Genomic DNA, 60,948 nt, shown 5'->3' with positions numbered 1-60,948 from the left:
GAAATTCACCAAAACGTAAATTCTTACCTTTCTGATTAAAACTGATACAAACACAAAATGTGTGTGGAAAAATTCACCGGAATAAAACTCAGTATGAAAGAGGTGACCTTTAGCACAGGGGTGTTGAAATCTAAACCTCTCTGGGGCAAATAAAATTAAATATTTTAGTGGAAAAGAGCCCTAAAATTGTCTTTGCCTAATCAAGTGACAAAATTATTTCAGGTAATAATTAAAATTAATTTAGAATTGTAAGGAATTTAGAATTGTAACAAATTTAGAATTTTAACAAATTTAGAATTTAAAATTAGAATTTTTATTGAATTTAGGATTTTAAATTAGAACTTTAATTAAATTTAGGATTTTACATTAGAACTTTAATTGAATTTAGGATTTTAAATTTGAACTTTAATTGAATTTAAAATGATAAATTATAATTTAAATGAAAATAGCTGATGATGAGTAAAAGGTATGACGGATTAATAATTATTTTTTTTTTCCTGCATTTGCCAAATAAAATGCAGAAGGATTTCAGAAGTCATCGCAGGTCAGCTGCTTGTCACAAATCCACCGGTGGGGTCGGTGTCATTCCCAATTTTTATTTTTTTTTAAACGTGACTTGTGGCATTTCAGCCGGTCAATAAACTCTAGAGAGGGAAGATACTCTAACAAAAGAGAGAGGCAGATACAGAAGGAAGACGCATTGCAGCCCAGGAAATCTCTCTTCCACCTTTACGCCGTGCCCTCCCCTTCCCCCAGGCCACACACGCAGGACACGGAGGAGCATACCTTCATACACAGCTTTAAATCCAGCTCTACAGGACGTGCGTATCTCTCTATACATCGTGCCAAAGAGAGGCTGCAAACTCTGCCGCTCGCGGTAGAAAATAATAATTAACGCTGAGCTCATAATACAGAATCACATTAACGAGACTACTGAGCAAACGCATAAACAACGGCGGGACCTCCAGGTTCGTTGGATTCTGTCCAGGTTCCACCAAGTTCCTCGGGAAGGATCGAGCCGTAGTCCAGGGCAGGATTCGTCGCTCTCGGCTGCCGTCGGGGGTCCTCCAGAAGATGGACAAGAACGGCACTTGCTTGGGGGATGAGGTGGCCCCGCGGTCCGATACGGTCTCATCTCTGGATCCTCAGCTTATCCAGAAGCTGCTCTCCGTGAGTCACGAAGCCAAGGTGTTTGCCTACTGTCCGTACAGCAAATTCCGGGTCGGAGCCGCGCTGCTGGCACGCAACGGGAAGATCTACCTGGGTAACGTGTTTCCACCAACTTTACCTTCTGGTTGTCTTCTTCTCCCATCGTGTTTCTGAAGGTCGAGCAGCCTTCACTCTTCTGGATAAAAAAAAATATCTTATTCTCTGAATTTTTGGCTAGTTTTCCAAGTTCCTTATTGCTTTTCTTCCGGGCTCTGACACCCAGCTGATCAACCACTTCCTACATAAGTCATCTGCTCAGTTTGACCGCATTCTGACTCACGTCGCATTCACATTCCAAACTTTTAACGCGAAATCAGAAAAATCAACTTTCACCATTCCAGAAAAGTCACATATTTGCCTTTCATCGCGGCAAGTTTACTTTTCATAATTTTATAACCTTCTGTTTGCTCTCTGGGTGACAGTCCTCCGAGAGTTGGATAGAAATGATTGGCAAGTTGTTGTTTTTTTGTTTAAAAGTAATATTTAAACAATTTCTCTGATTTTCTAAAGATGTCCCTAGTAGATAAATAATAACGGATCCCCGCCTCATTTCGCCCACAGGCTGTAATATAGAAAACGCGTGCTACACGTTGGGGATCTGTGCGGAACGCGCCGCCATCCAGAACGCTGTGTCCGAGGGATGCAAGGAGTTCAAAGCCATCGCCATCGCAAGGTGGGAACTTTGTATCCGTTGTATAACCCCTGATTGTCAGAATGTTGCAGTTTACGTCGCACAAAGAAGTTTTGTTAATTAGGTGGGCCCCCTGTACAGCACTGCGGAATATGCTGGCGCAAAGACCCACTACAGCCCTGGTGGGCTTGCAGGGTGCAAAGACCAAGTGCGATGTGCAACCGCAGCACACAAACACACTAACACTACCACGCCAACACACACACATACACACTAACACTACCACGTCAACACACACACATACACACTAACACTACCACGCCAACACACACATACACACTAACACTACCACGTCAACACACACACATACACACTAACACTACCACGCCAACACACACATACACACTAACACTACCACACCCACGCCAACACACACACATAGACACTCATGCTAACACACTGTCAGGACTCGGGTGATCAGGTCGGGTAGGAGCCCATGTGCAGGGGATACTTGGGGTTCAGTATGTAACCCATGGTGCATGATTATGCAAACAAAGACACCACAAGCAGAAATCCAGGTAATGCAGTGTATTTTATGTATATAACAGGACCAGCAAATAAGGGTAATATAGTCTAAGCAAGTAACCGGACGTATGGCAAAATAAAATACCGGTAATAAGTCTTTTGGCAGGGAGCCCGCTTGGAAGGGCGCGACAGACAGAGAGCCCGCTTGGAAGGGCACAAAAGGCACACAGCCCACTTGGAAGGACACAAAAGCAGGGAGTCCACAATAGCAGGGAGTCCACTTGGAAGGACACAATAGCAGGGAGTCCACTTGGAAGGACACAATAGCAGGGAGTCCACTTGGAAGGACACAATAGCAGGGAGTCCACTTGGAAGGACACAATAGCAGGGAGTCCACTTGGAAGGACACAATAGCAGGGAGTCCACTTGGAAGGACACAATAGCAGGGAGTCCACTTGGAAGGACACAATAGCAGGGAACCAGGAACAGTACAGGTGCAGAGCCACAGCAGAAAGGTCCATAGACTTCAATACAAAGGCCCTCACTGAAGGGCAGGGCAGGTTCATAAAGACAGGGCAATCCAGGTAACAAGGCCCAGCTGGATGTAGACTAGGGCTCAACCCAGGTAACAAGGCACACCTGAGTTCTGAGTGCTCCAGAGGGTGGAGGGTGGCCACTAGTGGTTGCAGATGTAAACACCACAGGTATTAAAAACCCATGGTTCAGGCAGCGAAAAATTGGTTCCTGAAACACACATACACGCTCACACATACACGCATACACACTCACACATACACATTTATCAAGACCTTCCTATCCATGGCAAGTCCAAAAACCTAAATCAAGGCAACAAAACTGTGGCGTCTCGGTGCGTTTTGGGTTAAAGGCCGTCGGTTCTGTTTATTGGACCCAAAGGTTAATCACAACAATAACCGTCACGAGGCTTCACTGCGCATTCTTGGTGGAAGTTCACGTTTAAAAGAATTCAGCCAGGAATTTAGAATCAAACTCGTCCCGAGGGGCCCCTCGCTCACGCCCGGGACAGCCGCCCTCGCTAAACTCTCTCCATGAAAATAACCCCAAAAACAAGTTATTTCTGTCAATTATTAACGTTTAAAACCCACATCCAGTGTCTGCAAAAATAATATGACCCGAAAGAGCCGCTCTATGGGTGTTACTTATTAACTCTGGATCAGGCGTTACTGTTTTTGGGTCGTTTGTATCTTTTCAGCATTTTTTCAAGAGAATTCCGTGATTTGTTATCAAAGGAACTAAATATTAAATAAAAATGTTCCTTTGGGATACTCGGCACTGTATATTTCTATTCTAATGGAACTAATTCATTCAGAACATTCAAAAAGTTCAGTTGCTCCTCCCATTTGGTGGATGCTGATTGGTTGGCTTGTTGAAAAAAGTGAAGAGGAGGCTTTGCGTTCTACACAAGAAGGTGATTGGTTATCCAAAAAAAAGCATTAATACAATGTACAGGGATTTGCATATTATTTGCATGATAACTCCTCCCTGTTAAGTTGCTCCTCCTTATCGGTGAATGCTGATTGGTTGGTTCGTTGGAAAAGTGAGGCGGAGATGAATGGAATATTGATATGAGGTGATGTGGCTCCTTTACATTGTCTCCTCGTTCTTCTGGAGACGTTCCCCATCGTATTAACCCTTTGTGCCGCTTCTGTTTGCAGTGACGTAGACGATGAATTTATTACTCCATGCGGAGCCTGCCGGCAGGTGATGAGAGAGGTACGTCTGCTCGATTCCTAAGGTGAAAAAGACTCATGTGGCCCATCTGTAGCACAAAATGTAGATTTAAAGTGCCCACCTTCTGGCCCAGGGGGCAGGTAAAGCCAAGTTACTCACTGGCACACATATTTACACACACTAACACATACACACTCACGATAACACACTCTAACTACCACACATACACACTCACACATATACACCCATGCCAACACACACACTTACACACACTAACACACCCTCATACACACTCATGCTTACACACATACACGGTCACACATACACAACCACACCAACATACACACATACACACTAACACACTGACACTACCACATACACACTCATGCTTACACACATACACAATCACACATACACACTCACGCTAACACAAATACCACTGGTGAAGACTCTTAGACCCACCCCTGGCTATATAGATGTATTAGGAACCCACCTTATTAGCGCGTCATGACAGCCACCATGGAAAAATGTTTATAATGTATTTTTTTTGACTCTCGTAGTTCGGGTCGGACTGGGACATTTTCCTGACCAAGCCAGACGGGACGTACGTTCTGAAAACCCTCCACCAGCTGCTGCCGATGTCATTCGGACCGGAGAATTTAACCACCAAATTAATATTTATTAAGTAGAATCTGCTTTTACCAAATGTATTTTCCAATGAATACACTTTGTCTCGTTTTATCGGATCCTTCCATCGCATCCACATTTATTTTGGGCAGAATTCACTTATTTCAATCAATGGTTAACCCAGACAGGCTGCATAACACGAGATTATCTCATTAGGTAAAATAATGAGGTCATTCTGGCTTCATCATATCGAGACACGAATATTACGTATATTTTACTTTTACATGAAATATCTCAGGAAAAGTACATTTATTGCTAAAAAAACACACAAATTATAGGTCATTTAACACATTAACTGCTGCGCTTCCCATTCAAAGGTCTTTGGCAGATGTTTAACCAACAGGTTTCGTAACATCGATGTCTGGCCTTTATAGGGTTAAACATTACACAAAAGGCAACAGTTTAACCCAAGCCGGGATATCGCTGCTTGTTAAAATGTTACAGCCGGTTACTTGTTGCCCCGTCTGTTGCCCTGAGCTGGGGCAGAAGACACTACCAAGTTCATCACGCCCTGCAGTATGTATATATGAAGATCTTACCCAGGATTGGGTAAACACACGGCAGGGTTTTGGGTTTTATTAAAATGGAGAAATAAGGAAGCGGACGCCGCGCTGGGGATTTGGCCGCCAGAGGAAGGAAATTGCGGCCGAAGGACTGGAATAACATGACAACTAAATAAAGGCAGATATCTAAACGGATACGCGGGGCAGAGATAAAGTGAAAAGATATCTCTTAAATCATGCTGGTGTGATGGTGGGCTGGTAGGAGGGTGGTGGCAGAGTGTTGGCAGGTTGATGGGAGGCTGTTGGCAGGGTGGTGGCAGGTTGGTGGCAGGGTGTTGGGAGGTTGGCGGCAGGGTGGTGGCAAGGTGGTTACAGGGTGGTGGGATGTAGAGCTATAGGTTGGGGACGTCATGAAGGACAGAACTGTTTTTTATTTGGATTCCAGAGTCAGAACCGAAAAAATTGTCCCTAACGCTTTAAGCCGAGTGACCCTAACTTTCCAGCATGAAGTAAAGAGTTGAAGGTTGATGGGAAGGGATATCACATGTCGTCCCACCGGCCATTCAGGTACTCTGGGAACCCGATCCCGTGACTCCAGTTTAAGGGTCGGGGAGAGGAGTGTTTTGGCAGGAATACAAGAGGAGGACGGGTGGGAGGGAATTAGCAAACCCTGGGGAAGGAATGGGTGCCAGGAACATGAGAGAGAGACAGCTGCACTTTGATCTGTCTGTGAAACTGGGTGCTCGGCATGGCCGCTGCGAGAAACCTGCGCAGGAACGGAGCTCACATCTACACCCAACTGTTTGCCCCCAAAGCTATGTCTTCGGGGTATTTAGCTGGCGGACAGAGTATCAGAGGGGCAATGGTCAGAGCTTTGCACACCTCTATAAAGCGATCTCCGCCAGTCTTGGGGTGCAGCATGATGAAAGCTCATACGCCCCAACAGCGCAATGCCTCGGGGAAAACATTTAACGTACCCCCCAGCGCGGAACACGTCGCCCGGCCCGTCGGGATCTGCACCATGTTGAAGCTGCCCTATCAGGAAACTGCAGAGGGACTTGATGCTGCGTTTATTGGGGTACCCCTCGATACGGGCACCTCCAACCGCCCCGGAGCAAGGCAAGGAAAGATCTTTAACCTCTTTAATACTGGTTCACTTTGCTGCCCCTTAGTAAAAGGGAGGGATTTTTTTTATGAATAAACCCCTTGGTGACTTCTTCGGTCCCCCTCTTTTTCTTGATGGTACTTTAGGTTCGGGCCTCGCCACATCCGGGCAGAGTCTTCCATGATCCGCAGATACAACATCAACACCAGGGCCGCGCCGTTCAACTCCCTCATGGTGGCAGATATTGGTGACGTGAAGGTCAATTTGTATAATCTGAAGGACAGCTGCCGAATAATCAAAGAGGCCTATCAGAAGATAATGGAAGCGCGGTGTATACCCCTAACGCTAGGTGAGGAACCCCCAATTTATTTGTTACAGAGGGAACGCCAAGCAAAATAAGTTACCATCCTATACTGAGTCCTCTCAACCCTTTGGGGTCAATGAAAGCAAAGTAGTTTCTTATATATGTAATTCCTATGCTCTTGACTTGTCCAGGTGGAGACCATACAATCACGTATCCCATCCTTCAAGCTGTCGCCGAGAAGTAAGTGGTCTTCATTCATATTCATTCATACTCCACTCCCACCCATCCATCAGTCTCACATACAAACACGCCAACACCATACAGTAACACATTTGTTGTATGTGATTAGACATATATTCACCCATGTTGTTGGAGGGACTGTGCACTCTGAGCTCTGCCATCTTTTGGTTGCTAGACATGGTCCCGTAGGTTTGGTACATGTGGACGCTCACTCTGACACAGGAGACCAGGCCTTGGGGGAGAAGATCTACCACGGAACACCATTCAGACGGTGCGTGGATGAGGGTCTACTGGACTGTAAACGAGTCGTTCAAATTGGGATTCGAGGTTCCTCCTACAGTGTTGACTCACTGAAATTCTGCCAAGACAAGGTAATATAATACGGTTATCGTCCTGGCCAATAACCGGAAACCAAAATTCACCATTTTGTTGGCTTCTAGGCATCATTAATGTAGTCCTGTAGCTTCTAATGGGAAGGAACTCTGGGGTGAAGTCTACAGAATTCATAGATTTGTGTATTATATTTAAATAATTGAATTCCTTTGAAGGGGAAAGGGCCCAGGGGAAAAGTTCAGACATGTCCAGTAACCATTGCTTTATGGCACAGGGTTTTCGCTTGGTCTACGCCGAGGACTGCTGGATGAAGTCCCTCGTCCCCCTGATGTCGGACATCAGGCTCCAAATGGGGGATAAACCCGTTTACATCAGTTTTGATATTGATGGACTCGACCCATCTTTTGCTCCGGGGACCGGAACCCCAGAGATCGGCGGTCTCACCACCAGCCAGGTAAAACAAAACAACAAAAAATGTAAACATTTACCATAATTGCAAAATCCAAAAAAAGTACCAGAACAATCCGACGCCTGGTGGGACAGCGGCAGGCAAAATGTGAATTTCTGTATTTTATTTTTTTTTAAGGGTTTGGAGATAATTCGGGGTTGCATGGGACTGAATATCGTTGGCTGTGACCTTGTTGAAGTGGCTCCTATGTATGATCTCTCTGGTGAGTATGTGGGGCGCAGGAAATGGTCTTTGGCACTAGAACAAGAGAGACGTCCATTCCGTGGCATTTTTTATGCCAACAAACATTTCTCTTCCATGTCTCAGGTAACACAGCACTGACAGCAGCCAACCTTCTGTTTGAGATGCTCTGCGCTCTGCCCGGGGTGAATACTTACTGAGATCCACGTAACCTGGCGGTTCAATAAAAACAACAAAAAAACATGTATATATTTCATCTTCCATGATGGGACGCGACTCCAACGCATTTCGCTGAATGCAGCTGCATCCGCCGGCTCATCCACAGCTAAAATACAAGGTCACCGAATCGACTCCTTCCAAGAAACAAGACGAGAGCTTCCCCGGATTAACGAAAACAACCCGAAGGTCACCCTCTTACAGAATAAAAGATGGAATGTAGAACATGCGCTCCTTAAACTTACTTTTTTACAAGCAGAAAATTTCATGTAACTTCACAAACTCGTTAAAAAGATTGCCGCACGGATGCATAAAACCTAATTTTTTTTTACTTTATTTACGGTCGACAAATACCTGATATATGGGGTTTACAGAAAATTGGCCAGCAGAGCCATTAAGTAACAAAATGACCATGCATGCATATATTTAGCCGTGCGAAACAGCGTTGTTGTCCGTAGCGGACCGGCCTCTGCATTCAAGTAGCTACATCACTGATCCTTCCCATGCAGGTCCCATGTCCACCTTTAACAAAGACTACGTAACAAGGCACACAGACCTGAAATTTGATTATTTTAGTTCAGAATCAATTAAAAAAATAATAATAATAATAAAAAAAAATAAAAAAAAAAAATATATATATATATATATATATAATAAAATAAGAATTTTACCCTTGCCCCCCCTCCCCAATAAAACAGTCTAGATCTGACGGTAAAATAGTTTATTTAAGTTTCCAATGCAGTCGTCGTTTTTAAAACAAAAATATACAAATTACATAGTTCCTTAGTTAAGTTAAATAATTAAAAAAAAAAACACTAGATAAAATAAATTATTTCCTACAAAAAAAGTGCAAACTCTTCTGCCATGCTGCCATATTTAATGCAAGAATAAATCAAGTATTTTTTTTTCTTCTTAACCCTTAAAACGCCAGAATGATAACGCTACCAGTGTGAGAGGCGGCATCGTTTTAAGATCACGTACCGTAGCGGTCGCCATAATGGAGTTAGACGGGTCGCTTGAAACGACCGAAGTAGCTTATTCCTCCTGCGGTTGTAAGTTCACGTGTTTCGGAACACGTGACATCGTACGCTTATATGCCAATTAACCTTGGAGTGGGTAGAAAACATGAATAAAAGACCCTCAAGCCTCTGATTATTTATAATTAGCTAAAGGAATTATAAATTGGACCAGTCAGTGATACTCAAAATGCACGGTAACCCCTATAATCATGATTACATTCCAAAATATTGAACAATTTTACATTAATTTGTAGATTTTTAATATATTGCCTGGATATTGAAACAAAAAAAGCATTCTAAATCCCCCAAAGTATCATGCCCCCCCCCCGCTACTGTGGACCCCTCCTGACGTATGATTGTTAGAAAAACTTTGGCATTTAATATATAGATCTATTTCTGGACAATTGCGGTAGCAGAAAATGTAAATAAAAAAAAAAAAAAATTCTAAAGTTTTTGTCAGCATCAGATTTGCGATTGGTAGAATTTAAGGTCGTTTCAATATTTCACATTCCACGGCAGAACAAAAACATTTCTTAAAATGCTACAATATTAACTTTTTCAAGTTCTTGATTTCTCGCGGTTCGAAACATAGCCGGACGAGGACAAGAATACAAAAGAAACCCCCCCCACGAAATTGGGTATTTCACGTTTCTTGATGTAAGGGAGTTGCGGCAAGGAGGCGCCGCTCGTGGGATTTATTTTGGGATCTGCAAAGTACCTACAGAATTTCTACGACAGATACAAAGCCGTCAGTACTTTTTCCCGCTGGGGTTGTTTAACAATGGCGAATGAGACGCCTGGACTGTTACATTCCAGAGCAAAGGAATTCATGGTGAATGAGCAGCTAAAGGTCCATGCGCGACCCGATTGCTTGGTAGAAATGGACAAATCGGGGCTCATAGCAGCAAATATGTTATTAATATAAGATAGGGATATTATGAGAAGAAAACTACTTTTGCAGTGTTATCATTTGGTGCTCTAAATTCTAATGTAGTCAAGAACGCTCCAATAAGTTAGAATTAAGAGCGGTCGAGACCGTTTTCTTTATCTCACCTCTGGACGCAAGAAACAGAGAGAATAAGGTGTTACCGGACTGCGCATGAGAGGGGGGGGGGGCATGGACAGTCTCATGTAGGAAGTGAGCCAGCTGAGAAGTCATTGAAGTAGCTGGGAAACAAGGCAGGCAGTATGTGGCGTAGGTAATGGCGGACTCCAGCGCGCTCTCTTTGCATAATGAACAGGTTCCCCCAGAAAACCAGTCTTTGCTCCGGGCAAAGTTCCGGGACACCCGTTTAAAGCGTGCGACTCCTCCATCAGGAAAACGTCTTCACGTTCACAGTTTACAGGGACCTAAAGCCCCCCTGTAGATCATTTTAGTCAAGTGAAGGCCAGGAAGGTATGTAGAACCTCTGCAAAGATCCTTCTAACAAGCGTTCCATCCATAGCGATAACTTGTTTAATTTCTTTTTAATGTGGCCCGAGCCGGAGCCCAGGGAGATCTTCCTCAGGCCGTCCCCAGGCGGGGATAAAAGTTCAGACTCTTCAGAAAGCTTCTCGTCTTCTAACGTTGACTGGGCTTTGAACAGACAGAAGTATTTCTTGTGGCCGTTCAAAGCCAGAACGTAGCCGGTGTAGTCCCTTTCTAGGAAGTGCTCGTCGTACTGGTAGGCGATCGGCGCCGCGTCCTGGGCAAACTCCAGCAGGTATTCCAGCCACTCTCGGTGCTTGTCCAGATTCAGGAAAGAGAAGTGGAGGGAGCTGCTCCTGAAAGTCCCAACGCAACATTAGGGATATAAACCAACAAGGAACATTCTGCCCCAAACCTGCTACATACGGGGCAGATACGGCTTCGCCTGCCCTAAAAAAAGGTTTAATGATAAAAGACAAACACCGCGGACACTCACCCAGTGAACGTGTAAACCTCCTGGGCGAACCTTTGCAGCAGACTGGCCTTGGTGGAGCTGGACAGTATGAGGACCACATTCATGTGGCCGGGACGCAGCCTGACCAGGTTACTCATGTAATTCACATCTGTTAATTCTGTCACCTCGACAAAGCCTTTCTTGGGGACCCTGGAGGAAGACATCACGCATTAACCCCTTAAGGACCATGGGCGGTCCCTAAACCCATTGAAAAACAATGCAAAACCTTGCGGCTGGGACAGCCTGGTGTGATCAAGCGCCCTTCCTGGGCACGTCCAGCCTTACCTAGTATTTTCCTTGGTATAGTTGGCTTCAGTGGCCTTCTCCTTATCAGTCGGCTCCTCTTTCTCGGAAGGAACTGAATCTCTCTCATCACTGGAGTCGCTAATGAGAAAAAAACCCAAAACCATAACAGACCTTCAGCAAAGAACATTCGTTTGTATGAGAAACGGACGTGCAGGAGCCACACGGCCTCCTTACCTGAACGCCTGGACTATTACTGTCCCAAAGAGGATGAAGAGAGCAGAAAATATCAAGGAAAGCAGCGGCATCATCTCTCTCCTGTACAACAAAAGGACGACTTTAAAAGATGCAACCAGCGCCCATCACAGGTGTACATATAACGCACGCGGCGGGGGGGGGTGTTGGTTACGTACCAGTTATTGTGGAGAACGCTCTCCCACACGTCCGACCAATAATCCACCGCGGTATAAAACCAGCGCAGGAAAAACACCTACGATACAGAAATGTACATTTACGACACGCCAACAAGCCTCTCACCGAGCATCGACGCATCGCACGGAAATCACTCACAGGCGCGAGCTCATCGTTCAGATCCGTCAGGGTGGCTTCGGAAGACAGGAGGCTCGGGTCTCTTCGTAACCGATCCAGGAAGTCGAGAAGCGTAAACTTGTTTTCTTCGCTGCTGCTCCAGACCTGCGCCAGGGTTTTGTACACTATTCGACCAGCCGAGTTCCGCCTTTCCAATATTGCCACCTGCAGGAGATATATATTATTTCCCGGTAAAAATAAAACATTTAATCGACGCCAACAGCCCCCAAGTCATTTTAATTGTGTTAATAAAATAAGAGAAGACTTCTGTTGTTCTGGCTGCGTTTCTGTAAGCTCAGCTGCCCTTTGGCGCGCGAACGCTTCTAGCCGCGCCGGTACGTACGGAGGACTGGTCGGGGTTTTTGTCCTCTCCTCCCAGTAAGGCGTTGGTCAGTTCTTTCTGACGCTCCTTGAAGACGTGCACAAATCTGACCGTGTCCTTCGTGTTGGCCGAAGCGAAGGACAGGAAAGATTCATAGGTTTTCTGGAACTTCTCTCCTTCGCCTGTCAGCAGCGCCACGCAGTACCTACGAATACACCCGACAGCTCATCACAACAAGGAAGACGGCCGGCACCGCGGAATTACGGGTTCATGCCCCGCACGTCCATTATAACCCAAAGAGCCGGGAAACGCAGCTTGCTTTCCGAAAGACCAATTATACCACAATTTATTTAAAAAAAACGCTGGCTTTGCTTAAAACGGGAACGTCTCTTAAACCAACAGGGGTCTCGTAGGATTTAAGGTGCATTGGGGAAACCCTTTGAGTGTCAGGGGCCAAGCCGTGGACGATCAGGGGGTACTTTTCTAGCGCCGTGCACTCACTTGCGCTGGCGGTGGGACTTCCTCACAGGGCAGAGCTCCTGAAACAGCTTCTGATTGGTCAGCCTGGCTGCCAAAAGGAATTTGTTGGTAGAAATGAAATCATCTATCACTTGTTTCTTCATCCCCCGAGCCTGAAACGCGTGTTAAAAAGAATGAAATGATTAAAAGAATTTACCCGACCCCATATATATGTAAATTCCCCCCCGGCGTCCGCCCCGCACATACCTGGACTACGTCAGCCGGTTTATGGATGTGCTCTTTGAAGACCAGCATGGTCGGCGCATACATGTTTATATTGTACTGACTGCTCATCTGCTCTGTCTCTCTCTGGCCCAAGTCCACGTAGCCAAAGGACAAGTAATCCTTGTATGCGAAGGCAGTTAACTGTCAAAAAGAAAGACTCCTCAGTCCCCGTCATGAGCATGTCTTAAGCAGACACATTCAGGGCCGGCCCTACAATGGGGCCGACTGGGGCAATTGCCCCAGGCGGCACTTCAGAAGGGGCGGCACTTTGCCGCCCCAAGCGGTTTTTTTTTTTGAAGCGGAGGAGAGAGAGAGGGGCACCGAGTGATTTTCGCTTACCCGCTCGGCGCCCCTCTCTCTCTCCTCTGCGGCGAGTTTACCTGTTCGGTCTCGGTGCCGGCTTGTAATTCAGAGCGCCGGAAGTGACGCGAATTTCCGGCGCTCAGCATTACAAGCCGGCACCGTGGCAGCACAGGGAGACTCGCCGCAGGACTGTTTAAGGGTAAGTACTGGGGGGGGTAGATAATGCCGCCCCCGGCGTCGGCGGGGGGCGGCATTTTAAACTTCGCCCCAGGCGGCGTTAAGTCTTCGGCCGGCCCTGGACACATTGTTACAAGGAACAGGCAGACAGGGAAGCTCACAGCTTGGGTGATATTACACGGTAACACATTCCTGGCACACGCAGTGTCAGCGTGACGTCGCGTTGTATTACACCCGGCGTGATAACACGGTTTGGGCTCCTTTACCTTGTAGATGAGCGGCACGGGGGGCATCTGGTCAAACAGGAGGACGTGAGGCTTGTTCTCTTGTTGCCAGCTGGATAAGAATCTGACATAATTTTTATCCGTTATCTGTAACGAGGAAAACGTCACACAAACGAGGAAATTTAATGAGAACGAGAGGACGGCGTCTTCCCCGGCATCAGAGTGTCCTCCGCCGGCCAACCTTACCTTGTCCACCAGGTTTCCTGGAAGCAGACTCTCCACGAAGTGCCGGAGGTTCTCCCGGAGCACGGCGTTGTGAAAAAACGAGATCTTGCCGTTAATGACGCCTAGGATGGACGGCGTGCTGTGCGCCCCGAGATGGTGGGCGAGGCGCCTCTCGTATCCCGCGTGAACCACCCCGATTCCAACCCCTGGGAAGAAGAACGCACGTTCCGATCACCTTCTCTAACATTTACTTTTCCCTTAGATGTGCGGGCTGCGTTTGAGACGTTGTTACATATTTATAATTTGAGTAAAAATCTGCGGTTTCGACTATTTTACCATTAACACTGTTATTAACCTCCCTGCCTCGTTCTATCTCTGTTCTTGGGACGCGAAGCCCCGCACTCACCAAGCCCCTCCAGCTCCTGGACCACCTCCTTCCACACGGGCTCAATGTGAATGCAGCTGAAGCACCAGTCCGAGGTGATCTTGATGAGGTAGGGCTTGCGGAAGCTGTCAGGGACCACCTCGTTGATGTAGTGCGAGAACTGCAAGAGGTACTTTTCGTCGGAGGAGTCTCGGCGCTCAGAGTTGAAGGGGAAGTGGAAGAAGGACTCGTCGAAGTAGAAGCTGTCGTGGAAGTGTCGGAAGTGGTGGTGCTGCTGCTGGTGAGCGTAGCCCTGGTTGTCGCCCGCGTCGCCGTATCGGTCAAAGTTGGTTCTTTTCTCTTCGCTGGAGAGAATCTGAACGATAACGACAAGAACCATAAGGAATTCTACGATACCTTTTAACTGACGAGCGACCGCAGAATAAGAGCAAACTCTGAAGACCTTAGAAAGGTCCTTGGAGTTGCCATGGATACCTGAAGAAGGGACCTCCGAGCCCGGGTCTTACGCTATGAATAGAACGTACCTCGTAGGCTTTGCTGACTTGGATAAACTTGTCCTCTGCGCCGGGGTTTTTGTTCTTGTCAGGATGCCTGGATGGATTTAAAAAAAAAAAGTGAGACAATATGGCTGCCGCTGAAACACGGCCGGGCGACTCGGGGTTAAACAGAGACGTGGCGGAAAGGACCGGACTCGCACCATTCTCTGGCCAGCTTCTTGTACGCCTTCTTAATGTCCGCTTGGCTCGCTGTCCGGCTGACGCCAAGGATCCGGTACGGGTCAAAGTCGGCGGCCGACAAAATCTTCAGAGCCAGGGTGAGGAGGAGCATAAAGCGCCAGAGGAGGAGTAATTTCCTGTGGCCCATCCCTCAATCTATCTGAGGACAAGCAGGAGAGGCAGAGATGGTCAAGCAGGGAGAGCGGTTACTTTATCTTGGAAGGAGAGAAGAGACACAAAGCCGTGTAACATGTGGACGGCGTGACCCGCGTTACCAAAACCGCTGCACGGCGGAGGCAAATGTATCCGTTTACACGACGAGCCGCGGACGGCGGTCAGCAGCGCGTTACCTGAAGAACATGAGCATCCTCGGCATCCCCTCCTACGATGAAACAGCTCCCAGCATGCAGCTGACCCCTGTTCCCGATTGGCTGCCAGCGACGCGTTCTACGTTATTATGCAGGGGTGGAATGCGCAGCGTTTTTACCAGATGCAGTTAGTATCCGTGTAATGTCAGCAATGCCTGCTGCGTGCGATTAGGCTGTGATGTCATGACACCAGCAACGTCACCGGCGTGCTCCACATGTTACACAGTGACAACATGTTACGAAGTGATGCTCTACACGTCACCCAGTGATGTCACCGGGGTGCTCTACATGTTACCCAGTGATGTCACCAGGGGTGCTCTACACGTTACCCAGTGATGTCACCAGGGATGCTCTACATGTTACCCAGCTATGTCACCGGGGTGCTCTACATGTTACCCAGTGATGTCACTGGGGATAACATGGAGGTGTCTGTGTGTAACATGATGTAACCCGGCTGCTCGGTGCCATGGCCGCGGCTCTCACCTGTCTCTTTCGCTTCCCGCACAGTGTCTGAGCTCAGCCTCCGCTGATCTCCCGGCCCCTGTCTCCGTGTCGGTTCACCGGCCACTCCGCACCTTTCACTCCATTCCGGTTTTCTCTCTCCGGCCTGCCTTTGACCTCATCTACGGAACCGGAAGATGGGCAGAAAGCCCCGCCTACCGACAGCTACTACATCCTGCCGACCACGAGTCCTTCCCTCCAATCAGCGGCCGCGCTCGTTGACAGACACCAGCACCCCCTGTCATCATTGCCATGGAGACAGCATCCAGCCCTCCCTTGGCTATCACGTGATTTCACCCCTAGCGCCCTCCGGTTGCCATGGCAATGGACCAGCCAACTCGCATCCTCCATTTTGCATGCGCCAGCATCCTTAACCCTGTCACCGCTAGAGCCAATTCAATGTTACAGATGCAGCCCAATTATTAGGAGACACACTACAGGCAAATAAACGGCGGCATTATATTAGATGTATGACGGATGCATCACACGATACCCCTTCATATACCTAGAACTAGTCCTGTCTTACAACTCTTACTAGGTAAACATCACACGGCACAGCGCCGAGCTCACAGTCCAACCCTGCGGATCGGTACCGTGCACCCAGGGGTGCCTCTGGGTGTGGCAATATGGCGGGCACTGTGTGGTCAGTGAGAGCAGTAACATGGCTGCACGTGCCACGCATGCGCAGAGCCGCCGATCTTTCTGTTTACGGAAGTGGGTAGAGTGAGAAGCAGGGATGGAGGAGCGGCACCGGCAAGCCCTGCAGCTAAACCGGGTCCGGTTAGTGAAATCCATGCAAGTGTCAGAGCTCTGGGACCAGCTGCTGGAGAAGGGCATCTTCAGCGATGACATGATAGAAGAGATTAAGGTCAGGGGCCACATCAGGGCATGGGCAGGGGGGGGGGGGCATTAAACAAATCCTGGGGCAGGGGAAAAACCGGGGTTAGCAGGGAACACAAAACCGGTAATGAGACATGTCAGGGGAACATGGACCAAACAGGGGGTATTAGTGAAACCAGGTGGGCAGGATTAGAGAGGAAGTGGGCAGATCAAGGGGTGACAGGGGTTAGTTTGGGGTACGAAGCCCCCCACAGGAATAATGTGTACGGATTCTGCAGGAAATCCTGCCCCCTTACATAGATATAAATAGGTCTAGAAATCACATAAATAGTCTGGGTGAAGCCCCGCCTCTGTCACACCCCAACCCCACCCACATCACACCCCAACCACACCCTTAATGATACTAATAAACAGACCCGGAGCCCTTATAAAATAAGTAAAATAAGTATCTTACTGCTTTGTTCTGGGGGTTATTTGTTGATTATAAAGCAGTGAAGTCATTTAGTTGAATTAGTAAAATGACCTACTTTCTATGACATCATGATGGAGGTTCTAACACGGGTCCGCAAGATGTCCCCATAAAAAAATACATCCTTTAGGATGACAGCGATCTACTAAGTGCAGCGTTAAAGGGGATCGTGGGGCAAATAGTTTTGCAGTTGGGGGTACCCATGGCTCTGGATCTGTCGTGACAGCTCGCAGGTACCCGGAGGGATCAGGCGCGGATGTTACTGGTGGAGCTGGAAACGCGCGGGGGTCAGGCCTTCCCTCTCTTCCTGCAATGTCTGAAGAGCACGGGCCAGGACGAGCTGGCGGATCTCCTCCGGGGGCAGGGCGGAGGATCGCTGTACGAGACGCCCCCTATAACGCCGATTCCGTTATCGCCTTCCAAGAAAGGTAGGTATAAAAAACAAAATTCAGTTATGGTGACTTCTCAAATAAAACAAACTCAATATCAAATATAATATTAAATGAAGAAAATCTAAATTCTTTATCTGGACAGATTTCGCTGAAAAAACGCAGGTGACGGGTGAGGCCTGGGAGAAAGAACAGGTCTGAATTTTAATTTTAAATATTTTATTTTACATTTTCAAATTATCGGTGAGCTGACAATAAATTAGTCCTGAAAAATAAGTCTAAAAATGATATAAAATAAATATCATCACCTGAAAAAAACAGGTGACCCTGGTAAATCTGTATCGTGGTAGCCCACGTGGTGCGTGTCGGTCAGATGTTCCACGTAACGCTGTAGACTTTTTTTCCCGTGACCGTAGAATTACCCGATGAACTCCGACCCCTGCGGCTTTTGCCTTATCGTCAATAACGTGGAGTTTGACGAGGGCTCCGGGTTGTCCAAGAGAACGGGGTCCAACGTGGATCGCGATAAGCTGGAGAAGACACTCGGCTCGTTCCGCTTTGAGGTCCTCGTGAGGAATAACCTGAAAGGATCGGTGAGCGCGTGATACACTTCAGCAGGTGTTCCGTGTCCAGGTAACGCGTGTTCTGTGTCCTCAAAACGCTGTCTTTCTGTCACCCTAGGAGATTCAGGAGGAGCTCCAGAGGTTGGCAGAGCGGGATCACAGCAAGAAGGACTGCTGCCTGGTGGTGATCCTGTCCCACGGATGTGAGGTGGGTTACAGGCAGAGGCTCCGTGGACTACAGTTTACGAAGCATCGCTCGGAATCTCGGGTTCGCTCGTAGGGTTCGGGGCTGATACTAATTTCGCTTAATTTTTTTAAAGCGGGTTTCCAGTAGTGCACGGAATCATTGCTGGTTAGAAGTCGGGGCGGCCAAGTCCTACAGAATCCACAGAAGTGAAAAGTTCTATCTATAAGTTCTAAGGTCCTGTGTTTCATTTGGTGTCCCTTTGTATTGTTCTCCGTCGTTCCGACCGGCCTCTTCTGATGCGTAGAATGGATGTAAATATTCTTTTCTCACATTTTTTTTTTTTTGGGGGGGTTACAGACTCGGCACAGACAGTTCCCCGGGGGTGTTTACGGCACGGACGGGATACGCGTCCCCGTGGAACGTATCGTCAGCTACTTTAATGGCAATAACTGCCCCGGCCTCCGGGGGAAACCGAAGCTCTTCTTCATCCAGGCCTGCGGAGGAGGTAAGATCGCTCTCCATTCGGTGGCATCTACAGACCTTCCGGATCTCCGGCCAACATTAATGTCAGATGATAAGAACGTCTGCACTACTCTGTTATTTTATATATTTCCTTATTTAAATAGAAGGCATTGTTTTCTTGCTTCGAGGCGGAAGGAGCAGCTGGGTTATGTGAAAGGAGCTTTGTTTGGCTCCTCTGGGGCTTTGCAAGGGCGCGCGGGAGATCTTTGGATGCCGGTATCGTAGGACGCTTTGGGTAGGGTACAAGAGATACCATTGTTAAACATCTTAGTAACCCTAGACAGAGAAAGCATGGGACGTGCTTCAAACTATCCAAAATAATTAATATAAGTAAAAAGTCGGTCAAAAAAATGGCAGACTAGATGGAACGGTGAGGCTGATGAGAGTTTAGATGTAAGTGTGCAGCACCGGTTTCCTTCTCCACCTCGTAGATCAGAAAGACAGAGGTTTTGAAGTGGACTCAGAAAGTCTCCCCAGCTCCAACTCCCAGCAGTCTCTCCACTCCGATGCGACTCCAGTGCGCCCCGAAGCTGGCGATATGGACGAAACCGACGCTGTGGCGAGTCTTCCTACGGCCAGCGATATCCTGGTGTCTTACTCAACCTTTCCAGGTAGGAACGCCGCGGCGTGGGGCGTCTTGTAGAGGGACGCGGTTGGAAATACACATATTCATACAGAGTGTTTCCTAACCAGGGTTTGTGTCGTGGAGGGATCAGAACAGAGGTTCGTGGTACGTGGAGACGTTAGACATGATCCTGGGAGAGTTTGCCTCGAAGTTTGATCTCCAAACGCTTCTCGTGATGGTGGGTATTTGGGCCTCGATGTAGAATTGTGGTCGTCTGGATCTTCTCTTTATCCTGGTAAATTTCCAGGAATATGGAATCCAGTTCCTCTAAAAAGTAACGCTTTTTTTGTATTTTTAGGTTGCAAATGAAGTCGCGAGCAAAGGAACGTACAAGCAGATCCCCGGATACTTTAACTTCCTGAGAAAACGATTTTTCTTCCACACCATTTGAGGATTTTTTTTTTCTGTGCAGAGGACACGTCGGAAAACATTGCCTCTTATTTATTTCTGCCAGAAAGAAGCAACAAGACTTTATCTTGAGGAATTTTCAGAATGCGATAGAATGCCTGGGGCTTATTCACCCAAGAAGACCATTTAATGAATTGAGGTCTATGGGGGGGGGGGGGCGTTTAGTCACACTCTGTTATAAAGTAACAGGGAAAATACATTTTGGAAGAGGGACGTCGCAGCCGGATATCCGGGATCTGCACGTAACATAACCTTTCCTGCCAGGTTTTTTGAGATACTCTTGTAAAGGAAAAACAAAAATAAATAAAAACGTAACTTTTTTTTTATGGGATGAGTTTAATGATTTATAATTGTGTAATGTTTGTAAAATAAAAGTTTTTTAAATAAAATGACAATGAAGATTTGTACCAACTCTGCGCTCTGTTACAAAACAATAAAGTAAAAAAAAAAAAAAAAATATATATATAATGTGCAAAAGACTATGTATGTAGCCAACCTCTTCTACTAGAAGGTGGTTCCACTGATCTATTACCCCTCAGTGTTGAAATATTTGGATTTTTACTGAAAATACCCAGTTTCATGAGAACCGTCGATAATTTGCTCCGAAGCAAAAAACGAGCGCTGAACCTTTAAGTTGTCCGACTAGCGCGGCCCGGCATGAAATCATTCATTTACCCGAAAAGAAACCCGATCTGGTTTCTCCCCCGTCAGTATGGAGAACACTGAAACCGTTGCCTGTTTCCTCGCGAAACTCTTCCCCGACCTGACCCGGGAACGCTGAGAAGCCGCACACCTGGGCCGTGCGAGTAAAACATGTGTTCCGTGTTATTTTATCCTTGAGATACAAAGATGCAGCTCTGGCTGGCAGAACAAAATATGTACAGACGGCGATAAGCGATAAAATGCTTTCCCCGTCCAAAGACAACTGTCGTGTAAACATCTATGTTCCTAATCGATTTTTCAAATAATCCCTAAAAAAAGGTAATCTACAAAAAAAAATCAATTTACTTCTCCTAAATATTATGTTGAATTTATTAAAATATATATATATATATTAAAAAAAACCTACTCTGTGCTTGCGGGCAAAAAGTTAATTATTTGTATTTATTATTTTCAATTTAAAATATAAAAAAAGAGTACAAACAAGGTAAAAATATATCAGTATTAGTCCGTATTAGCCCATCTTTGGGGGGGGATCTTCACCCCCCACAGGCAGCTATTAAGCTATAAAGCATCCATTACAGTGAGGGCAGTAAAGCTGTGGAATTCACTGCCACTTAGATATGGGTTTTGATCAAGATTGCGTTAGAGCTAGAGATTATTTTGACTGCTTTGGGCGTCATGATTGAATTTCCCCACTTTTTGAAGCCAAATTGAGCCTGAGGATTGTTTGATTGCACTCGGCGGGAATATAGGGGAAACCTTGGAAAGGTGGATTTATCTATGAATCTCGAGCAGTTTGAGTGATGGATCTAACATCAGAAGAATGTATTGTGATTTTGTGACAAAAATATTTAAATTCTGCAAAATCATTTTTCAAACTTATTTTAAAGCCCTAATTATATTAAAATATACATGAAATTTTGTGCCAGAAAATGAAAAAAAAACAACCCAAGTTTTTGTCCTGAAATGGAGAAAAAAGTCTTTGTGCATGTGAAATTTAAAGTTATATTTGTTTATATAAAGGGTAAAATCAACCGCCCCCCCCAAATATATAGATTAAATGATTAAATCCATTTCTTATTGGTGAATAAAAAGTGTCAAAATCTGTGACCATAATGCCGCCACTTTATTTTTTGGAAGGATCGTTCATTTGCTCGTCATGAGCCCTTTAGTATTAATTGTCAACTTTTATTTTTGCCAAACTACAAATATAGAAAATTAAGTAAATATTGCTTATGAAATTGCTGATTGGTCGCTTTGGGTTCGATAATCTCACGACTATTGATCTTTCGGCCAAGTCCTAGATATGCCTTGGTATATAAGTCGTTAGGTGAAGCTAGAAAATTCTGAGAAATCACAATGTTCAGGTTTGTGCTGCTCGCGATCTTCCTGGGCTACGGTAAGTAAAGAAATTATATATTATATTATTTTTCTATGTATTATTCCTCTATGATGTCATATTTTATAGATCCTAATATTTTTAAGGAAGAGGTTCTGAAATAATTTTTGCAAACACGAGGAAGGCAAAAATGTCTAGGGTTCAAACTTTTTTTTTTTTTTCCCTGCGATTAAATAATAATTATATAATTATTCTTAAAATAAGGCATAAACTTCTCTGTCGCAAGAACTTTATTGCGTTGATTTTATGTACATCGTTTCTATTTACATCGGTTTTATACTGAAGATCAGTCTAATTCTGGTAATTTAGAGGGTCTGCCATTTTCATGGCGTTAAGTGCCTACTGGAGTCATCGGTGAATTGGGTCACAGCTCTCGAGTTGCTCTGCAGCAGTTAATGGTTTGCGATAAAGGTTCAGGGTTGACATTAAGATTTTTGAGGACTTTTGTTGGGCCTAAATTCCCAATCCCACCTAGAAATACAAGGTTTGAGGATCTTGTTACACGTGCCCAGGCTCTTGAATCAGCCCAGATGGCCCCCGTCACAAACTCACTGGACAAGATAATAATACATTTGTGACTTTTTGGGGTATTTTCAGCCACATGTCTGAATGAATATCCACGACTTGGAAAGCAAAAACGAAACAAAAAAAAAAATACAAAAATAAAATACCTAAATTATGTGTCGGTTCCCCCTGACATCAATATAATATTTATCTAAATACATAATGGATTCCCCTGTTGTTTCTTACATTTTTTTTACATTCTGCTTCATAAAATATGTAACCCTTGACCCAATGAATCCTGTTCTGTATTTCAGCCTACAGCTGCGGTGTCCCCGCTTACCAGCCCAACCTATCCAGGGTGGTCAATGGGGAAGATGTGAGACCAAACAGTTGGCCATGGCAGGTAAGGAGCCAGCCCTTGTGTTTTAGGCTTAAATCTGGAAGATTCGGTAAAATGATAATTATGACATTTTGAGATTTTTTTTCGCTATAGATCTCACTCCAGTATCAAGGCACCAGCGGCTGGGGCCACACCTGTGGAGGAACCCTCATTGCTGATAACTGGGTGCTAACTGCCGCTCATTGCATCAGGTATTCGTAACGAATGATCTCGAGAGAATGTTCAAGAAGTCAGCACGGACATTCTATTGGCATTCTGGGAATGTTCCGAATTAGATCACCACAATGTCAAAATTTCCAAGAAACCCCGTATTTATATGTGTGTATGGCATGTGGCTCATGCCAGGTGGCCCTAAATCTTATCTGCCCCTAGCCTACCCTTCCCAATGCGGATACTTTAGAAATCCACTGGTCAGGCTTGGTCAATGTTCAATCTTGTGTTTTGTCTCCAGCTCCACCAGAACATATAGAGTTTACCTGGGAAAACACAACCTGAGGAATGAAGAGGAGGGCTCCATCGCTATTTCACCCGAAAAAATCATTGTGCACGAGAACTGGAATTCTTACCTCATTGTGTAAGTTAGAATGCACTAGGGTTTATAAAGGGGGGGGTCATTCTATACAAATGTAATCGTATAGGGACGTTTACGGCCAAACCTGAGCCTGCCTACTCTGAAACAGACACTGAACCCTCAATAACGTGTGGGGTACATCACTGAGATCTGACGGGCGGAATAGATGTCGGCCAGGCATGATACATCAGAAATGGCGTTGATGCCCTTTTACCCCGGCAAGGCTGTGTCTAGAAGGACCCTTCACCAATTTACCCCAGAATCCTTCATCACAAGGGCTGGGTAAACGAAGAAAAGTTAACTTGAGTTTCAATTTAGATATTTTTGGAAAAAAAGAAGCAAAATCCATATTTATTGATTGTTGATCCAATAATTCATCCAATTGCTGTTCCTTCCAAGAAAGTTCTGCAGTGTCTTGACCTAGAATTAGGACCATTTAGGAACTGATATCTCTTTGTTTCATCTAACTCGTGAATTTGCAGTCCAGCTGGGGTAACATTGTCAATTCTTCTCCCAACACCAGCAATGACATCGCCCTGATTAAGCTTTCACAGCCAGTGGAAGTGAGCGACAAAATCCAGCCAGCCTGCCTGCCCGCCGAGGGAGCCGTCTTGGCAAATGACTTCCCCTGCTACGTTACTGGATGGGGACGCCTGTACAGTAAGACATATACTCACAGCTTTTATTGCCGTAGCCGCACAAAATATTTTATCAAAATGTCCAAGTCGGGCGGGTGAGGGACCTACCAAAAAACCTTCTCTCCTCTATACCCGCTTTGAACCCTGACTTCTTAAAAGGGTCTAATGGACTTAATTTATACTGAACACATACAGAGGGTGCCTCTTTATAGTGTCCAAGTTTCACTCAATACTAAAACTGCCTTCTAGTGAAGTTCTGCCCCAGTGTGTAGGAACTTACATGTTATATTGATGGGTGCGCGTTAAGAACCTTACATCGCTCTTCAAGTAGAAGAGGTGGTGGGTTGATATACACCACGCTGGTTAGAATGGTGCAAAAACATTGGGTTTTGTCTTCCAGCCAATGGACCAATCGCTGATAACCTGCAGCAAGCCCTTCTGCCTGTGGTTGACCATGCTACCTGCACTCAGCGTGACTGGTGGGGATCCCAGGTCAAGACAACCATGGTCTGTGCTGGAGGTGACGGTGTTGTCTCCGGCTGCAACGTAAGAAACGCCTCTGTTGACTCAAATTTTGATTTGAAGCGGTTCACACTTGGTCCGGTTTGAGTATTTGTAAAGCGGTATAATGCTGAATAATTGCAATAACACAATATACAGCATTTTTAAAGATGTCATGTTTTTGCACAGGGAGATTCCGGCGGTCCTCTGAACTGCCAGGCAGCCAGTGGAAGCTGGGAAGTTCACGGTATTGTGAGTTTCGGCTCCGGTCTCAGCTGTAACTACATCAAGAAACCCACCGTTTTCACCCGTGTGTCCGCTTACGATAGCTGGATTAGCCAGGTGGGTGTCGCACATCTGTCCACCATTACTGTCCTGTAACAGAAATTCCTTTCCGTGCTCCCTCTCTCTCTCTATATATATATATTGCTGGTGCCATATTATTAAATGATAACACGCCATGACAAAAACCAAAACTATCAATATCCCAGCCCAGCCCAAACTGCCCATTAATAAACATAATTATTCTCATGTATTTTTACAGAAAATCGCCAGCAACTAAATACGATTCGGAAGATGTGATTCCCGTTGCCCTTTCTCCACGACAGGACGTGGAAGACATGCGTTCTTTATATCATCTGTAACATCCTGAACAAATTAAATATGTTTTGTTTTTATTTCAATAAAACAAGTCGTCAATGAAATGGTATTTGCGTGATATTTTTACCTTTTACATGTTTTCAGTAAACTGATGCCCCGGTTAGGGTGAATTCCAACGGCTGCTAAAATTCTTAAACTCATCCTGATTATTCTTTCTAAGAATCTGTCAATTTCCCCCTGAATATCTGCACTTTTACCCCAAGAGTTTGCTCCTTTACTGACAATCTGCCTCTTCACCATGAGGATTGTCAATTTTGATTGACAAACATTTTTAATAAAATAAATTTAGTTAAGCTAAAAGCTGTAATACCAACATCTCCCCTTTAATTAGACAGTTGCCTGCAATGTTCTATATGTATATATGTATACACAACCTCAGATGAATTACAACACATGACATATTACACCGTGTCATGATTTATTCAGCAAAAATAAAGCCAAAATGGAGAAGCCATGTGTGAAAAACTAAGTACACCCATACAGCTTCCATAGGAATTGAGGTGCTAAGTAGCAGACATGCTGCTAATTGATCACCAGCAAGTGTGAGCACCTCTATAAAAGCCAATGTTTTAGCAGTTTAAGGTGTGTGTTAACACAGTGCCAAGAAGGAAAGACATCAGCAATGACTTTAGAGAAGCAATTGTTGCTGCCCATCAATCTAGGGAGGTTTATAATGCCATTTCCAAACAATAAAGTCCACCATTCTACAGTGAGCAAGATTATTCAAAGGTTGGAAAACATTTAGGGCATTTGCCAACCTTCCCAGGAGAGGACGTCCCAGCAGATTCACCTCAAGGTCAGACCGTACAATGCTCAGAGAAATTACAAAAAACTCAAAAGTTACATCTCAGACTCTACAGGCCTCAGTTAGTATGTTAAATGGTAACGTTCATGACAGTACAACTATAAAAAGGCTGAACAAGTATGTTTTGTTTGGAAGGGTTGGAGGAGAAAGCCTCTTATCTCTAAACAGAACATGGCAGCATGGCTTAGGCTTGCATCTGAACAAACCGCAAGACTTCTGGAACAATGTCCTTTGGACAGACGAGGCCAAAGTGGAGATGTTTGGCCATAATGCACAGTGCCAGGTTTGGTGAAATCAACTGTCAAGCAGGGTGGCGGAGGTGTGATAATTTGGGGTTGTTTTGCAGTCACAGGACCTGGGAACCTTGCAGTCATTTACCAAAGTATTCTAGAGTGAAATGTGAGGCCATGCGTCCAACCGCTAAATCCTGGCCGAAATTGGGTGATGCAACGGGACAATGATCCCAAGCACACCAGCAAATACACAACAAAATGTGTTGCAATGGGCCAGTCAACGTCCAGGCCTCAACCTGATTGAAATGCTGTGGTGGGACCTTAAGACAGCTCTGCATAAACAAATGCCCACAAACCTCAATAAAATGAACCCACGTTGTAAAGAAGAGTGTCCCAAAATACCTCCGCAATGATTTGAGAGACTGATAGTCATTCAGAAAACAATTACTTCAAGTTATTGCTGCTAAAGGTGATTCTACAAGCTACTGAATCATAAGGTGTACTTAGTTTTTCACACATGGCTTCTCCACTTTGGCTTTATTTTTGTTGAACTTCCTTTTTCACGCGACTATATATATATATATATATATATATATATATATACACACTGCAATCTTCATATTGCGAAAGTGTACGTATTTTGAAACATATGGCTGCTCTTCTTTTCCATTATTACTTGAGTATCCTCATATTTTTTGGAAAAAAGTGCTTTTCTCACTGCTGTATCACACCTGCTTGAATACAGATGACATGGCTACTGAAAAACCATGGTGGTTTTCAGTTCAGCAGGTGTATTTATTACAAAGTCGATATCTTAAAATCTGGAATTCTTCTAAAATATGTTAAATTTTTTGTGCACTTCTATTTTTACACAAGGTCCTTTATAATCTCACAGAGTAAACATGTTCACGTTAAGAAAAAAAGGCTACCCACACTCCCCATGCGTGTTTATTGTACTGAAAATAGAACACGCCAATGACACTTTTTTAGGATAAATATATCCCACCGCTGGGAAAGTGCAACAAAGGTATCCAGGCATGTTTTCGCTGCTGGCAATAGCACTCCTGGTTGCTGGAGGTATGTATATATATGCTTATACAGACATGAATGTATAAAATGTGCCTAAATTTACCATACTCAGAGACAATATGAGTCATATTTTGGTGTTAATTGACTAGATCAGAGGTTTATCTGTATACATGGGCTACAGAGATGTCTAATAGACAAGGGTTTTGGATCAATGATTCTTAGAAACTCAGAACCTCCTGGCAGATCGGCCCCATCTGGCCGTTTCTCCTGCTGTAAAGACTCAAACCTTAATCAGTCGTTGGTCTCGTCTTAGATTCAGGAGCCGTATGTCTATCCCGTCCATGTTTAATAACCTCACTGTATCACCCTCTACGACCTCTGCTGGGAGGCTGTGTTTTCAAACCCCAAGTCCAATGATGATCTGAAATGGTTCCATCACCAACTGGAGAGAAGAAATAATCAGCGTAGGAGAATTGTAGGATTTGTATCTAATAAGCAAAAAAAGGTTTTGGTCCCCTCTTCTTAGAAGATCCACACCATCTACAAATGTAGAGGTAATTTCAGGGTCCTCTCCAATGAGGTTGACTCCAACTTTCTTTGGGGTTCCATGCACAGATTATTTAATTGGTAGAATGTGGGTGAAGGTTTGGAAGGAGATGTTACATATGAGAGTTAAGAGGGTTAATAATAAGTTCTATGAAAGAGGCAGAATCTTCTTGAAAACGGGTGCAAGTTCTGCAGAATGAATTTACGGATTATTTCCTTTCTGGTGATGGTTAAACACACAGTGGTTGGATAAATAAAAAACCGTTTCTGAGCTTATAATTGGCTCACATTAACCTTGCGTATGGCTTTACGCAGCTTCCAGCTGTGGGGTCCCCACCTACCAGCCGTCGGTATCCAGGGTCGTTAATGGAGAAGAGGTAGCTCCTCATAGCTGGCCTTGGCAGGTGAGTCATTTAAAACCTCATCTTTCCCACAAGTTTTCCAAGATATGTCATGAAAACCCACATTAGTAATATCATGAAGGTCATGGGTCATGGCCAAATACTTGCACAGAGAATAATGTTCCTCTCTCTCCACCAAACTCTCCACACTTATTTTGCCGGTGAAAAGTACGATGGTCCATATCCGTTGGTGGGGAAAAGACCCCTGCTTAGAGAGAGGACATGAGTTTTATGTTACGACACTGGTTGGTTTGTAACATGTCGCACTTAATTTATTTCCTTTGTATTCAGGTCTCACTCCAGTACCTTTACAATGGATACTGGTACCACACCTGCGGAGGGACTCTTATTGCCCCAAACTGGGTTCTGACGGCTGGCCACTGTATCAGGTGGGTAAACATGGCTCTCCAAGGTTCAACAAGTCTTTGCCATGGTAGAGATGCGTGAATTACCACACAATAGATGATTTGGGGTCAGTAATGGTAACTTTGGTTTGTTTTTAGCTCTTCCTACACTTATCGCGTGCAGCTCGGAAAACACAACTTGAGACAGTCTGAGTCCGGGCAGAAAACCATCGATGTCATTAAGCTCATCAACCATTCCAGATGGAATCCGAATAACTTGGCAGGAGGGTAATTTAAATGATGACATTACCCGTAACCAGTGACACCTTCACCTACAGGACCTATGCATTCGTCGCTTTAATTCATATAAATGTCTTGCTCAATCCTTGGATAAGGACGGTGGAACCCTTGCTTTTCAAAATGATCACGCTCCTGCTTGACTTTAGGAACTGACTCCAAACCTTTGTTTTATTTAATGTTTTTGTAAGTGCAGATACCCAATTCTTTGTCCTTTTCAGAAATGACATTTCCCTCATTAAGCTACAAGAAAGTGTGGAATACAGCGACACCATCCAGCCGGCATGTCTGCCCCCTGCTGGATACATTCTGCCAAACAGCTTTGGTTGTTACGTTACCGGCTGGGGTAACCTGCAGAGTAAGTCAAAGGACTGTTTACTTAAGGGGTAGAACCATAAACGAAGCAAAGCCATGTAAATGATGAGTTACATGTTACGCTTTCTAGCTGGTTGTGTATCTTCTGTCTGCATTCTGTCTTGCTTGAAAAACTGTGGTTTGGTCTCAATTCATGGCTCTGCAAAGCTTTTCCATAGAGGTCTGTGCTTAGGCACGGCTCTTATCTGCCATCAGATTCTGTGCTTTCCTTTTATGTAGGACGATGCCAGAGCTTCTGTATTTTGGGACATTGCAGGTCCGGTCGCCTCCTTAATCATGTCATTGTTATTTCAGCCAATGGTGCATCCCCAGACAAGCTGCAGCAGGGTCTTCTGCTGGTTGTGGATCATGAAACATGTTCCCAGTCTGACTGGTGGGGCAGAGTCTTGAAGACCAGTATGATCTGTGCTGGTGGAGACGGCATTATCTCCAGCTGTAACGTACGTAACCTGAATTTTGTTTTGTTATTGGAATAACCCGGCACTCTGCCCATGTGCCAGGAAAACGAAGCATGCGCAGCTGGAATGCCTTGACAATGAATTTGATTATTTCCATTATATATGCTTGCTATTCAGGGATGAGCCTGTCTTTAACGTGTCCCCACTGCATGTTCCATGTTATAGGGTGACTCTGGCGGACCCCTGAACTGCAGGAACCCTGATGGTGCATGGGAGGTCCACGGAGTGGTCAGCTTTGGGTCTTCCCTTGGCTGCAATTACTATAAAAAGCCCTCTGTCTTCACTCGCGTCTCCAACTACAACAGCTGGATCAGCACGGTAAGTGCGGAGGTATTAGAATAGCATTTGCCCTGTACGTCAACGGCAGGTGACAGGATATGATCTCCCCGTCGGTTGGGTGGTCTTTGGTGTGAATGCATCCAAGATAACAAATGATACCTGCATTTATTCGCAGCCCAAATATTACTACCATCCAAAAGGGGTGTGTCTATAGGCATGACCAGGCGTGGGGTTTCTCCCATTGGGGGAGGGGAGAGGGGCATAGGGGGAGGATAAACGTGCATCGGGAGAAGAAAGAGAGGCATCATGGGAGGAAAATTGGGCACACGAGAGGATTGACGGGCATCAATAAAGGAAAGAATGGCGCCAGGAGAGGAGAGAGGGGCATCAGCAGATAAAGTGACATCAAGGGAGGGAAGAGAGGCATCAGGAGAGGAAAGTAGGGCACGAGGATTTAAGGCTGGCAAAAAATCAGCCCAATGTAACTTTGTATCTTTCTTTTTCAGACAATCGCATCAAATTAAAGTGACTCGGGATTCCTATCAGGCGTTTTGTGTTAATAAATTGACTCTATGTAATAAACTGCATCATACGTGCCACACATATGTGGCTTTTTTAATGGCTATTTCTTTTAATGCACATACCATAACATTGATACTCTTCAAAGATACCAGATGCATCAGAGGTTTTAAATCTGGATAGGTGTACCATCACACCTACTGCCAAGCACAGGGTACACCTGGGAACCTCCCCAAATTCTCAGACCCCGAGAATTTGGGAACAGATATTTCCCTCCCACCATTTAGCAGATGTCAGCCCAGATTACAAAATGAACCCATTTTCCAATTTTATTTCCTAGAAACAATGTTTTTAGTCTTATTATGAATTCAATTGTGTTTGGCTCGTTTCTGACAATAAAAAGAGATTTCCTTATATCGTAATATTAACATATTCACATACACATATATACACTACCGTTGGAGTCATTTATCTGTTTTTATTGAAAACAAGGACATTTCTGGCTGTAACATAATCGCAAAAGGGTTTACTAACCATCAATTATCCTTTTAAACTTAAACTTGGATCAGTGAACACAACGTGCCATTGGAACACAGGAGTGATGGGAGGGATAAAGGGCTATTGGAACACAGGAGTGATGGGAGTGATAAAGGGCCATTGGAACACAGGAGTGATGGGAGTGATAAAGGGCAATTGGAACAACGGAGTGATGGGAGTGATAAAGGGCCATTGGAACACAGGCGTGATGGGAGTGATAAAATGCCATTGGAACACAGGAGTGATGGGAGTGATAAAGGGCCATTGGAACACAGGAGTGATGAGAGTGATAAAGGGCCATTGGAGCACAGAAGTGATGGGAGTGATAAAGGGCCATTGGAACACAGTAGTGATGGGAGTGATAAAGGGCCTCTGTACGCCTATGAAGATATTGCATTAAAAATCAGCCGTTTCCAGCTGCAATAGACATTTAGAACATTAACACCGTGTGCACTGGATTTCTGGTCCATTTCATGTTATTTTAATGGGGGAAATTTTCTTTTCTTACAAAAACAAGATTTCCCATTGACCCCAAACGTTTGAATGGTAATATATATATATATATATATATATATAACAGAATGACTTCTATTGTTTTGGGAACCAAGTCATAATAAGAGGTAAAAAGCATTTAACACAGAACCGCACAATCTCCTCTTAGCAGAAACTAAACACGGATTTAAGGATGGAATAAAATAGTTTTACTCAGCTTGGCGCAGGTCAACGAAGTCTTACAGAGCAGAAAAACAACCTTTACCAACCCCAAGGGAGGCATTTAAAGTGTTTTCTGGATACCTGAAGATACCTGTGGAGATGGCAGCCAGGTACCTGCACCGTCCATGGAGGATCTACACGAGAACTCAAGGTAACCCCACGTTTTATCTTCATACCTCGGATGACCTCACCTATAAATGATAATATATATATATATAGAGAGAGAGAGAGAGAGTGCACCCAGTTAGGCCTTTTGGGGTTACTATTAAGATGGGGCGGAATAATAATCACTAGTAAAGTGGTCCTTCTTGGGGGTGATTATTAGACTGGGGCAGAATAATAACCACTGGGATGTATTAGATTTGCCCTTCTATGAAATATTAATAACCAATAGCGTGTTGTGTATTACATTTTTCCTCCCTGGGGGTTTTTATTAACCCATGGGGCAGTTCAGCCATTAATAATGTGTGGTGGGCCTTGGATTGTTTTAGGCTGGGGCAGATAATAATCACTAGCACGCTGTGGGTATTACATTTGCCCTCCTCGGGGTTATATTAGCCAGGACCGGATTAATGGTTACTGGTGTATCACATTTGCCCTCCCTGGGGGATGTTATTAGTAATATTACCCCTGCTCATCGACAGGTAAATCCACAGCTTGCAGCCTGACTGACAGGGAAAGCCAGCAGAAGCTCCCTGCGCATGCTCCATCACGGAAAACCATAAAGGTTGCTGATTGGATAATTGCTTTTTTACCACCCTATGAATGGCCAAGTGTCAAACCAAGAGAGCACGCGCATTCATTTCGCCTTGTAATTGGTCAGTGTTCCAAGAGCATGCGCATTGGGATCGCCCTTTGATTGGTCAGTTCCCAGGCAGTGCCGCTGTCGCCATGACTCTCTTTCATTTCGGGAATTGTTTCGCTTTGGCCTACTTCCCGTACTTCATTACGTACAAATGCAGCGGCCTGTGAGTATCTGGTGTACCGGGGGAAGGGTGGGCTTCGGGGGGCAGCTCTCTAACTCCAATGTCTGTGTTTTAGGTCGGAATACAGCGCCTTCTGGAGATGTGTGCAGGCCGGGGCCACCTACCTGTGCGTGCAGCTCTGCAAGGTCAGTGCTGGGGCAGGCAGGGTGGGGGTCAATGAAAGACTGGCTGATCGAGGGCAATTATGGTGGTAAGAGTTACAGAAGCATGGAGGGTGACTGAAGAATGCAATGCTAGGGAGAGGCTGTCAGGTCAAGTGGAGAAAAGAAGGGCTGGTGTGCTCACAACCTATGGGAAAAGAAGGGCTGGTGTGCTCACAACCTATGGGAAAAGAAGGGCTGGTGTGCTCACAACCTATGGGAAAAGAAGGGCTGGTGTGCTCACAACCTATGGGAAAAGAGGGGCTGGCGGGCTCACAACGTAGGGGAAAAGGGGCTGGCGGGCTCTTGACGTAGGAGAAAAGAGGGGCTGGTGGGCTCTCGACGTAAGGAAAAAGAGGGGCTGGTGCGCTCACAACCTAGGGGAAAAGGGGCTGGCGGGCTCTCGATGTAGGGGGGGGAAGAGGGGCTGGTGGGCTCACGATGTAGGGGAAGAGGGGCTGGTGGGCTCACGATGTAGGGGAAAAGGGGCTGGCAGGCTCTCGACGTAGGGGGAAAGAGGCTGGTGGGCTCTCGACGCTTGTTCTTATGGAACGTTGAGTTTGCGTGTAACGGGGCTCTCTCATTCCGTAGATGCTGTTTCTCGCAACGTTCTTCCCCACGTGGGAAGGAGCCGTCGGATCCTATGACTTCATTGGGGTGAGATACGTAAACATACTTCCTTTCCTGCGTTCTTTGTGCTTATGAGTAACTTTGCAGGCATCTCGTTGATCCCCAGGAGTTCATGAAGGCCACGGTAGACTTGGCTGATTTATTAGGACTGCACCTAGTGATGTCCCGCAACGCGGGGAAAGGAGAATACAAGATCATGGTGGCTGCCATGGGCTGGGCCACAGCCGAGTTGGTTATGTCCAGGTACGGCCATACGTATTAGTATGTCCCTGAGCCTGCACTCATCTGAGTGAGAAATCTAAGTGCCAGATGGAGGATGCTGCTTCCCATAACATGGCTGCTGTCTTTTTAGGTGTCTGCCCCTGTGGGTCGGTGCGCGTGGAATCGAATTTGACTGGAAGTACATCCAGATGAGCATAGATTCCAACATCAGCCTGGTAAGCATTATACCTGCCGCATGTTCTGTTGGCATTCGAGTTCCTTACGCCGACCTGGTGCGTCTTGCGCGTTCGCCCCTGTCTGTATTGTGTGGCATTTCTCGGAAAGCTTGTTCACCCGCCGCCTCTATTCCTCAGGTGCACTACATGGCAGTGGCGGCCCTTGTGTGGATGTGGACGCGATACGACCTCCCCACACATTATCGGCTGCCGGTTACCGTGCTTCTAGGGCTCAGTATGTACAAAGCCTTTGTTTTGGAGTAAGTATGTTAATGGAACACCACAGCACCACAACAGAGAGGTAACATTATCCTCTCCTGCAACATAGTAACGCAGCCATTTAAGTGGAAAAAAAGACACGTCTATCGCTTTAGGCGAAACAATCCTATATTGAGGAACATTCTAACTGTGCCCCCAAAAAGGGAAACTTCTTGACCACACATTGGCCTCTGATGATGATGATTTTTTTTGTATTTTTTTGTTATACCGTATATGATGTCATTTAAAACGTGCCATGTTTAGACCGGGGAATGGCTGTTTATTTTTTTTTTTGTGTACTGAGGTGAAACAATGAAATGAACAACCTTCCTTTTTCTTGCAGTTGTTTTGTGCACGTTTTTCTGATGGGCAGCTGGACGGCGCTCCTCCTGAAAGCCGTGGTCACCGGCCTCCTGTCCTTCAGCTGCCTCACGCTCTTTGTGAGCCTCGTCCACAGTAACTGAGGACCACCTGCCACAAGTGGACAGAAATATCATCTGTTTATCCGAGGAAGATGACTTTGGGAGTGGAAAAAAAAAAGCAGAGGGACTCTTTGTGTCTTTGGATATGTTTAAATTAATTTCCTACAAACTTTATAATAAATAAAAATATATGGACCATTCACCTCCGCCATTGGTTCCTTTCCCTGATGCTACACTCTCTGGAATTTTGCAAAATTCAAGTATAATTTTTATTTTATTTTTCGTTTTTTTTTTTTTATTTATTTACATAAAAAGAGCTACACATTCCTATTTAAATTGAATTACTGTAGCGCCAATGCTAAAGTAGGACATATATATATTGGAAAGTTACATGTGCTTTTATCATGTGGGCACAGATTGAGCGTACAATAAATAAACATTGTGTATAAATGGGGATTATAAGTATATCTGAAGCCCGGAGCGCTCCCTCTAGGATTATTGGGATGGAATTAGGTGGCGTGGCACGTTGGGTAGAACACGTCGGGTCTCCGTTACGCTAATGGACTCCAATGCTTATAAAATTTGACATTTTAAAATAAATACGAAAGACATTTCAGATTTTTTTTTTTTTACATAATTTATTAGAATACGTAGTTATATATTAAAAGAAAGCTCTGGAATCACACAATACATAGAGAGCTTTGACCCCTTTGGTGTTGGTTTTCTGTACATGCATAGCGTGGCCTCCTGCGAAGGCTGTTGGGTTGGCTCGTGGGTTTTTTTTTTTATGCAGAAAATATTCAAACCCGACACGGAGACGACTCGGTACTGGAACCGTTCTGCAGCCTCATCAAAGCAGCTCGCAGGCAGTGCCTTCTCTGAAACCAACTTTCCAGATACATGCAGGAGGATCACTGATTGCTTTTGTTTTCCCCTTTTTTTAGTTATAAATCAGATTGTAAAGACTATTGTCTTGGCTCTAACGAAATCAATCAAAAAAAAATAAAAAAATTCCTAAAACCGCGCGTAAAGGCTGGAGGTGTAGGGAGGCCAAGTGTCTCTGCATCGCCAACTGACCGATGGTCTGATTTGGGGGAATATTTAATAATACATCTCCTTGTCCCACCAACCTGGAAGAGAAAACACGTGATTTATAATTATGTCCTCTTTGTGTTCCGCAAATAATTCCGTTTTTCTTCTCTGCTGATACCATATTTGAACATTATGTGAAACTTCCCATTAAATATTGTATAATTTCCTGTATAATCTCCATTTCCTGCTGTTTTTTTTAGCTTATAGCATAATATAATGACCTTGACGTGCAATCGCGAGGAGATCGGCTAATTTCTCTTAAGGAATACTCACTTCCAGGGTGTCTGCGAACTCCAAGCTTACGGATTTCATCGTAGACGAAGATCAATATACCGAACGGGAGAGGAACAAGCCACCACTGGAATCTGTAAATATAAAAACGAGGGGGGGAAAAAATCAGAAATCAGCTACTCCCCGCAAACAAGCAGAGGGTAATCAATAACTAAGCGGAGGCTGAGGTCGCTGTGAGCATCATTCATGAACGGTGAGGCTCGTGGGGTTCCGTATTCCACTAATTTACCGGATCGGCATGAAATTAAAGACGTTGGGCATCCCCGGGCAGTAGCAGAGGAAGCAGCCCAGGCACACTTGGAAGACGATGGCCGTAACCAAAACTTTGTTTCTGTTAAAAGAAAATAGACAAAATATTTTATTCCACATTATTTAGCGCATTAACCCCTTAATGACAAAGCCCGTACATGTACGGGCTCAAAATGCATTGTTTTCAATGGGTTTAGGGACCGCCTCTTGTCCTTAAGGGGATAATTATAAAATTCTATCTTTAGAAGTACTTTTTTTTCTCTATAGATGTTTCGCTTGCATATTTCCTTTGATTATTCGACAGTTTTGGAGATTTTTTGTTTGTTAAAGAACTTTAAATTTTAATTTAATATGTTTTCTGTTTCGTATGTATTTGGTGCTTTATTCAATAGCGATAGAGTTAAACAGGGAGTTGTACCTGAAGAAGCCTTGCTGGAAGGTGGAAAGCCGACGCGTTTTCCTGATCAGCACGTCGGAGATCTGACACACTTCAATACTGATGAAGAAGACCGTGTAGCAGGTGTACTGTTGGTACAGGCGCTGGCTGAAGGTCTGAAAAGGCACGAGCGACAGGAAGACATTAAGCAACCCACGCTGGATTATTTCAATGTGCGTAGACTTATATCTGCAGGGACCGGCAAATGGTGTAGACGGGTTCATGGCTTCTCACTGCAAGAACTGTAAAGCTTAACCTTCCGAAGATACCTCTGTTCATGATGCAGAAGATGGACGGGAAGTCATGTGGTTAGGATCAAAGGAAACTAAAATGGAATAGATTGTTCTAGTTCTACTTTGTGAAGATCAAAGGAATTCAAATTTCTTTAAAAAAATCAAACTTTGTTTGGCCCCTAAATGTCCCTAAAAGTCCACCCAAGGTATTATCGTACCCATTCCTGGCCGTAACTGTCCTCCAGGTCTTGTAGGTGCTGATTTTCCCACTGGGCTCGGAGACCCAGGCAGTACGCAGGATACCAGCCTTCTTGGGCCATCACGGTGAAGTAGTCCACGAATCCAGCAAATGACTGAATCACACCTAAGAACATGCAGGGAAGGGAATGTGTAATGGAGGCTTTTTTTCTACAAAGCTTAGTTATTAAGGTCCAAGGAATATTTACTCAACGGGAGAGTATCATCTCTCTAGGATGAGACAACAAAGTCCCCAACGAATCCCTAATGTACTCGTGCCTACAGCGCCTTCAACAGCTCAACTATTACATGTCTCTTGGTGGGAACCTACTGGGAGTGGAGTCTCATCTCACCCATAACGTACCAATCTGAAAGTAGGAATAGACAGCAAGCGCCTCATTCACCAGCCGGTCCCTTCGCGGGTTTCTTGGTTTAAGGTGCATGATGTCACTCTCTGCTTTCTCGTAAGCCAGAGACACCGACGGGAACTATGAACAAAAGAAACCGGTTTAATGTGCTGTCAATATAAGTATCGTTCTGAGACGTATATACAGGAGTCCCACCAAATACCAAGCTCACCCCAAATTGTATAGAACGAAAAGATGGATTACGAATGATGAATACCCTGGATTTTGCGTGATTTAATCTCGGGGAGTATTAAACTCGCAATAGTAATGTTAACCTGTGGAACCTAATCCCAACGGTTTAAATAAAGTAACAGCTTGGTCTCTGTCAGCAAGAATAGAATTACAAAAATGTCTTGTTGAGGTTTAGAGGATAAAGCTGTCCAGATCCTACTCACGATGTCCGTGGCCAGCTCAATGAACAGGATGGTGATGCAGCCCAGGGGCAGAGGGACACTGGCCGTGATGTAGATGAGATACGGGGCCAGTTCCGGGATGTTCTTGGTCAGTGTGTACGCAATGGACTTCTTCAGGTTATCAAAGATCAGACGGCCTAAGGAATCAGACAGGTGATTGGTCCAATGAAGGAACAAAAGGTCTTTGGGGAACAATGGATGAGAACTGGGAAAAGAAACCTACATGCCAGCGTCTCTTCTCTGATACATGTTTGCTATTCAGGACTTCCATATTTTATATTTTTGTAAAGGTGCCCTGGTTTGGTTTGCGATATTTTGGTTGGGATGGCCAATGGAGGAGAATTGGTCTCCAGACAGAGGCAAGTGTTGACGCCAGCTTACCTTGTTCCACCCCGGTGACTATGGAAGCAAAGTTATCATCTAATAGAATCATGTCAGCTGCGTTCTTGGCTGCGTCCGATCCAGCTATTCCCATGGCAACTCCAATGTCGGCTTTCTTCAACGCCGGAGAGTCGTTGACACCGTCCCCTGTTACTGCCACAATGGCTCCCTTTATGGAAACAGATACAGTGTCATGTGCTTGTTATTAAGGGTCGCAAACTACTCCATGTTTAGTGACCGGCCATGCCCATCACAAGAGCCCTGGACCAGATCGAGGACCTTAATATACTGCTTTGGGACAGACGGAGAAGTACATTAAGGTGTATTAGCCATCGACAAAGCAGTTGTCTTACCCAGGGCCGGCCCTATAATGGGGCAGACTGGGGCAATTGCCCCAGGCGGCACTTTAGAAGGGGCGGCACTTTGCCGCCCCAAGCGCTTTTTTTTTTTTGAAGCGGAGGAGAGAGAGAGGGGCACCGAGTGGTTTTAGCTTACCCGCTCGGCGCCCCTCTCTCTCTCTCCTCTGCGGCGAGTCTCCCTGTTCGGTCCCGGCTTGTAATGCAGAGCGCCGGAAGTGACGTCAATTTCCGGCGCTCAGCATTACAAGCCGGCACCGTGGCAGAGCAGGGAGACTCGCCGCAGGACTGTTTAAAGGTAAGTACCGGGGGGGGGTCGTAGATTATGCCGTCGGCGAAGTTTAAAATGCCGCCCCCCCCCCCCCCCCCCCGGCGTCGGCGGGGGGGGGGGGCGGCGTTTTAAACTTCGCCCCAGGCGGCGTTAAGTCTTCGGCCGGCCCTGGTCTTACCCAATGTTGAATTAATAACAATTTAAGAATATTCCCTATATAAAATACAGTAAAGAAGTGTGAGGCTCACCAATTTTTGGCAGCTCTCCACAATGATGAGTTTCTGCTGGGGAGAAGTTCGAGCGAACACCATTTCGGGGTGCATCTTCAGAACCTCTACTAGTTCCTCACTGCTCATGTCCTTCAGCTGACCGCCGTTAATAACGCAGGCGCGGGCATCTCTGAGGAGAGACCGTTAACTTAGCGTGACCTCATTTAAAAAAGCATAATATGCATAAGTGAGGTATTCGACTTAAATCATTAGATGTGATGGATATGAACCAATTAATTTCAATTTAAACGTATTTAGAACTCTCTACTGGCGTTTCCTCCTAGCACCCTAGCTCTAAAAAAATGTCATAAAATATCGAGACATAAGGATGCTCCAGCCGTAGGACGTGGCGTTAACTAACAAGGTGTATAGGTAAAAGAGCTGGCTTCGGGCCCCTATTCGCGCATGAATGAACCGTTTGTGTACCGTCTGTTCACTTGTTCCACAGGGATTCGTAGACGGGCAGCGATGTCCTCTACGGTCTCACTTCCCTCGGAGATGATGCCCACACTGGCTGCAATGGCCTTAGCGGTGATCGGGTGATCTCCGGTCACCATGATTACCTGAAAAGACACAGACCATTATAACCATGGCGGTGAACATGGTGGATACCATCCTTTCTTGGTTCTATTTATTCATTTATTTATTTTTGCGAGAGCTCGTTATCCTTTACTCACCCGGATTCCTGCGGTTCTGCATTTCATGACGGCATCGGGCACGGTGGCACGGGGTGGGTCAATCATAGAAATGAGACCGGCGAAGCACAAGCCGCTAGTTGGGAAATTCATGTCTTCCGTGTCAAAGTTAAAGCCACGCGGGAATTCCTTCTCGTTCAGATAGAGGTGACAAAAACCTGTGGGATATCACATGGACGTGATGAAAACTGATGTCCATTCATGTCGTACCTACTGTAACCAATATATCCGTCTGACGTTCTCCTTCCGGTCATTTAATACAATGTAACCTTGCTAATATCTCACCAAACATGAAGAAGTCCTACCAGAATCAGTCTCACCAAACACAACATGGCCCAACTGAGTCACTATCTCACCAAACGATCCTTCAATTAATCAGTTTACTTGATCGTATCCCATGCTATTGCTGAAAGTTGGGTAAGACCAGTGTATTCTCCCATTCTTACCCAGGACTCTTTCTCCCAGGCCACCAAGGTCCATGTAAGCAGTCTGGAAAGCTTCCTTCCATTGCTCATCTAGAGGCAGCTCCTGTCCCTTTATCATGATTGTAGAACACCTCTCCAAAATCCTTTCTGGGGCTCCTTTCATGACCAGAAGATAACGGAGATCCAAAGGATCCTGCAGCTCGTGAATTGATAGCTGCACAGGAATAAAAACGTTACAGAATGTTCCCAGCATGGAGATATAAATATATTGCAGGCAGATATAAAGTGACTCGTGTTCTGGGGTGTGAACATAACAAAAAAGATGTAAATGCCTCAGATAAATAATAAAGATCTATGTCTCGCTCCTGGTCAGGCTCGTTATGCACCTGCTCACCTGAAACTTGTTGGTTGAGTTGAAAGGGACTTCTGTGGCCTTCTTGAACCTCTCCCGATATTCCGTTACGTTTCCAACGGTCAGCTCGGAGAACTTCAGCAGCGCTGTCTCGGATGCATCACCGATCACAATTCTCTGTGGGGACATCTCTGGGGTTAATGGCATATCCTAAAAGCTCTGCCTGTCAATCTTCTCCCGGAATTACCGATACATTGATGGCGAGCCACCCAAAAACAAGCCACATACAGTGTCCATCCCGTTACTTATACTGTTCTCTGTAACAACGCATCTCCCATTTCTCTATCTACTACTTCTCTGTCCGCTCCAATACACGACTGCCTAAAAATCTCGCAGAAAACAGATAAAGAAAGGATCCAGTCAAGGACAGTAGACTGTCTGTTTTAGATCACGAAAATCCCCCTATTAAATAAGCGCGTTGTTTTGCTTACCTTGGGCACGGGAACACCTTCCTGACCACCTTTAAAGGAAGCACGATTACAGAGACTGACCACCTTGCTCAGGGCTCTCCATGTGTCTGACGTCTGGTCAAAACTTTGACCTGAAACATCAAGGATTTGGAAATCACAAAGTGCATCGAAAGAGGATGGAGGACTTCGGACTGGTCAGGGAAGTGGTTTCCCAACAATTCACAAAGAGCAGTCGAATCCAGGACGCCTGGTCAACATCTCTGACTTCGCTTACTAAGGGGTCCCTTAAATTGTAGGCCAATGTAGTGAGATAGACCCCCTATAAAGCCCTAGTCCAGCCATGAAAGGCTCACCTGATTGATCCTCTGTGGTGTCGGCTGAATGAATGTGGTTGTCAAACCACAAGTGGGACACAGTCATCCTGTTCTGGGTCAATGTCCCTGTCTTGTCGGAACAAATTACAGAGGTAGAACCCAAAGTTTCCACGGCCTCAAGGTTCTTGACGACACAGTTTTTCCGGGCAAGGCGCTTGGCCGTGAGGGACAGGCATACCTGCCAAAGGACCAAAATGGGAGGGAGAATGAAGACAAATGCTATTGAAGTACATGCAGACTTCCCTGCCCGCATCATACAAGTATCTAGCTAATTGCTCTTTCACGTTTTAACGTGGACAACAAGGGCTCTTACCGTGACAGTGGCCAGCAGACCCTCAGGGACATACGCCACCACAATGGCCATGAAGAAGACCATAGCTCTGAGGAATGGGTAGCCAATAACCATGGCAACAACAAAGAAGGTTGCCCCAAAGAAGACGGCAAGTCCAGCAATGATGTCCACAAAGTGTTCAATTTCTATGGCAATGGGAGTCTTCTCATTACCCACTCCCGATGCCAAACTCGCAATACGCCCAATGATGGTACGATCTCCTGTGTTGATTATTATTCCTGTAGCGGCACCTGCACCATGGCCAGAAAATAAAGTTTGTAATGACAAAGAGAATAACATACTTGGTTTAGATACTCAAAGAATTATATCATAATCTCTTTTGTTGGCCAAGGAAGTGGGTAAATCCTCCACCTCAAGGTCCTCCTAATTCCATGTGTCTCCAGACTATATCTTGAATGTCCCCCATCCATAATGTCATAATAATTAGTCTATCCATGTTGGCATCAGTAATATTTAGGGCGCAGGTTTCTGATTTACCTTCCAGACACATAGTGGAGAAGAAGGCAATGTTCCTGGTTTCCAATGGGCTTTCATGGGTATATTCTGGGGAACGGGTCTGAGGTTCGGACTCTCCTGTCAGAGATGAGTTATCCACCTAAAAATGGATGCATTTAATGAGAAAACCGTTCTGTGTTTCTGAGATCAGCCTTATCGTTCCCTAAAAAGCGTGGCATTGCAGAAATCTCATAATGGTTGTATTTTTTTCAGAGTTTATGGTGAATTTCTGAATTCATTATGGGGTAACCTGTGCTAAATGTGTTTTGACACACTTTACGTTGGACCCGTTGGGCCGGCATTACCCTTGCGTCGATGGTTTATAAACCATACTCTATCAATATGGCCGCGTTGCCCAATTTTAGGTCAGGTTACCTTGCATCCCTGTGATGTTGTGATCCTAATATCAGCCGGCACACGATCCCCTCCTTTAATCTCTACCAAGTCTCCGACTACCAGCTGGTTGGCATTAATCTGAAACTTCTCCCCATCCCGTATGACGGTGGCTTGCTAGAAGACACAAGAGAACGTGAAACCGTGTTTTATATATATTATAAACATTCATTTTACAAACATATTTCAAGTCACACTTTATTTAGCTTAAAACACTTTCTTAAAAAGCCTAAAAGCCACCTGCTCCTTCAGTCTACATGCGAAGACGCGTTTCTTATTTGTCGCGTTAATAGTTTTAACACTAGGTGGCACACAGTCATCACGTTGATGGAAGATCTTGTCTGAGGTCGGTTACGTACCCGGTGGCAAATTATACTAAATGCGATGCATTGAGAGACGTCCCTCAACCACCTCTTCAATTAAGGGCTTTATTGGTAAGTATTTATCTTGTTACCTGCGGGACCAGGTTCTTGAAACTTGCAATGATGTTGGTGCTCTTAAATTCTTGGTAATACCCAAAGCATCCGGTAACAACCACAACAGTGATGAGGGTGACGGCGAGATACAGCTGTAAAAGAGAGAGCACGTGGTAGTGAGGCAAAGGTATGGGCGATCGGTGGCATGGAGACTGGGACAATGATGAAGAGACGCAGCGACATGAACACTCCATTAGTGGCGAGATGACCAAGGCGGTGGCATGGAGTCTGGAACAATGGTGCAGCGACGTGAAGCCTTCATTAGTGACAAGAAGACACGAGAAGTGACAGAAAGACCCAGAGAAGAAGATGGGAGAAGCAGGCAGTGACTTAGAGACCCAGCAGAAACCACTTTTAAACTGGAATACGCTCCACGGAATAATAGAGTAGGGTTCCGTGCCAAGCCGATATGGGACACTGACTGTGGGGGAACGCGGTCTCGTTGGTCAGCACTCACGTTGTCCGCACTGGTGAGGTCGCCTTGCGAGCACTGAATGCCGAAAGCAATAAGGCAGATAACGGCTGCCACCCACATCAGGCACTGCAGCCCTCCCGCCAACTGACGGGCGAACTTCACATACTCAGGGGTGCCCTTCGGGGGCTTCAGTTCATTGGGACCATCACGAGTTAGTATCTCAGCCGCAAAACCACTCTTGAGACCCTGTGGGAAGGAGAATCAAATGCCGATGTAAACAAAATATTTTTATAAAATGTAAATATTTACTCATGAAACAAAAACAATTGGCCGGAATCGCAGCTCCTTTTTGCAGACTCACCTTGGTGACGCTTGTCTGGTATTTGAGTTCCAACTCTTCTATAGTCAGCTCATGGTCATTCTGGAGAAAGTAAACACAGATAATTATTTGTAGCGATGAGCATCTCTTGTGGAAACATCACGATTCCTCCATTAAGCTTAGTTAATGAGTAGATTGTGAAGACGTTCTTCTTGACCTGCCCACTTGGCCTAGAAGGGTCTGAGTTGTTTTGGGGCCAGTTGCTTAGTTTATTTCCCTTAACACGCAAGGATTCCTCTCTGATCATCATCATTTTGGAATTAGAACTTAAGTTGTATGGAAATGATTGCATCACTCGTTGTCTTTGGTTATAATGTGGACCTCTAAGAGTCCCCCTATACATATAGTATCCACCCCTGCCACCGAGAAGCGGTACCAAAACATTTTCAAAGTACCAAAGACTGTTCATTTTAGAGTGAAGCACATCGTTTCAACCCAGGAATTATAGAAACCCACACTAATTCCGAAACCCTCTGACTAATCTCAAAATCCCCATAACCTTCCCCGTTCCCAATCCTCACAATGTCCATCTCCTTCTTCATGTTTTCCAGCTTCTCCTTCTTTTGTACGCCTTTGTTTTTCTTCTTGATTTTGACGTCCATGTCTCCATCTTCTTGTTTATCCATCTCCACCGAGTAGAGGTCATAATTCTCCTAGATGGGAAATGGAACAGCATAACATGTTAGAGGTTATGAGTTATAGACCAACAGTTCTGCCTATTCATCTATCTATCTATCTATCTATCTATCTATCTATCTATCTATCCATCCATCCATCTATCCATCCATCCATCCATCCATCCATTATCTATCTATCTATCTATCTATCTATCTATCTATCTATCTATCTATCTATCTATCTATCTATCTATCCATCCATCCATCTATCCATTATCTATCTATCTATCTATCTATCTATCTATCTATCTATCTATCTATCTATCTATCTATCTATCTATCCCCTAGCCCCTTCCATGTTTGTAACCCCTTAATTTTTGTAGCCCCCTCCAATGTCTTCTTTTCGCCTTAAACAAAGCACAGAGGGGGTTTTCTCGTTAAACAAACACAATGTTTGCTCTGCACTTATCTCCCCGCTTTGTTTCTGTAAGCCGGGCTCATATAAATCCACTTCTAAGTCATAAGCACTTAACAAACACCAAGCGCGTTCCTTCATTGTTCTAACGTGTACAATGTCACCTGTAAAGTCAGAACGGGATAAGATATCTTATCGAAAGACTTCGGATTTACAGGGAAAGGGCGTAACCCTTTGTTCTCCGTCCCGTACATTCCAAGAAGTAAATGAGAATGTTACAATGTAAAACGGGAAAGAAAAGTTTAATGTAACCGGACACGGCAGGCTGCAGCGGCACAGGTCAGATTCGGGGTTTACTTTAATTGTAAAGGGAAACTAATATAATAATGACATTGATCTTTCATAGGAAAAGCCCTAAAATCCTAAGATTTATGAGACCATAAACCAAACAGAGCAATTCATGGAGTCATAACTAATTCCATCAAATAATTGGACCAACAAATAACAGAAAGGTCTTCCATGTTTTCTCTAAGCTACCTTAGATAAAGCATCTGCTGGTCTACTCATAAATCGACGATTTGAACCCCATATGCAGGGATGTCCAAACCTGGTCCTCAAGGGCCACCAAACGTAAAGGTTCTCAGTATAATACATGTTAGGTTTACTCCAACGTTTCATTACATTCTAACTACAGAAGCCCACTGAGGGGCCACATTAGACAATAATGTCTCCTGGGATCCTTTGGGGAGATCCTGAAGGTACCCTGAGCTACATATCATAGATCGAGTGTTAGGGACCACGTTTTACTAACCTAAATGGACAGTTTTTTAATGTCTTACATTAGCATTATCACTGACGATAAACTGTTTCAATGTTAGCACAACAGGTCATAATCTGAAGCTAGAGGATCAGAGGCTGAGATGGAATATAAGGAAGTTTTACTTTACTAAAAGGGTGGTAGATAAGTGGAACAGCCTCCCAGCAGAAGTGGTAGAGGGTAATACAGTGAGGGTATTAAACATGCATGGGATAGACATACGGCTCCTGAATCTAAGACGGGACCGACGACTGATTAAGGTTTGAGTCTTTACAGCAGGGGAAACGGGCGACTAGACGGGGGCCGAATGGGGCCTCTCTGCCAATGACATTCTCAAGTGTGAACATTGTATTTGTTTCATTGGGAATTTGCTGGATCCAAGATATATCTAAATGCTTTTATCAACCAAACGTATTTAAGCGCCCACCCAGCTCCAGTGCATTATTACAATTTATTCACAATTTTCTGTTAAAGAGAATAAAAACTGTAAACAAAATGACACAAAAGACGGCTTGGCGATAACCTGCGAGGATTCACCAAAGCACCATAAATCCTGATATATTACATTGATACATTTTCCTTATTGATTCCAAAACATTAAACTGATAAATGGATACATTTTAGACATTTTGTCTAAATTAGTTTTCTGTGTACAGCCAATGGGAGACAAGCAGCAAAGTGTGGCTTTCTCTCATTGGCTCCAAACGTTTTCTATCCAAACCCTATACTGTCTCAAAACTTCTCCTGGTCACCCCACCCCATGTTGGCCAGATCTTTCTACACCAGTTACTCCAAGTCCTTGTTCTCTTCACCCCCCCCCCCCCAGTTAAATAAATTCTGCCTGCTTGTCGAAACAAACCCTAAACTCCCCGGATTCCAATCTTATTCTGTTGAACATATCACTTACATAATTTCCGATCAGTAATAAAACTCCCTAACGACTAAAGATTCCTCTTCTATACCAAAATAAGTAAATTCTACTAATAATACGCATCTCTCTTTTAAATTTATATCTCGTTTTACTGGAATTTCTATGTCTTGAAGAGTTAAAAAATAGCATTTTGTTTTAAGATAGAGGTCAAGAGAATGACAGGGAGCGACTGACCACTAAGATTCCGACTCCGCATTAAATAATAATTCAATAATGCTCCCGTTATCCTATGTATAGAACGTTAAAGGTAAACCAAAGCTCTCGAGGCTCCTGACGATGATCAGAGACACTCACCTTCTTCCCCATGTTGGTTCTCTGTTGGGTCTTCCAGGGATTTCGGGCAGATTGGTGGTTGATGCCAACAAATCTTGGCTCGCACTCGGGGGCACCTTTTAAAGCCCAAGAAGTTCCCCCTCCCAGTGTTAAAGAGTTCGTCTCCCGCCCCGCTCCCTCTCGACGCCTTTACGTCTTTTTCTTAGATCCGATCTCAGAGTTGTGATAAAACAAGGACAAGCTGATTGCAGAACGTTTTCATGCCCTTCAACCATCTCCAGTGCGTAAAGCAGCTCCATGACCACATGGACGAGTTTGGAGACCTTTCCCTTGGAACGAGGACTCGAGGGGGGTCCTGATGTGTTTTGGATACTAGAAACCGCAGTTTGAGGTCATCGCATATAAAATAAATACAGGAAATTCATAGAAATCTGATAAATATAATTGTGGTGCGTCATTTGGATGTCGGTGACCATACAACAATGCCAATCAGTTTTGGTTTCCACGCTGAAGGGTGCAAGGGGGTAAAGAAGGCACAGGCTGGTTGGGTGAGGGCAATGATGGCACAGACCAGCTGTTGAAGTTGGGGGGGCCCGGGGCAATTTTTATGCCCCAGGGCCTGGCGGTTTCTGGTTACGCTCCTGAGCTGGGGAGAGGCAAAGGGGCAAATGCAACGGGGACCACCATGATAATTTAAAGGGACCCCCCAGCTCTCACATGCATTAGAGTGTCCTTTTAATGCTACATTATTTCAAAAAGCGTTCCATGAGATCCCAATTTTTATCTTGGGACGGGGACGTGCGCGTCTGCTCCTCGGCTGGATTATAACGGGGGGGGGGGGGCCGAGGGAGCCTTTTAGAGAATTTAACAGCGTTCCCTCTGTCCAAAATAAGTAAATATACATTTTCACGCGGCCCGAGTTAATGGATAACTCTGATAAAAGCAAAATTATTACCGTATCTCTTACACGGTATAAAAATAACCCGAGCAAAAAAAATTTCACAAACTTTACCCAAAAAACTTTAAATGTAAATAAAGCGAAATGTGCGGGTATGTATGGACTCAGACGGCAAAACGCGTCGGATTGTGCATAGCTTGTGTTTGAAAGGATAACTCTATGAATGTCAGGCAGGTCACTCTGTACTAGGAGCATTATTATTATTATTAATAATAATAATAAAAATAATAATAATAAAAATAATAAAAATAATAATAATAAAAATAATAAAAATAATAATAATAATAATAAAAATAATAATAATAATAATAATAATAATAATAATAATAATAATATTTTTTACAATAATAACATTTTTTTTACCAGCTGATTACAGATCTGGAATCCCCCTAATTTACCAGACCTGGTTGTTTATGACGCATTTCACTTGAACTCTTTGTTTTGTGAATAAACCCCAAAAATGTAAGTTTAATAAACCTGCTCATTCATTCAGCTAACTAGATTTTTATAGAATGAAGTCCTGGCGCCTTTATAATGATTTATTTATATATCGCAAATATTATTTATTTAATATGAACGTGTGACAGGAAAGGGAGCAGGAAGTATACGCGGTATTCGGTGGGGAGGAAAAAGAAGAAATAGATCTTGTAAATTAGATTTTTTTTATTTTTTGAGATAAAAGTTGACATTTAAAGCAGAAAGAACGCATTTTTGGGCTGTATTTACAGACCCACGTCCCGGTTACGGCTCATACTCGCTGCCCTCGTCTCAACGACCCCTTGAAGGTCAGAAGCGCCGGGTTCGGTATGTACAAGGGTCTCTGCGCTCTTATCAGCAGGTAGAGTCATATTGCGCATGGGTAACAATTAAAAAAAAAAGGCAGCCAAGAATGCGGGTGCGCCGGCACACAATGTAAACAATCAGGAATGCGTGCAAGCGATCACTGTATTTATTCTGCTTCCGTTACATATTAAAGCATCGATACAAACGTTACTAGTTGTGGCCGTTTTCCGCGATTTAATGTATTTCGATTTATCTGAAAACAAAGCGATGAATGATGAAACCCGCACGTCCACACGTCTGCACACACAGAACAAACACGTGTCGTTGCTGTCAAGCGGCGTGTTGTTGTTTTTATTTACTCTGACGCAAGGGCAGACAATGGAAAAGTATCCCCCCCACACGCACGCGCACGCTGGTTTGGTTGAAGTCTAGTAACCACTGCCATCGTCATCCTGCGTATTATCTTCATTCTACCGAAAATCACCAAGGTGCATATAATCTTCATCATAATATCCATAATACATAGAACTGGAGCGGAATACGGACACAAGAAGGGTGATTATCAGAAAGACCTCTATTATCAGAGCCGCCACATTTAGCCCAAGGGCTACAGAGGAGCTTCTGCCGGCGGACACCGCGTCGTTACGGGCTGCGTCACCTTGGGTCTGAAAGAGACGTCGGGAAGAATCAGCCGTCACTTTATGTGATGCTAAACACGTAATTCTTTAGGCGTTTGGACTAAATCCCTTTCCGATGACATCACCAGCTGCCAATTATGACATCATAATATGTATGTGAAAAGGAGAATTAGCCTTGCACATGTTCAGTAATTATTAATACATTAATATTAATAATAATAATACTTAATAATACATTGGCGTTATAATAATATTAGCAATTAGGGAGGAAATTGGATCTCCTACCTATGATGTCAAAATTCTAATATATATGTAATTATATTAATAAATCAAAAGATGCATATTTTATATCGTCAAAAAAAGTGCAACTTAGAAAAAATAATCAAACTTATAACATTTTGAAAAAAAAGTTATTTTTGTTTTGCCTCAGTCTTTATCTTCGTAGAACTCATTAGTGAAAGACTTTACAAGGACGTTCACAAACCCTGCCAGAAAGCAAACCGTCCAGTGGGGGTTGTGAGCAGACGCTGACGCCCAAGAGTCACATGACTACCTACAATGGTGGCCACTAGTCCTGCAGTGGTAAGGCCACAGAGCCAACCGAGTCCTCAGTCTTTCCCATCTGGCACTGCATTGCCAATGAGGGGATATGAGGTCCCCCCCTTCCTTCCCAGTAAAAGTAAAGAGGGGTAAACTTCCAGCGTCCTCACAGAAAGGAGAACCCACTCAAGTATTCAAGTGGAGGGCTGTGGCCATTCCTCAATGCAAACCCCCCAAAAAACACAAAAAACACAATGAATCCATTGGCCAGGGCATATTAAGGTTGGGGTGAGAAAAGTTTAAAAAAAAGCAGCAAAGGGTCCAAGGGGCCCCTGGTGTGCTTACCAACCACATAGGTGAGGTCCCCCCTCCACAAAGATCACCGTGAGTGCCCCGCTGGACCAAACCAGGGGCCAACAAATGGAATACCTTGGGCTTCCTATACTAACAGATGAATGAATAATTCCATCATAGGAGCCGGATACGTTCAGTTTTGTTAATACAATTTTTTAACTGTTATAGTCAATGTAAAAAAATACAATAAAGGATATAGTAAAGCCGAGCAATTCCTGTGATTAACCCCTTAATGCTCAGCACACAGAGGTAATGATAAAATGCACAAACTGATTTTATTTGGTTAATTTGTTCCTTCTTCGCAGTTACACCAACTAGTGTTGAACGCAATTATTTACACAAATATATAACCTATTAACCCAGCCTTCTTCAAGGAAAAAAAAATGAAAGTAAATGTTACCTCTCCCGGGAAAAAAACAAACTAAAAAACGGGTCTGTACGTAAATGAATAATGCTCAAATCCAACACAATTTCATAAAAAAAAAAATATTAAGATAAATGCTACGTTTCTTGCAAATAAAAAGAATAATACAGATCCAGATTATAGAATTCTAGAATTCGAAATAGTGTTAATATTGTAATGAACTTAAAAAAAAAGAAGAAGAATGGTCCTTCTAAACAGGAGTTAAAAATATCCAAAAAAGACATAAATTCACAAAAAATGGAACCTATACAGCTATAACACAAAAGGCGCCTCGTCGTGAAAGTACCCGGAGCCCGGAGCTTGTTGCGGTTGCTTAACCTACGTTGTAGTAATTGGAATAGACCTGTCTAAATGCTACATTAAAATAAATGACAAACGCGATCCAAATGATATGGATGGCGATTCCTACGGCCAGGGCGACCATGTTGAGAATAAACGCCACTCGCGATTCTCTTCCGGCTACAGCTAGGTCTCCACGTGCCACGGCGTCCTGCGTCTAGAAGAAGACAAGAAGCGGGTCGCTGAGAATTCCGTCTCCCAATACTGTAGATAACTCGTTACTTTACAGAAGCCCCTGTAGACCAACCCCAAGTGTTGTGCTAAGGGGGGCCCAATGACCTTTGCATTACATTGTATCAAAAACATCCATGCATTATATTTTTTACACATTTTTCTGTTTTAGAATTCTGCCCCTATTACCCTCCACCAAGTCTAACTTCTAAGTTAAAATTGAGAGAGCTCAGAATGTTTAAGGTTCTCTAAGAGAGTTTGCAGAAGATTTCAACATTCCGACCCCTTGACATCGGTAAATATCCATCCCAGGGAGCTCCTCCTGAAGACTCGTCAGAGTTGACCCGCGATGGTGCAGAGTCAAGGGATGAGATGTTTAACTGTCCTGCAAAGTCCCCGATAAGCGATTAAACCAACAAATGGCAGTTTTGATGATGTCATGAAGATGCAAGAACCTGAAGTTTTGCTATTTTTATTTAAAAAACCTCCTTTTTTTTTTAAAAGGAACATTTACCTTACAAGAGAACACAAGAGCTGGGATTCCAAGAGGAAAGAAGCAAAGGACAAGGTTTATGATGGATAACGCCAAATAATCCTTCGGCGGTTGAGTTGTAGATGTCACGGTTGGAGGAGATGTTATCACCATATTCGTGGGTCTGTTGATCACGGGAGGATTGGCGTGTTTTGGAGTCACGACGGTCACCAAAGGCCACTCAAAGGGAGATGGGTATGGAATTTCAGTGTACTCTGGAGCTGGTTGTGCAAAAGGAGGGCACGGCGGGGGCATCTCAGTGCAATAAGCCCCAGTATGAGTAGAGTTCTCACCTGGATTCATTCTTCTTCAACGATGGAAGATGCCTTCAATGCCTTCTAGATACAACTGTTCTTCTCTCAGCTTCGGAATAACCTCCAACCTCCTATCGCCCCAAATAACTGGTCTGCTGTTAATATGACCGCGTAACTGGCTGCGGAAACCACCAGAACCTGTAATTTCCCCGAACTAAATATTGACCTATGTTAATAAGATATAATTAAATGAAGGGCATGTCCTTTAAGGATGGGTTATGCGAACATGATTTTCTGGAAGCCCAAACCAGACCGTTCCTCCATCATACTGATCAAGTACCTGATCTCTAGTGTGTTTAATGCATTTTAATGCTCTCTTGATTTACTGGAACTGGAAGCAAAGACAATAAAATCAGATAAATTTAGGTTTGCATCTAAAATTAGTTTTTCAAAGCCATAACATGCTTTTCGTGAGATTTTTCCAGCAAGTAAGTTCTACAAGAGATCTAGAAGACCCCAAGCGGGAAGAGGAATACTCCAGAACATCGCGTTATATCACAGATCTAGAAGACCCCAAGCGCAAGAGGAATACTCCAGAACATAGAGTTATATCACAGATCTAGAAGACCCCAAGCGGGAAGAGCAATACTCCAGAACATCGAGTTATATCACAGATCTAGAAGACCCCAAGCGGGAAGAGGAATACTCCAGAACATCGAGTTATATCACAGATCTAGAAGACCCCAAGCGGGAAGAGGAATACTCCAGAACATCGAGTTATCTTACACATCTAGAAGACCCCAAGTAGAAAGATGAATACCTTATAAAGGTGTAACGAGGATCGATGGTGCAACCAAAAGTGTCATCTCTGGGTTCTCACAGTCCTGCCGAATTCAGGAAAGTTTGGAAACATTTTGTTTTTGCCAACACAGGGCCTTAAACACCTGAAATGTTTTTTCTTTATTTCCTTGTAGTAGAGGTAGGCTGGTGACCTACGTTTATTTCTGATTTACATAAAAATCTAGACTTACTATGCTTTTTTTTTATTTTTATATTTTTTATAAAAATATTTAAAAACATATCTTCAAGGCTCTACTTGTCCTTAAGTCCTGTAATCATTTGATATTTGTAGAGATTGTAGCAAAGACGAGGCTCCAAGCAAGTAAAGGAGGAAGAACAATGAAACTGGGACAGAGATAAGAATAGTCCCTTAATTAAAATATAATTAGATTATTGCATAGTTCGTTGGGGAGCGATTTAATTATTAGGACTCACAAAGTTAACTTAATTACAAATGAACTGGATACTGTATATCCAGGGTTTATTCACATTGTATCATCTTCTTATACGTATATTTTAAGGTTGGAATCTGCAGGATTCCGGAATGCTAGAATGGGTTAATGGACGCATGTTACGGAATGCTAGGAATAATCACGTCAATTTTGGGCTTCCAAATTACGAATTGTAATGTGGATTTTACGTACTGGGGAGGAAGGACAGGTGGTAATCCCACAAAATACACATCATGATGGCTGGTTATGTACATAATTAGCACCGCATTCAATTTGTGTTATGCAATGACTTAATTATACTTCACGTATTTTGTAATTAAGGAAATATCCCCCGTCTGAGCTACTGATCTATTGTTAAGAACCATATTACCCAAGTGTGGAAATATTTCTTTCCAATCACATTTACCGTTTATATGACTGACACAATGTTTATGCCCCGCCCACCCGTAGATAATTGTTTACTTGATTAATACATATAATTGGGGCTTTAATAAATCCATAAGGAGTTTCCTGTTCACGAAATCCACAAAAGAATGAATCCAAAGTTCTAGAAAAAAGAGATTACATTTTTATTTTCATTATACATTATACTGTTTATTATTTATTTAGGTTTCTCCTGTGTTTTATGTTTTCAGTTTTATATGTATATTGTCTGATATTTTTATTAATGGTGCTCAACATAAATCTCAATTCTCAAAGTGCACCAGGCAAAGGTGACCATTTTCTCCCAGTTAATATCTACTCACGGGGCATAGGTCTACTTCTACAACACATATCGAGTTATTCAAAGAATATATTTTCCCCTAATAGCACTGATCTCCCTCTGGGTTACAAGCTCACTAAACCCCTTTAATCACTGGAACATCAGTCACATAAGCAAAGGGTTAATGTACAAATAAAAAAGATAGGTCCACCACCTAGTGTTCAAAAAGTATAATGATAACAACACCTTAAATGTAGAAACCAAGAATCTGCCGGCAGAAAGGCCCCGTCTAGTCTGCCCATTTCTCCTGCTTAACATTAATCAGTCTTTGGTCTCGCCTTTGATTCAGGAGCAAAATGCCTATTCCGCGCATGTTTAAATTTCCTCACTGTGTTAGCCGCTACCACTTCTGCTGGAAGGATGCTCTAATTATCTACTATCCTTTCAGTCAAGTAAAATGTCCTTCCTTTTTTTAAGCCTCGAGGTGTAGGTGCTCCACCGGGGCCACACTCCTCAAAGACATCCAAAGGGCCTGCAGTAGAACCTGATCTTCTTAGTCCTTCCCAGCAACGTATTTCCTTAATCTCCCCAATATATTAATATTATTACACTTACACAGCCGTGAGAAAGTCAAAGTCATACATCTGTACCAGGTGTCCTCATGGTGATCATGTCCCTTTACACCAACGCGGAAGACGGTTACCGGTAACCCACTCTACCGAGCTTTTGGTTTCACTGTTTTATGTGAGTGTAATTTAATAAAAAACTGTTGTTTTTATTAGTTAACCGTTCTACACTATACCTACCTCATGTTCCTTTGCATATGGCCTCCTGGAGATCTCCTGATAAGGGGAATATTATTTATATATATATATATATATATATATATATATATATATATATATATAATTAATAATAAATAACAATATATAATACATATATAACAATTGTTATAGTATAATATTATTTTTATGTATTTTCTGTGGTTTCTGTTCTGTTTCCTTCGGTTCCATCTCAGCTTCTGAGTGTCATATTATGGCCTCTTGCTGTAACTTTTCTCCTCCTTTTTTACAGGTGTAACAATTACTTGGGTGGAAAATGTCTGGAGTTGTGAAGTGTGATGTGGATCCCAGGCTTCCGGCTGCGGCTTCACAAAGTGGAATGCCAAAAAAACTTGCACAAGCTTTATGTTAAACATCACATGTTGCGGTTCTAGCCGGATTCATTGTTTATGAATAAACTCGGAAAGTTTGCACTAACCAGTTGCATTGGGACACCCAGTAGAATTATTCAAGGGAATTTATGTGGATATGTAAAGGGATGAGGATGTTGGAAGGAAGCGCAATTGCACGCTTCCATCACTAGATGGCGCTGTGGCCGACCGTCCATCTGTAGACATCAAAATATTATTTACACCAATTTTTTCCTATAGGCAGATATAGGATTTATAAATCCGTGAGAAGCACACTTTCACTCTTTCACCAATAGATGGCAGCACAATTCAACTAAAGGCCACTGAATGCAAAAAATAGAATACTGACAAATGATAATAACAAAAGAGATTTATTATAATAGGATGTGCAAACAAAACGTTAAGTTATAGCAATCTCTTGATATATAAGAAAAAAAGTGAAAACAAATCAGGAAGAATGTACAGCAAACACACAGTTTTCAGCATCTGATATTTTTAATATAAAATTATGATTTATTTGGGATGAGAATGCAGGGATTAGCATTAGCCATATTAGTAGCCCATTGTGTAGTTACTAATGAGCGCTATCCAAATGATGTTCACAGTAATTCCTATTCCCAGGGCTACCATGTTCAAAATAAATGCCGTCCGCGACTCACTGGAAGCAGAAACCATGTCCCCGCGTGCCAAGGAGCCTTGGGTCTAAGAGAAAACATAAAAAATATATATTTTATATAATATATTTATATATATTTATCTATTTGTATACCCATATCGTAGCTTCCCAAGCTTAGCCCTTTCGAAATGCGTTGGTCTACAGAACCGCCTCATGTGTCAAATAATCGGGGATCTCAACTGTTTGGAAAGAGCTGCAGGTGAAACATTAAAAGAGGACATTATTACAGAGAAACAGATACATTCTAAGGAGCTTACATTTGGAATGTCGACGCTTTACTTAAATCCAGTTAAAAGCCATTCGGTGCAAAGAAAAGTAACATGAACAAAAGTAAGATCTGGACAAAAGAAGGTGGACTTTAAGATGATACAAATGTTCCTCACCCCAAACCAGTTCCTTCTTGCCCCCCATTTATTTCTCTCTATTCAAAGGCCTTTGTATCTGCCCATTCTCTCTAATGATTGGACCCTTCTTGGTCCCACCATTACCTTGCAAGAATAAACCAGAGCGGCGATCCCAAGGGGCAAGCAGCAGCAGCAGATAAGGTTGAAGATGGACAATCCCAGGTAATCCTTGTAGGTCACAGGAACCTGAGGTACGCCTATCATGGCAGGCTGAGAATTCACCACCACGTTGTTAATGGTTTGAGGTTGGCCGTATTGAGGAGTAGAGTTGGGATACGATGGAGGATACGGAGCAGAGTTTGGATTAGGAGGATAGTTCTGCGGAGAAGCCATGTTGTCGGATTTCTGCTCTTGATACATTGTGTTTTGTTTCACCTGAAGAAGGACGCTGTGATTTGCTTCTGGAGACGATGTTTCTTCAGCGCTCCGTAGGAGATAAGCGCCTTTTCTTCAGATGCTCCGGTCTGCAGATAACGCAGGCAGATAATGTTACACTTTGAGGAAGTATCTGAGCTTTATAGTCACTTTTCCATACAGGTGACGCCTAAATGCCCCAAGAAAGAGGGCAGGATTTTAATCATTAAAATATAATCCATGCTGACAAATCTCTTTTTTATTCCATTTGTGACATTTCTCAGTGTTTAACCCCTTCCATTGTTTACAACTAAATCTGAATGTGGATAAATAATATTATTCTTCTTACCAGGTGTAGAACTGCATAATAAAATAAATACCATAATATTCTATACAGTTATAAGATTTTCTCAGTAAATACAAACTTCCTTATATTACATCAGGCTGTCTGCTGTGGCTGCATTCATCTGTCTGAAGTTTAAGTCGCTGCTTTCCTGTCTTTAGTTCCCAGAACTACTGTTTGTAGCTGTAAAGTATAAAGTTTGTATTATTTAGGTGAATATGAGAAAATTCAGGATTCCTTAGGATCAGGGCTAAAGCTCCGAAGGCGGTGGAGGACATGGAGCATTTCTGGAATATGGTGGAGGGCATGGAGTGGGGTCGGATTACGGTGGAGGGCATGGAGTGGGGTGGGATTGCGATGGAGGGCATGGAGTGGGGTGGGATTGCGATGGAGGACCTGAAGCAGTGGTCAGGATCTAGTGGAGGACCTTGTGCTGGGTTGTTGGGTTTGTCTTCTTGATTTATTGTTTCTCTTCATTGCAGATGTTTGTTTGAGGTAATTTGACTCCTCTTCTTCGCTGTTCGCCTGCAGGCAATGCATTTAGTGAATGATATAACTGAAGACAAATATGAGGTAATATAAGTTATTTACCTTTACAGGAAACCTTCAGGATCAGATTTCTATTTCTGAATAGCTGAAGACGTCACAAAACAGTTTGCAATCTACAGAAGGAGTTCTTCACTATTCAACCCCAACTGACAAATATCAAAGGATGGATAAATATTTTTCCTCCAAAACCGATCTCTTTCCATTAAGTGATCAGACCAGGTGTACAAGGGAACAGCCGTTTTTCACCAAAATAGGCAAGTTTTACCGTCCCGTAGTTTGGACCCTCCCACGAGGAACGCCGGTGTAAGCGACTGTTTACTCAACACTAAATGCTAACTCACATCAACCATACCCCAGAAGGTCTGCCTCCACTCTTCCCGTATTACCCTCTATAAAACATTCTGCTTCAGATTAGTGTTTTTTAGAGCTTGATGTCCGGTTTGTACCAAATCTTTTCCACTGGGGATTAAGATACAATTTCAGCTTTCAGAGCGAGAACTGGTGCAATGAACAGACTGAATGACGTTTCCTCGATCTCCGGGCCGGACCCCCCACCCAACTTACCTTAACTAATAATGACAGACACGAGAAACTTGGGTTGAAAAGGCCGCAGCCAATTTTATTTATTAACCAAGTCATTGTCACGCAGCCTTAGTCCCGACCCCTCGCTGCCTTAACAGGGCAAAGACTACCAAACCGAACGCATAAATATAATAAATAACATCAATAAAGATAAATAATTAACAAAACCCATAAAGCCTACGAGGCAAACGCGGAACGCCACACAGGGACGGACAAGATACCCAAACCTGAGGCTCCCAACACCACCTACCGGGACCCCCCGCCAAACGCTCCCCCCCCAGAGCATTCACACCCCCTAGATGCCTGGTAATCTACCCCGGCTGTGACAGCAGAAATACCCCAACCCAACACAAAGAGGGAGGGAGGAAAAAGAACACAGGGTAACGTGACTACAAGATGTCCCTCAGCTTCATGTCACAAGCCCTTAAATAACTACCCCCTAAACCCCACCCCCAACCTACCCAAAATTGGCGCCAAAGGCCTGGCCCTACTTGGGATCCCAGTCAGGGTCCAATCTGAGGGCAGGGCCGGTCTTAGTATCAGACAAAGTCAGGCAGCTGCACGAGGTGCCTGAACTAGAAGGGTACGGGCAGTCACTGTAGAAAATACCACCAATGAGCAGAAAGACCGAAGACTAAAATTTGCAAGAATCCTGAACATAAACTCAATAATATTCTAACGACCCAAGAATGATCGATGTGACTGGCGATTCCTAAGCCAAGAGCCACCATGTTTATTGGCGGCTCAGAGCATCCTGCGTCTGAAAGAATAGATGAAGCCCGTTGGATCATTCATTAAGAGCAGGGACCCAGAGCGTTACCGCTAAAATAATTTAGAGATTTGTAAAATTGAGTCAGTATTTCTTACTAAACATAAGGTTGGTTTCGGGATCTCATTGGAGCCATTTTGCCAATGGCCTCTTAATCGGGGCGACAAGAGAAGGCCACACATTAGGGGCCACGCGTAAAGCTGTCCGGAAGATGGAATAGTCCTTGTAGACAGGCTGAGCCACGACCACCACTTTGGGAATAAAGTGAACCCCTTCGTGTCATATTGAGATAAGAAGGTATTTTTTTTGTCCCTTCATGCTCACTTTTGAAGTCATCAAAACACCAGTTAATATTGAGCAATATACTCAGTTCTATCTCGAAAAATCAAAAAATTCCGAGCAATTATCGAATTCTTTTGAATACTCCCAAAATCATGCATTCCTCACAACGCGTTTTACCGTCGTCATCATTTCTAAAGGGCTTGCTTAATTAATTTTTGCGTTTAAGAATCCAGAAAAAATATAACATTATCGTATACGATAATATTAAAAACCTTAAAAAGAAGATTTTTGTTGTCGCGCGTCTCGGGAATTAAATCAGCTCAACGGGGAAATCTAAGATCCAAGATTTAGGAATCCAGGAAGTAGCTGCTCACGTAAAGATTTGCCTGCTGCACCCTCATAAATGGGAGGGTGAAACTTTAGCATTATATGGCCATTATAAAAAACATTATAAAAATTGTTCCTTTCAAATATTTTAAACATTCTATGTTATAAACAGTAAACGTTACTATGATCTGAAACGTAATTTCCGCGTACGCACCCAAGGATCTTTTATGACCTTTAGGAGTAAACTACTTTCTGCTTAGAATAGTCCTATTTTTGCTTAATTATTTCTGTAACGATATCGGTGCTAAGATAAATATACTATAGAATCCTTTTAATCATCACAAATAATCACTAATCTCCAACGATCATTTCTTCGCTTCTAAATCATTATAACCTAATTAACACAGATTTCTCTAGAATTATTCTAATTTCTATAATTATTACTATTATTATTATTATTAGGAACGTTGGCACAATCATTGTATACGTGTTATTATCATTGTTTAACAATTAAGTACTGCTCTATGATAAACAGGGTATAATCTCTCACTCTCTCTGTGTCTCTCTCCCCATCTCACACACACTCTCGCCTTCTCTCTCTCTCTCTCTCCATCTCACACACACACACGCACACACACACACTCTTCTTAGATGAAGATCAATAAATATCACTCAGACAAATACAGTTTATTGCGAAATAACGTGTACAATGAATGCTATGAGCAGGAATACAAATAAATGGGGTGCAGGGGTCATGCGTGTCGGTGCTTCGGTACAATTAATATTTCAGTAAGATGTGTAAGGATCCGGTCTGCTCATCTACACCACATCATGCCTTCCCTAGGGCTCTGATCTGCCCTTCTCTAGCATAATAACCCTCACCAGAAGCATTGAGCCCTTTGCCCGCCTCCTTCTACCCGCAGCACCTTAAAAATCATATAAATGTAACATAATTCCTATTCACCGAATATTCACAAAGCATCAATATTGTTAAAATGTGTTCTAATTTAAAAACATTTTTATGGCTGATTGTAATTCCCGGCTCCAGCCGAGTCTGTGATAAAGAATGATCCCACCCCCCCTACCCATTATTAATTAAATAACCATAGTACGTCTTGCTATATGCCACATTGATGTAAATTACATATATGATCCAAGCCGTGTTCCAAGCGATTCCTAATCCCAGAGCTACCATGTTCAACGTGAACGCGGTGCGAGATTCTCTGAGCGCGGAATTCATGTCTCCGAGTTTCAGGGAGCTCCGAGTCTAAGAGAGAAATGGAAAAAAATATTAACCATAAAATTCACAGTACGTACAGGTGTTTGTTTTTTTGTTACTTACAGAAGGTTGAACTTAATAGAGTTTAGTC

General features: G+C 43.9%; 8 protein-coding genes across 9 annotated transcripts; 6 read left to right on the top strand and 2 right to left on the bottom strand.

Annotated features, from left to right (window-relative positions):
* Positions 1-1,074: 1,074 nt before the first annotated feature.
* On the top strand, positions 1,075-5,929 carry CDA (cytidine deaminase). Its single transcript, XM_089504449.1, has 5 exons — positions 1,075-1,264; positions 1,771-1,882; positions 4,060-4,117; positions 4,636-4,738; positions 5,910-5,929. Exons 1-5 carry the CDS (start codon positions 1,075-1,077, stop codon positions 5,927-5,929), a joined length of 483 nt encoding a protein of 160 aa, XP_089360575.1.
* Positions 5,930-6,013: 84 nt separating this feature from the next.
* LOC149275664 (agmatinase, mitochondrial-like) lies at positions 6,014-8,096 on the top strand. Its single transcript, XM_089504448.1, has 7 exons — positions 6,014-6,384; positions 6,517-6,719; positions 6,866-6,914; positions 7,090-7,285; positions 7,522-7,701; positions 7,834-7,918; positions 8,023-8,096. The coding sequence occupies exons 1-7, from the start codon at positions 6,014-6,016 to the stop codon at positions 8,094-8,096; spliced, it is 1,158 nt and encodes a 385-aa protein (XP_089360574.1).
* Positions 8,097-10,504: 2,408 nt separating this feature from the next.
* LOC149275663 (dnaJ homolog subfamily C member 16-like) lies at positions 10,505-15,128 on the bottom strand. Its single transcript, XM_089504469.1, has 14 exons — positions 14,962-15,128; positions 14,789-14,855; positions 14,286-14,619; positions 13,901-14,085; positions 13,697-13,801; positions 12,933-13,091; positions 12,708-12,838; positions 12,228-12,411; positions 11,867-12,049; positions 11,710-11,786; positions 11,534-11,614; positions 11,339-11,437; positions 11,036-11,203; positions 10,505-10,895 (listed from the first exon to the last, which is right to left on the bottom strand). The coding sequence occupies exons 1-14, from the start codon at positions 15,126-15,128 to the stop codon at positions 10,505-10,507; spliced, it is 2,331 nt and encodes a 776-aa protein (XP_089360595.1).
* A 1,457-nt stretch (positions 15,129-16,585) lies between these two features.
* On the top strand, positions 16,586-19,835 carry LOC149275662 (caspase-9-like). The gene is made up of 9 exons (XM_089504447.1): positions 16,586-16,717; positions 17,385-17,586; positions 17,693-17,742; positions 17,964-18,140; positions 18,229-18,318; positions 18,655-18,802; positions 19,251-19,430; positions 19,513-19,622; positions 19,743-19,835. Exons 1-9 carry the CDS (start codon positions 16,586-16,588, stop codon positions 19,833-19,835), a joined length of 1,182 nt encoding a protein of 393 aa, XP_089360573.1.
* A 2,039-nt stretch (positions 19,836-21,874) lies between these two features.
* On the top strand, positions 21,875-25,090 carry LOC149275661 (chymotrypsin-C-like). Its single transcript, XM_089504439.1, has 8 exons — positions 21,875-21,914; positions 22,733-22,821; positions 22,912-23,009; positions 23,270-23,392; positions 23,913-24,049; positions 24,428-24,573; positions 24,718-24,870; positions 25,073-25,090. Exons 1-8 carry the CDS (start codon positions 21,875-21,877, stop codon positions 25,088-25,090), a joined length of 804 nt encoding a protein of 267 aa, XP_089360565.1.
* Positions 25,091-27,263: 2,173 nt separating this feature from the next.
* Positions 27,264-30,479, top strand: LOC149275660 (chymotrypsin-like elastase family member 2A). Its single transcript, XM_089504446.1, has 8 exons — positions 27,264-27,303; positions 28,117-28,205; positions 28,494-28,591; positions 28,706-28,834; positions 29,065-29,201; positions 29,513-29,658; positions 29,842-29,994; positions 30,462-30,479. The coding sequence occupies exons 1-8, from the start codon at positions 27,264-27,266 to the stop codon at positions 30,477-30,479; spliced, it is 810 nt and encodes a 269-aa protein (XP_089360572.1).
* A 2,137-nt stretch (positions 30,480-32,616) lies between these two features.
* LOC149275659 (BOS complex subunit TMEM147) lies at positions 32,617-34,640 on the top strand. The gene is made up of 7 exons (XM_089504473.1): positions 32,617-32,693; positions 32,767-32,836; positions 33,443-33,508; positions 33,588-33,724; positions 33,834-33,918; positions 34,057-34,178; positions 34,520-34,640. Exons 1-7 carry the CDS (start codon positions 32,617-32,619, stop codon positions 34,638-34,640), a joined length of 678 nt encoding a protein of 225 aa, XP_089360599.1.
* A 1,059-nt stretch (positions 34,641-35,699) lies between these two features.
* LOC149275658 (potassium-transporting ATPase alpha chain 1) lies at positions 35,700-47,145 on the bottom strand. Of its 2 annotated transcripts, none has more exons than XM_089504430.1 (23): positions 47,134-47,145; positions 44,581-44,712; positions 44,042-44,101; positions 43,723-43,926; positions 43,244-43,357; positions 42,772-42,906; positions 42,379-42,496; positions 41,863-42,131; positions 41,529-41,727; positions 41,197-41,306; positions 40,748-40,882; positions 40,375-40,567; positions 39,911-40,086; positions 39,660-39,796; positions 39,213-39,363; positions 38,338-38,506; positions 37,939-38,093; positions 37,501-37,624; positions 37,118-37,263; positions 36,649-36,782; positions 36,211-36,312; positions 35,964-36,055; positions 35,700-35,728 (listed from the first exon to the last, which is right to left on the bottom strand). In XM_089504430.1, exons 1-23 carry the CDS (start codon positions 47,143-47,145, stop codon positions 35,700-35,702), a joined length of 3,096 nt encoding a protein of 1,031 aa, XP_089360556.1. The 2 variants fall into 2 exon arrangements, with proteins under 2 accessions (XP_089360556.1, XP_089360557.1); XM_089504431.1 differs by having other exon boundaries at positions 44,581-44,709.
* Between the last annotated feature and the right edge of the window lie 13,803 nt (positions 47,146-60,948).

Source organism: Sceloporus occidentalis, unplaced genomic scaffold, assembly GCF_023333645.1.
Source record: "Sceloporus occidentalis isolate IW3139 unplaced genomic scaffold, rSceOcc1.0.p SCAF_271, whole genome shotgun sequence".
Lineage (NCBI taxonomy): Eukaryota > Metazoa > Chordata > Lepidosauria > Squamata > Phrynosomatidae > Sceloporus > Sceloporus occidentalis.
This window is presented reverse-complemented; position numbering and strand designations above follow the sequence as displayed.

Coding starts and splice junctions, on each gene's coding strand:
- LOC149275658 (XM_089504430.1), bottom strand. Junction 43,358..43,722: donor ACCTCACCAGTGCGGACAAC/GTGAGTGCTGAC, acceptor TCTCTTTTACAG/CTGTATCTCGCCGTCACCCT. Junction 40,883..41,196: donor AAGGTGTTCCCGTGCCCAAG/GTAAGCAAAACA, acceptor ATGTCCCCACAG/AGAATTGTGATCGGTGATGC.
- LOC149275660 (XM_089504446.1), top strand. CDS start 27,264: ATGTTTTCGCTGCTGGCAATAGCACTCCTGGTTGCTGGAG. Junction 27,304..28,116: donor AGCACTCCTGGTTGCTGGAG/GTATGTATATAT, acceptor GGCTTTACGCAG/CTTCCAGCTGTGGGGTCCCC. Junction 29,202..29,512: donor CGGCTGGGGTAACCTGCAGA/GTAAGTCAAAGG, acceptor TTGTTATTTCAG/CCAATGGTGCATCCCCAGAC.
- LOC149275662 (XM_089504447.1), top strand. CDS start 16,586: ATGGAGGAGCGGCACCGGCAAGCCCTGCAGCTAAACCGGGTCCGGTTA. Junction 18,141..18,228: donor GGAATAACCTGAAAGGATCG/GTGAGCGCGTGA, acceptor CTGTCACCCTAG/GAGATTCAGGAGGAGCTCCA. Junction 19,431..19,512: donor GTCTTACTCAACCTTTCCAG/GTAGGAACGCCG, acceptor TTTCCTAACCAG/GGTTTGTGTCGTGGAGGGAT.
- LOC149275664 (XM_089504448.1), top strand. CDS start 6,014: ATGGCCGCTGCGAGAAACCTGCGCAGGAACGGAGCTCACATCTACACC. Junction 6,385..6,516: donor TCCAACCGCCCCGGAGCAAG/GCAAGGAAAGAT, acceptor ATGGTACTTTAG/GTTCGGGCCTCGCCACATCC. Junction 7,702..7,833: donor GCGGTCTCACCACCAGCCAG/GTAAAACAAAAC, acceptor TTTTTTTTTAAG/GGTTTGGAGATAATTCGGGG.
- LOC149275661 (XM_089504439.1), top strand. CDS start 21,875: ATGTTCAGGTTTGTGCTGCTCGCGATCTTCCTGGGCTACG. Junction 23,010..23,269: donor ACTGCCGCTCATTGCATCAG/GTATTCGTAACG, acceptor TTTTGTCTCCAG/CTCCACCAGAACATATAGAG. Junction 24,050..24,427: donor TGGATGGGGACGCCTGTACA/GTAAGACATATA, acceptor TTTGTCTTCCAG/CCAATGGACCAATCGCTGAT.
- CDA (XM_089504449.1), top strand. CDS start 1,075: ATGGACAAGAACGGCACTTGCTTGGGGGATGAGGTGGCCCCGCGGTCC. Junction 1,883..4,059: donor AAAGCCATCGCCATCGCAAG/GTGGGAACTTTG, acceptor TTCTGTTTGCAG/TGACGTAGACGATGAATTTA. Junction 4,739..5,909: donor ATTCGGACCGGAGAATTTAA/CCACCAAATTAA, acceptor ATACAAGAGGAG/GACGGGTGGGAGGGAATTAG.
- LOC149275663 (XM_089504469.1), bottom strand. CDS start 15,128: ATGGGCCACAGGAAATTACTCCTCCTCTGGCGCTTTATGCTCCTCCTC. Junction 13,092..13,696: donor CCGTGCCGCTCATCTACAAG/GTAAAGGAGCCC, acceptor TCTTTTTGACAG/TTAACTGCCTTCGCATACAA. Junction 11,787..11,866: donor TGAACGATGAGCTCGCGCCT/GTGAGTGATTTC, acceptor TCTGTATCGTAG/GTGTTTTTCCTGCGCTGGTT.
- LOC149275659 (XM_089504473.1), top strand. CDS start 32,617: ATGACTCTCTTTCATTTCGGGAATTGTTTCGCTTTGGCCTACTTCCCG. Junction 33,725..33,833: donor GCCGAGTTGGTTATGTCCAG/GTACGGCCATAC, acceptor CTGTCTTTTTAG/GTGTCTGCCCCTGTGGGTCG. Junction 33,919..34,056: donor TAGATTCCAACATCAGCCTG/GTAAGCATTATA, acceptor TCTATTCCTCAG/GTGCACTACATGGCAGTGGC.